This window comes from Gossypium raimondii, chromosome 8 (genome assembly GCF_025698545.1).
Source record: "Gossypium raimondii isolate GPD5lz chromosome 8, ASM2569854v1, whole genome shotgun sequence".
NCBI lineage: Eukaryota > Viridiplantae > Streptophyta > Magnoliopsida > Malvales > Malvaceae > Gossypium > Gossypium raimondii.
This window is the reverse complement of record NC_068572.1, coordinates 56,621,391-56,678,321: the sequence shown is the minus strand read 5'-3', so window position 1 is coordinate 56,678,321 and position 56,931 is coordinate 56,621,391. Positions and strand designations below refer to the sequence as shown.

Below are 56,931 nucleotides of genomic sequence, written 5' to 3'. Positions count from 1 at the left end.
TCCAAACGTATAGAAATTTTAACAGTCCAGTAATTAAAATGAAAACTATCAAATAATTTAATGCTTATTTTGTAATATTTTAAAGTTAAGTAATCAAAATATAAATTTACTAATAGTTTAGTGACCTTCCGTTTAGTTTAACCATTTTATTTTCATGTCCAAAAACCAGATGCTCAAACAACGTTTTTGTCATGTTTCTAATTCTTTTTTTTTTTTTTTACAGCATAAAATCTTCAGATAACCCACAATTCACTTATTTTTTTCTGAAAATCCTTGCGAACAGCTCCCACCCACCAATTTTTCTTCTCCAGACCTTTCCATTAATCTATTTTCAATTCTCTCTTTTAAGTCCAAATCACTGCTTAAGCCTATTTTGGACTTCAATTTTTAAGTTCTCTTTAAACAAGAAACCCATCTTCAGCAAAGGTAGCTAGCTGTTTTTCAAGTTAGATTTTTTGCAAATTTTTTGGGTTTAAAACTTGCATGCTGTGTTAATGATCACACTAATGACAAAGTTGTAACTTTATTGTTGTCTGGTTGATAAAAAGGATTCTTTTTCTTTTTAGATGAAACCTTTGATTCTTTTGAGCCGAACAGTCTTGTATGTCTTTAAATATTGAATTCGGGGTTAAAAGAAATTTTGGGATAATTTCTGTGTTATCTTTTTTCAGCCATAAAAATTGGGTGGCGGTTTGATTAACTGAGTTTTGTATGTTTGGGCAGTAAAAGGTGAAGGGCTTTGTGCTGTGTGGAAATGGCGAGTGGAGCTGTACCAGCTTCTTTTCCAGGCTTGAAAAGCAAGGACCCAGGCTTAGGATTTGCTAAAAGTACGGATTTTGTGAGGATATGTGATTTGAGAAGGACCAAGACTGGTAGAACAAGAATCTCTGTGATTCGGAATCAGAATCCCAGTCAGGATACTGCTCAACTTCAGCCTGCATCTGAAGGGAGCCCTTTGTTAGGTATAAATATAAAATTCAAAGACAAGACAAGACAAGAAATTAAATTAAATTTTGGTTTGTGAACACTATTTCCTGAATTTTGTGTTGATCTTTACATGAATTGATGTGAAAAAAACTTAGTTGAAAGAGGGGCTTTTTCCCCATGATGAACTGTGTTCATTTCTCTTGTGCTATTTAGATATGTTCCAAATGCCAAAATTTAAGTTTCACTTAATAATTAAGCTAAGTACTCAATTCAACTTGGTGTTTTTCTCTGATTAATTAACTGTTTTTTATTTTAGTTCCGAGGCAAAAGTATTGTGAATCCATGCACAAAACTGTGAGGAGAAAAACTAGGACGGTAATGGTCGGAAATGTGGCTCTTGGTAGCGAGCATCCAATAAGGATTCAAACAATGACTACGACCGACACTAAGGATGTGGCTGGGACAGTTGAACAGGTATCAACTTCTCCCATCTGCGCTTAAACCTTTTTCTTTTCTTTTCAAATAATGGGGTTTGGGATCTCTTTTCACTGATTGTCCGGTCATAAGGATTGACAACGTATATGAATATCCGATGATGTTTGATGTGTAGAATGCGATCTCTTGTTTTCTACCTTATGGTGTCCTGAGGTTTATGAATTAGTCTTATGAAATTAACTACTGCCGTCTTTTTAATAGGTGATGAGAATAGCAGACAAGGGAGCGGATATTGTCCGGATAACTGTTCAAGGGAAGAAAGAGGCAGATGCATGTTTTGAAATAAAAAACTCTCTAGTACAGAAGAAGTAAGTCTGGTTCTTTATAAGAATTATTTGTCACTTGTTGAAGTTTCAGTCTCATATGTTATATGGAAATTATTACCGTCATTGACTTATTATTTGTATTCGTGCAGTTATAATATACCTCTGGTGGCAGATATTCATTTTGCTCCTTCAGTTGCATTAAGAGTTGCCGAGTGCTTCGATAAAATTCGAGTCAACCCTGGAAATTTTGGTAAGTGATTTGATGTACGTTCATTTTGTTTTTAGATTTTGATTTTTGCTATTTTGAATAAAAAATGTGGTAAATTGCAGCTGATAGACGGGCCCAGTTTGAGCAGATAGAATATACAAATGAGGAGTATCAGAAAGAACTTGAGCATATTGAGGAGGTCAGACCACTCTTCTTTTAGAGTTCAATCGTGCATCGTCCACTATCTAGTAGATTCTAGTGAAACTTTTAGAAAATAAACCATCGATTCACTAACATCTAATATCGAAGCAGTGAATCTTTTTTTTAGCATGTATCAGTTTCACTATACATATTGAACCCCCCTCTGCCAACCCCCATGAACTACAACAGGTTTTTATTCCGTTGGTTGAAAAATGTAAGAAGTACGGAAGGGCGATGCGTATTGGGACCAACCATGGGAGTCTTTCTGACCGTATAATGAGCTACTATGGGGATTCTCCTAGGGGAATGGTGAACATTTATCTTATCTCTTAGTGCCTGACAGCTTCAAGTGTGTTTTCTCTTCCTATGTATCCAATTAATTGGTGTTCCTCAACAGGTTGAATCTGCATTCGAGTTTGCTAGGATATGTAGAAAGTTGGACTACCATAACTTTGTCTTTTCAATGAAAGCAAGCAATCCAGTTGTCATGGTCCAGGCATACCGCCTCCTTGTTGCTGAAATGTACGTTCATGGCTGGGATTATCCATTACACTTGGGAGTCACTGAAGCTGGAGAAGGTGAAGATGGAAGGATGAAATCCGCGATTGGCATTGGGACCCTCCTTCAGGTACCTCCACTAGTATATATATAGCATAATCAACAAAAGCAATTACCATTTAAAGTTTTCATGCTATGGTGATCTTGAAATTGTATTCAACAACTCTGTGGCTGATTTGTTGATATTATGATCTTATACTTGCAGGATGGTTTAGGTGACACAATCAGAGTTTCACTCACCGAGCCACCCGAGGAAGAGATAGATCCGTGCAGAAGGATGGCTGACCTTGGTATGAAAGCTGCCGAACTCCAGCAAGGGGTGGTAGGATTTGACAACTTCAATTAATTAGACATGATGTTTTTATCACTTTAAATACTCTTATTTTGAGAACCTTCCTCACTTGAAATTCCATCAGGCACCATTTGAGGAAAAGCACAGACATTACTTTGATTTCCAGCGTCGATCTGGTCAATTGCCAACACAAAAGGAGGTTAGCCATAAATGTCTCGGTAACACCGTGTTAGCTAAACCCTGTGCCCTGAACTGTTATGAATGAAGAATTTATTTCTTTATAGGGCGAAGAGGTGGACTTTAGAGGTGTCCTGCATCGTGATGGCTCGGTTCTTATGTCTGTTTCCCTTGATCAGTTGAAGGTAACATAGTCTCACTAGCTTCCTTAATTGTGACAGGGAGAAATCCATTAATTCCTTGTCCCCCTCTGCAGGCACCAGAACTCTTATATAAGTCACTTGCAGCAAAGCTGGTCGTAGGCATGCCATTTAAGGTCTACTCTTGATCCATGTACTCTATAAGATTGGCTACGCTATGTGGGCTTTTATCATGATTGAATTGCCATATGTTGATGCAGGACTTGGCAACAGTAGACTCAATCATACTGCAGGAGCTTCCACCAGTAGATGACGCTGATGCTGTAAGAATCCGTCTTTTCGTCCTTTCTCTCACTATCTCTCTAGTCTTAACGAAAATTTGGAAATAACGGACTATTTATTGTACTATAACCAGCGGCTGGCTCTTAAAAGGTTGATAGACATAAGCATGGGTGTCATTACACCTTTATCGGAACAGCTAACAAAGCCATTGCCAAATGCTATGGCTCTAGTAAACCTTAAGGAACTATCAACTGGAGCTTACAAGCTTTTGCCCGAAGGTGCGTCTGCTTATTTTTAATATTGAGTTCTAAGCATACAGATGGTTATCCACGTTTATTCTTTTTTGCTCCTATGATATCAGTTTATTTACCTTGCAGGTACACGCTTGGTCGTATCTGTACGTGGTGACGAGCCCTATGAAGAGCTGGAAATCCTGAAAGACATTGATGCTACAATGCTTCTTCATAATATACCTTTGGATGAAGAAAAGATTGGTCGAGTGCATGCAGCAAGGAGGTAATTTGTTCAATTACTTGACCTGCATATTTGTTAAGATTAGTGCTATTTTGGTTATGCTTGACTTGTTTTAGCCTTTCCCTTTACTTTTATGGTTTTGCCACACATTGGGTTCCAGATATTTGAACAGTATGCTTCCGCAGGTTATTTGAGTATCTATCGGAGAACAGTCTTGATTTCCCTGTAATCCATCATATTCAGTTTCCAAATGGGACTCACAGGTAACTAAAAACCCATAGGGTTTGTTGACTGAGGTACAAGGTATTAATAGTTTTGGTTTATAATGGCTTTTTCTTGACATGCAGGGATGACTTGGTCATTAATGCTGGCACCAATGCTGGAGCCCTTCTGGTGGATGGACTCGGAGATGGTATATTGTTGGAAGCACCAGACCAAGATTTTGATTTCCTCAGAAACACTTCTTTCAACTTACTCCAGGGCTGTAGAATGAGGAATACCAAGACGGTATGAATCTTATCTTTGAGTCATAAAACATGACAATCTTCAGATCTATATCTAATATATGCGAGTTCTGGTTGTAGGAGTATGTTTCATGCCCATCTTGCGGCAGAACATTGTTTGACCTTCAAGAAATAAGTGCACAAATACGAGAAAAGACGTCACACTTGCCTGGTGTTTCGGTAATATAACTTGTCCTTAGTGATCCAGTCCGACATCGAATAACAGTCGAGTTCGTCATTGATTTGTTTTAAACAGACATTGAATAATGAAAATTCTTTTTCGTTGTCAGATTGCAATTATGGGTTGCATCGTTAATGGTCCGGGGGAAATGGCTGATGCAGATTTCGGATATGTTGGTGGTGCTCCAGGAAAAATCGACCTCTATGTAGGCAAGGTACTAGAGCATTTCATGCCTTTCTAATTCATGTCAGCACGGGAAAATAACATGAACACAAAATGAATGCATGCATGGATTATGATATATGCTCTGAACTTATGGATTCTCTTTCAGACTGTTGTGAAGCGTGGAATCGCGATGGAGCATGCAACCGATGCTCTGATCCAACTAATAAAAGATCATGGGCGATGGGTAGATCCTCCTGCTGAAGAATAAGTTTAGGAGGTTATAGCCTGTGGATCGAAGAAGCATGGGTCAAGGGGGAATCACATTCCCATCTTCGAACCACATATAGTAAATAATAGCGGTTGAAGATCGTGTGGGCAAAGATGATTGCCTCATTGCAGGCTGCACAAATTCGTATGCAATGTTTTGTAAAACATATAAATGTTTCGAATTGTAAACGTGACTTTTGACAGAAAAAAAAATATATATATATATATATATATATATATATATATATAAAGTATTCTGTGTTATTCATATAGAAATTTGTTACATGACATGAATAAATAATTTGAAAATTAAGATAATTAAAAATGAAACAAAGAAGGCTTGAAAGAGAGCTGCAATTGCATTGCTTTAAAGCATTTTTTTCATCAACCTCCTCCCTCCTCTTCTTTCATTCGGCTGGCCGGCGTGCATGGACCTTGGTGCTGATCATTAGCCCTTCTCCTCCTATCCTCTCCTTTGCTGGGACTTGCTTTCTATTCATTAGCCTTCTATTGTTTTCCGGCATGAGGAAGTCCCTTCTTTCGGAAAAATAAAAGTTCTCTGAGACTCATTGATGACTTACTTTTCTCGAGTTTGTGGTGGTTTGCTACACTTAACCAAAAGGTTTTATGATGCGGGCTGATTCCAGAAAATTAGAGAAACAGAGAGAAAAGAGAAGAATGAAGGTTGTATTTCACTGATAACCAATTCCATAACCCCTTTACACCCCATCAGCAACTTTTAAGGATCCATAAATGTTTTTTAAAATTAGATTTTTTTTTATATATTTTTATTCAATGAGTTGGCTTGACAATCATATTCTTTTCGTAATGAATTAATCTTATAATAGAATTGAAATTCAGTTAGGGTAGCTGTTACTTACAGGTGTACACAATGGAACACACTGTTCACTAAGACAAACTCCCTCCAATATGCACTATTCATGGTACTTCTGATCGATTGATTCCATGATTAAGTAAATTGCGAATTATCGTAATGATACTTCTGGATATAATTGTAATTACTTGAGCTTAATTGTATATGTTCAATTGGTCACTCCGCTAGTTCAACAAAAGCTCGGTCTGATTGCATTTGAATCAAAATAAAATTCTACGACTTTAGAAATAATTTAATTGAGTCGATATATTCGATGTGAAATTAAATTAAGCTGTTGTGAAAATTGTTCAACTAGAGAATTAAAAATTTAAATATTTTTGGATAAATTAATTTTAATCAAGTAAAATTAAATTAAACAAAATTAATTAATATTAATATGATATTTTTGGTGATTTTCAAGTCAAACAATTGGTTTAATGGGTAATTGAACTTCAAAACTGAGATCGAGACCCGAAAATGATCGAACCGGGCTTGGTATGTGAAACCGAGCCGACAGTCCAACCGGTGGTAGGACCAGACCGGTTGAGTTGTCATTGGCCCGAACCAAACCATATCGGGGTGCCGTAAGGGTGTCGCATCTGCGATGGCACCACTGAACACGATTATATCAGCTACAACGTTGGTGGTATTCTAGTGGCCGACGAGTGGTCCTTCAACGGTTGAGTAGTGGAAGAATCACTCCTATTAAAACTCTACCGGATAATTTAATTTCAAATTAACTATTTCAAAAATAATATTATTTTAATAAACTTATTATTAAATTTAATTTAATACTTATTTGATAATATTTATTAATTTAATATTAAAGTGATTATATTAATATTAAATCAAATTTAATATTTATCTTATGCATAAATAATCTATTAATTTAATAGATTTAATATTAAATTTAATATAATAAATATTATATTAATTTAATATCTTTTCGTAAAAACAGCCTATTCCTGTAAATTTTCCAAAAACCAACCTGATAATTATTTTAATTTTTTGACATTTTTGAGTAAATTAATTATTATTAAGGACGGTAACGTATAACAGAAATAAAATTCAGTTAGGCTAGTTGTTACTTACAACTGTACAGAGTGGAACGCAGCGTTTCACTAAGAACAACTTACTCCCTTCAATCCACATCGTTTTATTATACTAAGAAAAACACTAAAACTCCCCGTTTCGATAACGGTAAAAACGACAATGCCATCATCCTCGGATTCGACACACAAACTCCTGGAGTTTCGATTTGGTGGTTGATGCCCTGATGTAACCTGTGTTCTGATGTTCATGTTTTTACCTGTGTTTTTCTAACAGTAAGTTCAGGTCAAATGTCTTCTCTGCTCTTACCTGACTTTCAGTCATGCAATCGTACCCTATTTTTAAGATGGATTTTTTATTTTATTTTATACTAAAACAAACAGTAAAGCTTTATATATATATTAATGAATCTTCTATTTAGAGGAAAAAGAGAGAGAGGGAGCTGTAATTTAATGAACAAAAAATGGAAAGCTGCAATTTGGAAGACAATTTCTTCATTGGACCCATCCCCTCGTTGATGGCAAAGATACGTTAATCTCTTTCAATCATGTGCAAGGTGGGCCACGAGCAATTAACTTTAGCCCCTCCTAGTCCTCGCTCACACATTATAGACAAAAGTATGTACGTATGATTCAAGCAAAAGATTAACATGAGACAGTTGTCATAAACAAAAGTTTAACTTTCTCGTGCTAAAAGAAAGTTGAAAAACAATTGGGAAAATAAGTTTGAAATAATGATAGCCTAATTAGACATGGTTGACGGTGCGTTTACTTTCAATTAGTGTAAAAATAGTGATGGCGATGAAATTAAATATTGTAGCGATACTATAGCGTGAAATAAAAAGTAAACTAAACGCACCGCACCGCACCCAATCGCCCATCCAAACCCAACCTAATATTTATCACAGTGCAGAGTAAACTGCCGAATACAACAATTCTATCTCATGCAGAAATAGTCTGAAAGAGTATAGAGAGAGAGAATGATAAGTTCTCAAATCGTTAACTAAACAGAATAAGTAGTAACAAATTTGATTATTTGAATATAACCTCTTCTGATCTTGTTTGTTTTAATATGTATTATCACGAACTTGTCTTCTTCTTCTTCAGAGAAGTTCTGCCCTGGCGGCGTATCCATACTGAGATCTCCTGATGTTATCTCGTCTCTTCTTGTAAACCAATCCACCGACGACAACCAAGCACGCTGCTATCAACACCCCCACAACGATTCCCGCCTTTTTTCCTGCGCTCATTCCTCCGCCACCACTGGCGTTCTTTACGTCCGGATTAACGTTGTTGTGGCCGATATTGCTGTAAGGAGAAGGAGAACTCGCTTGTACCGGATCTGAAGGAGACGACGCCGGAGCGGGCGACTGTGTACCGGGTGAAGGGGCTGGGGGTGGCGCGGGCGACTGTGTACCAGGTGAAGGGGCTGGGGGTGGCGCGGGCGACTGTGTTCCGGGTGAAGGGGCTGGGGCTGGCGCGGGCGACTGTGTACCGGGTGAAGGGGCTGGGGCTGGCGCGGGCTGGGGCAAAATGGCAGCGAATGTGAGTTGAAGAAATAGGAGGAATGCAATGGAAAGAAATTCAAGTTTTGCCATTAGAGTAGATGTAAGAAAGAAAAAATTGCAGTTGAAAATAGAGGAAAAAGTTCGAAGAAGAAAAACAGAGGAAGGTTCAAAAAGAAAGGCTACGGAAGAAGGAATTTATAAGGGTAGTAAACACGGGGTAAATCTAGGGAGAAAAATAAATTATTAAAATAGTGACTTTTATTTGCCTCTAATTATATTTTAGTTATTTATGGTTGAAATATTACGTTTTTTTATTTATGTTATCATTATGTTATGAAATTGTCACTCTACTGTTAAAATTTGTTACCTCCCAAATGACAGTCTGATGTGGCAGTTAAAATGAATTTTAAATGCTCAACTGGGATGATAAAACTTAATTTTTTTATGAAAATAGAATACAAAATTTTACCCTAAAACTCAGTTTTCTTCAATTTAAAAAGAAGGAGGTTTTTTTGTTACTACCACAAAAGAAAAGAGCATAACCGTAGAAAAGAAAAAGAAAAAGAAAAAGAAGAAATGCACCAACCCCTATACATGCTTGCTATTGTGGTTGCCCACAATACACAAATAAATAAAGATGAAGCATGTCCTTTTTGTTTGTTACATATATAGAAAAGCATGAAAAGATGGACTGTCTTTTTGCAAAAAAAAAAATCCATTATTTACTGTAATTCATGTCTGGACCCTCCATTGAATTGATCTTTTGTTCTTCTATTTTGAATAAAAAATACAACCGATTGATGGTTTTTCAGTTAAAATAAAAATAAAAATTAAAAAAATGAATTTATTAAAATAACCTTATATATTTAAAATAAATGATATTATTATGATGTTAATTTTGTCTTTTCTTATTTAAAAAACCAATAAAAATTTACAAATATTAAAATTTGAAACCATGCCATCGAAATTTAAAAATATTTTCTTTTACGATTCCAACTAAGCTTTTATAAAAGTATATAATTTTATATATTTCACCCACATATATGAATAATACCAACTCCTTTGAAAGAATTTCAATTAAATAATATATACCAATAGTTTTAATCGACTCGTATTAGAAAAGAAACAGGAGTTTAAGTTATGTTTTTATAGACATAAGAGAAGACCTAGGTTTTAATAATTGTATAAAAATGTAGATAAAGCCTAGGTTCAACTTATGTTATATCTGCATCCATTAGGCCATTGTTTGTCGACACTACCAAGGTTTTCTACTGTCTACTCATGAATTCGGCTTTTAATTTAAACTCTGTTTTCCACGACAATCCTTAAAAATACTATACCCACATTCATATTATATTCCAATCCAATTATTACAATTTTAAATTTTAACATTTTTATAATGTAATAATTTTAATTTTTATGTTTTAATATAATATATATACATTATATTTGAATTCATAATATTGTAATTTTCATATTCTAAATTTACTATTTTAACCGAAGGTACTTATAATTTTTTATATCAATTATTCTATAAATTTATTAAATATTTTTTATTTTAAATTTAATTGATGAATTTACCTTAGAAGTCCAAATGTAAAAGTTTCTTTTAACAAATTTTAGATATTATATATTGTTGATACAAAGTATAATAAGGGAGGAAGACAGGGTGGAATGAGGAGAACAATGTGATGTAGTGAAACTTGGTTCACCTGTAGAGGCCAAGAGCCGGAACCAGGACAAAAGGACAGGTTGGTTGAAAAGATAAATGCTTAAAGTAACTCTAGGGTATAAAAAGGGTTGATCCCTTGCCCATAGTTTTTCAATGTATTTATAGGGAAAAAAAACCCCTTGTCCACTAGTATGATATTGGCTCAATAAGTATTTAATCTCGTTAAACGTGTAATGAATATTTTATTAGTATGAGGTAATTAAGCCTAAATAGACTCCATATTGTCTTAGAATTGTATTCACATTAGGATAACGTTCTCCTATGAACATGGGTGGTGGGTTCCCCTTGAAGTGGGTCGGATGGTTGTATACAAAAGGTCAGTGTAGAGTCAACAATGCCTTTTGGGCTTGACACATATCTTTTTGGTTGAGGGGTATAACAATAACCCCCTAGTCGAGCAAGAGGTCATAAAGTGACCTCTCGCAATACATGTTCCAAGAGTCTCTTAAAGGCTTATCTGGTCGGAGAGGATGAGGTGCCATCAAACAATTGTCATAGACGTAATGTTCTTCTAGGGAGTAGTGCCTCGTTTCAGTGATGTCAGAAACGATGGTTTTGAAACCCCATTTACTGATGATTGAGTCTATAAGTTTTAATATTTAAATTATTAGTCTATTATATTGTTATACAAAAACCTGATTTGGAAAGAGGCAGTTCGTCTTCTTTCCTTTATCCTTTCCATCACCGTTTTTCTTCTTCTTTGTTGAGCAAGGAAAGTCGGTCAAGCTTTGTACTCTTGCATGATATTGTGCATGAATGTTGTGTTTTTGAGATTGTTTTGTTAAAGATTTTATGAAATTATCATTGTTGAATACTTGAAAATGTGGAATTAAATGATTATATTAGATGTGAGGTTACGAAAAAGAATCAGGATTAAAGTGTTTTACAGACCAAAACAAAAACGGAGTAATTTACCCTTTAAAGTTTGAGCATTCTAATTTTTATATTTTAAATTATTTTACATATTAAAGTTTTTCCAACTATCCATGTCATCATTAACTAATGAAATTGGACAATAACCAAACGCCACTAACTGTTTGCAACTTCATATATTAAGTTATTATAAAACTTATTTAGATGTTAAATTAATAATGGGAGCATTCCATAATCAATTAACAATAAATTAATTTTAAATTGGTAAACTATTAAAATGGTTTTTTATTTATTATACGTTATATTTTAGTCACTTATGTTTGAAATATTACATTATCACGTTGTAAAATTTTAGTCACTAATTCATTAATTGCCGTTAACGGTATAACAGTAAGCTGACGTGAAACGTTAAATCATCATTTCTAATAAAAAATTTTAGGTTAAATTATACAATCGGTCCCCATATTTTTTTTGTTTTAAGCAATCTTTTTCTTTTATGTTCTTTTAAGTTTCTTTTTTTTCTTTATTTTCCGTTCTCTTTTGCTTCTCCCTCTGTTTTCCTCTCTTCTCCATTTGTTTTAACGTAGTTTTTCTATATTTGTCATTTGTTAAAACTAATCCTTATACTTTTATTTTTCTGAACAATTTAATTTTTTTCGAGTGAGGCAAGCTTGTGGACTAGTTTTAACAAATAGAAAACATAAAAAAAACTACATTAAAAGAAATGAAAAAGGGAGGAAAACAAAGGGATAAGCAAAAGAGAAGAAAAACAAATAAAGTTAAAAGAACAAAAAAGAAATTAAATTGCCCAAAATAGAAAAAAAATATAGGGACCAATTTTAAAATTTAACCTAAGCTTTTCGTTTAAAATGATGATTTAACGTGCCATGCCAGTTAATAGCTCAGTAACTAAAATGTTACAGCACGATAACGTAAACATTTCAAACATAAATGACTAAAGTATAACATGAGATAAACAAAAAATACTATTTTAGTAGTTTCCCAAAATGAAACATCAATGATTTTTGGATATAAGATGTATTCACTAAGTTATAAATCCTAACTTAATAATTTGATTGAAATTTTTTAAAATTTATTGTCTTAGTTTAGAAAATTATTTTCAATTTATTGCAATTTATAAAAAAATATTAATATGGTGGATGCTTTGAGTACATGATTTGAGTTCCACGATAAATTATTGAAATATGTGTCTTCAATTGTACCATGTGTGTATAATATGTGTAACTTTTGTCCAATTCTTTTCTTTTCGATTCTTCATCTATTATGCTTTGTACTAGTTTGATTTTACATTATAGTTGGTTAAACATACATTTGTACTTATAGTATATTTGTGAAAGTATTGCATTTATTATAAGGGATAAATCTAAAAGTATATATGAACTTTGATTTAATGTGTATTAATACCCATTAACTTTAATTTGGTACAATTATACACGTGAAACTCTTATTGTGGTTCAAATGTACACTTGAAACTTTAATTTTGATTTAAATCATACACATTTTAAAAATAAATACATCAATTGTTTTTATATTGGATAAATATAATTATTTTATGCATGTAATATATAAACATAAAATGATATTATATCAATAATTATGTTAATAATTTACAAGAATTGGATCAAATCAAAATTTCATATCTAAAATTGCACATCAAATTTCCTGTATACAATTGCAAATTAAATCATATGTCATGTGTAATTTTGGTATTTATCCTTATTTATAATAATGAAACTTCCAAAAAATTATTATATATGGTAACTCTATCTATCTTACTTTTGTTCTTATCCTTATTATACCATAAGTTGTGTAAATTAAATTGTAAATTTAGTATTTTCCTATTTGAGATTTTTATTGTGCTACATAATTGGCAAGTATATCCTCAACTATTTATTGCATCATTTAATATTAGGTTCAAAAGGGTTCACAAATTCAGCTATAAAATGTCCAATATATCTCATAAATTGTGCATCACCGACTCATTTTCATAATATAATCGACTCTAAATTTAATCTCTCAACATCTTTCAAACAATGGCTTCTTTTGGTGTTGCTTATTTTTTCATCGTTTTGGTCGTGGCATTTGGTTAGTGTATATCATATTTCTTTACTTCGATAGTTAATCATTACATACATATATATATGATTTTTTTGTACAAAAGATATTGCGATCTTAAGATAAAAGGAGAGGTTGTAATTGTTGAGATTCAAATCTCATTTGTTTTAGATTTATATTTTATATATATATATATATGCATCAGTATTTAATTAAAAAATTAAATAAAACAAATAAATGATGAAAATTTATTGTTTAATTTGCAGGTGTATCAAACTTGGAAGCATGTACTCATGACTCGGAGTGTCAATTGAACTGTGATCATCTCGGCCTTTGTGACTTAAAAACCAATAAATGTAGTTGCTTGCCAGTGTCTAAGCCATTACCCTTTGATGGTGTACCGATGGCGAATGCTAAATGCAGCACGGATGATGATTGCAAGGATGCTTGTCCACCAAATTGCACACCTAAATGCTTTCATTGCTTTTGCTTATGCTATTGTAATGCTTGAAAAATATATTGTTTTTGTTCAAAAGCCTTCAAATTTAAGCCTTTCAATAATTTGTATTAAAAAATTGGTACATAAAATGAATGAATAGATAAAGGTGTTGAGAGAATTCATTTGTCTTTATATACTAAAAACAACTTCATTGATCTTGAAAAAATAGATGTAAGCTAATAGTTAAAATCATGCTTCCAATTCAAATATAAATAATGTATTTGTGTTATGTTTATGTTCTTTTTATGTCAAGTTATATTTATATTGTGTAATCATGTCATATCTAACATGATAACATTTACTTCTAAAGAACTTATTGATTGTTGCATAACTTCATTATTTCTCTGCTAGAACCATTATTGCAAATTATCTATGTTTTGTTAAAAAAGACATGTTTGAGTACTTTAAGATTTATTATTATTTTTTCAACTATTGAAATTGAACTAGCGGAAAAAAAAACCCAAATAAAATGTTAGATTGAACTAGCGGGGATTTAGTCTTCTGACACTGATGGGAGCTTGAATCGATGGTGGGATTCACAAAGTAGGAGCACCTTGTTGGATTGGATCGTGCGTCGCGTACTTAGTAAGGTTTGAACCCCTCCCCTTTATATGGCACCTAAGGGTTTGAACCAAACAAACCCCTCAACAAGTCGTTATTGTCTTTGGATCAACCCAATGTTTTGTCTCCCAACTCTATAGAAAACTTGAATGTCTGAGGCTACTTGAAGATTCAATGGATTCATAAAGTGGAAGTGCCTCATTAAATCGAACTATATGTGGTGCATGATCACCTACCAAAGGAAACAGTGGTCATTTACCTATGGTAGAGTATTAAACCCTACACCTATATCATATAGGTCATTAGAGGGGAGCCATAATACCACTTGATTAAGTGGCAATGTATATGCCTTTAGATGCAAATATAAGGGGCAAGGGTTTAAACCTTACCAAGCGTGCAACGTTCACATTCCTTTAATAGGTGATGCACAGTCTGATCCAACATGGCGTTCTTGCTTTATAAGCATCATCTTCGACTTGAGGATGCATGATGAAGTTAACCTCTTTTTTTACTTTTTCCTAAATTTCAAATCTTTTTTTTGAACAATTTTATTATATGTTTTGATTATATATGCTCTTTGTAACATAATGCCCACAACTATCCATAGCCCTTTCCTAACTCATAAATAAGAAGATAATGTGCTTCAACGGACTCGAACGCACGTCCTCCTACATTGTCAATAATGTTCATACCAATTAAGTTAAGACTCAATCAGCAAATTTCAAATAATTGTTACATGCCTTTAAAATATTTAATATATGTAAATTTTCTTATTTGATAGATATAATTTTCTTTAAGAACAAAGAAGAAGAAATGGTGAGAAATGAAAGCCTTTAAATTCCATTTCGACTAACTTTTTATATAACTATATATATAAAAGGAACATACTCCTACTTACACGTGGCAACCAAATCATGTTCTCTCTTTTTTTGCGTTTTACCGAAATGGTTAATTTCAGTTTTTGTCCCTTTAATATACCTAAGGTCCTCTTCTACTTACAAGCAGCACAGTCAAACCGTGCTCCCTTATTATTATTTTTTTGCATTTTACCAAAATGGTTAAATTTCAGTTTTGGTCCCTTTAAAATTTCTAAATTTAAGATTTAATTTCTATAATTTAATTTTTAACGTAAATTGGTTATTATATTTTATTATGTTATTAATTGGTCGAAATAGTTAATATCATTAACTTTTTTTTGTTAAAATATTACGTGACTATATAAAATTTGAATACCGTAATGGTCTTAGAGACCTGACACATTGACACATTGTTTTCTATTTCTTTTAATTTTGCGTCGGTCTTACATTTTCTTTTTCTTTTTCTTTTTGCAATTTTAGAAAAATAATTAAATTTCAATTTTGGTCCTAAATTTGAGGTTTAACTTCTACACTTTAATTTCTAATGCAATTTGGTCACTGTATTTTTATAGCATTATTAATTAGTACAAATAGTTCATATAATTAATTTTTCGAGTAAAATATTACATGGTTATATATAATTTGAAAACAGTCTTAGAGATGAATCGTAGTTTTCTATTTCTTTTAGGTTTGCATTGTTGCTTTGTTTTATTATTATTATTATTATTATTATTTGTACATTATTAGACAATGATCAAACTTCAGTTTTAGACTTACGATAACGTAAGTGACTAAAATGTAACATTTCAAACATAAATAACTAAAATGTAACTTGAGGTAAATAAAAGTGACTATTTTAAAAGTTTACCCAAAATGAAACATCAATGATTTTTGGATATAAGATATATTCACTAAGTTATAAATCCTAACTTAATAATTTGACTTAAATTTTAAAAACAATTATTGTGTTTGTTTAGAAAATTATTTTAAATTCATTGCAAATTATAAAAAATATTAATATGGTAAATGGTTTGAGTACAGATTTGAGTTCCACGATAAATTATTGAAATATGTGTCTTCAATTGTATCATGTGTGTATAATATGTGTAAATTTTGTTCAATTCTTTTTTTCGATTCTTCATCTATTATGCTTTGTACTAGTTTGATTTTACATTATAGTTGGTTAAACATACATTTGTACTTATAGTATATTTGTGAAAGTATTGCATTTATTATTAGGATAAATCTAAAAGTATATATGAACTTTGATTTAATGTGTATTAATACCCATTAACTTTAATTTGGTGCAATTATACACGTGAAACTCTTATTGTGGTTCAAATGTACACTTGAAACTTTAATTTTGATTTGAATCATACACATTTAAAAAAATACATCAATTATTTTTATATTGGATAAATATAATTATTTTATGCATGCAATATATAAACATAAAATGATGTTATATCAATAATTATGTTAATAATTTACAAGAATTAGATTAAATCAAAATTTTATGTATAAAATTGCACAAAATCAAATTTCATGTATACAATTACACATTAAATCATAAATCATGTATAGTTTTGGTATTTATTTTTATTTATAATAGTGAAACTTCCAAAAAATTATTATATATGGCAACTCTCTCTGTCTTACTTTTGTTCTTATTCTTATTATACCATAAGTTGTGTAAATTAAATTGTAAATTTAGTATTTTCCTATTTGAGATTTTTATTGTGCTACATAATTGGCAAGTATATCATCAACTAGATATTGCATCATTTAATATTAGGTTCAAAAGGGTCCACAAATTCAGCTATAAAATGTCCAATATATCTCATAAATTGTGCATCACGACTCATTTTCATAATATAATCGACTCTAAATTTCATCTCTCAACATCTTTCAAACAATGGCTTCTTTTGGTGTTGCTTGTTTTTCATTGTTTTGATCGTGGCATTTGGTTAGTGTATATAATATTTATTTACTTGATATTTAATCATTATATACATATACATATGATTTTTTTTTGTACAAAAGATATTGCAATCTTAAGATAAAAGGAGATACTGCAATTGTTGAGATTCAAATCTCATTTGTCTTATATTCATAGTATATATATGCATCAATATCTAGTTAAAAAATTAAATAAAACAAATAAATGATGAAAATTTATTGTTTAATTTGCAGGTGTATCAAACTCGGAAGCATGTACTCATGACTCGGAGTGTCAATTGAACTGTGATCATCTTGGTCTTTGTGACTTAAAAACCAATAAATGTAGTTGCTTGCGGTGTCTAAGCCATTACCCTTTGATGGTGTACCGATGGCGAATGCTAAATGCAAGACGGATGACGATTGCAAGGATGCTTGTCCACCAAATTGCATGACTAAATGTTTTCATTGCTTTTGCTTATGCTATTGTAGTGCTTGAAAATTATATTGTTTTTCATTCAAAGGACCTCAATTTAAGCCTTTTAATAATTTGTACTAAAAATTGGTACATAAAATGAATGAATAGATAAAGGTGTTGAGAGAATTAATAGTCTTTATTATACTAAAACGACTTTATCGATCTTGAAAAAATAGATGTAAGCTAATAGTTAAAATCATGCTTCTAATTGAAATATAAATGATGTATTTGTGTTATATTTATGTTCTTTTTTATGTTAGGTTATATTTATATTGTGTAATCATGTCATATCTAGCATGATAAAATTTACTTTAAAAAGACTTCTAACACTGATGGGAACCTGAATCGAAGGCGAGATTCACAAAGTAGGAGCACCTTGTTGGATTGGGTCGTGCGTCGCATGCTTAGTAAGGTTTGAACCCCTCCCCTTTATATGGCACCTAAGGATTTGAACCAAACAAACACCTCAACAAGTCGCTATTGTCTTTGGATCAACCCATGTTTTGTGTCCCAACTCTACGGCAAACTTGAGCGCCTGAGACTACTTGAAGAGACAATGGATTCATAAAGCAGAAGTGCCTCATTTGCCGTGGTAGAGTATGAAAACCTGAACCTATATCATATAGGTCACCTGATTAAGTGGCAATGTATGTGCCCTAATGCAAATATAAGGGCAAGGGTTTAAACCTTACCAAGCACACAATGCTCACATTCCTTTAATAGGTGATTCACAGTCTGGTCCAACGTGGTGTTCTTACTTTATAAGCGTCATATTCGACTTGAGGATGGATGATGAAGTCAACCTCCTCTTTACTTTTTCTTATATTTCAAATTTTTTTTGAACAATTTTATTATAGGTTTTGATTATATCTGCTCTATGTGAGACAATACCTAGAACTATCTATAACCCCTCCCCAACTCATAAATAGAAGGATAATGCGCTTCAACGCACTCGAACCCACGTCCTCCTACATTATCAACAACGCACATGCCAATCAAGCTGAGACTTGCTCAGCAAATTTGAAATCATTTTTACATGCATTTCAAATATTTAATATATGTAAATTTTCTTATTTGATATATATAATTTTTTTTAAGAAGAAAGAAGAAGAGACGGCGAGAAGTTGAAAGCTTTTAAATTCCATTTCGACTAACTTTTTATATAAATATATATACAAAAGGAAGGTAATCGTATTACACGTGGCAGCCAAATCATGCTCTCTCTTTTTTGGGTTTTACCAAAATGTTTAAATTTCAGTTTTGATCCCTCTAATCTTCTCCTTACAAATGGCCCACCCAAACCGTGCTCCCTTTCTTTTTCTCTTTGTACCAAAATGGTTAAATTTCTATTTTGGTACCTCTAAAATGTTGAAATTTAAGATTTAATTTCTATAATTTAATTTTTAACGTAAATTGATCCTTATATTTTTATTATGTTATTAATTAGTCGAAATAGTTAGTATCATTAACTTTTTTTTGTTAAAATATTACGTGAGAGTCTTAGAGACTGGCACATTATTTTCTATTTCCTTTATGTTTGCATTAGTCTTACCTTTTTCTTTTCTTTTTTTACTGTTCGAGAAAAATAATTAAATTTTAATTTTGGTCTCTATCATACCTAAATTTGATATTTAACTTGTACACTTTAATTTCTAATGCAATTTGGTCATTGTATTTTTATAGCGTTATTAATTAGTACAAATAGTTCATATCATTAAGTTTTTGATTAAAATATTAAATGGTTATATATAATTTCGAGACAGTCTTAGACACAGATACATACTTTTTTTTTATTTCTTTTAGGTTTGTGTTGTTGCTTTGTTTTTAATATTTTGTACATTATTAGACAATGATCAAACTTCACTTTAGACTTTTACTTTTATAATATCTTTAGTTAGTTTAAATATTTAATATTATTTATTTCAATAAAAATGTTGACATCAATTTTTCTTAGGAACAATATTTCAACAAAAAATTTATTTTATCATGATGCATTCGAACGAATGTTTTTAAGAAAAAATCCATATAAACATTTTCTATACTATTTTATTGTTACATGATTAACAAATGATTTTTTTGTTTAATTTCAAAATGTCACATCAATAAAATTTATAATAAGAAAATGGTCAAATACCATTTTTGGTCCCTCTACTATCCCTAAAATTAATATTTGATCTTTTTATAAAGGAAGGTCCTTTACCTTGACACGTGTCTGGCCCTTCCCTCTTCTACGCCATACATACAATAATGGAAAAATATCACTTTTGGTCCCTCTACTATACTTAAAATTAAGATTTAATATTTATACTTGAATTCTACAATAATTTGTTCCTACTTTTATAATGTTTAGTCCAAATTGTTAATATTGTTGACTACTTGATTAAAATTTTTACATAAATTTTTAAAAGAAAATATGTTACTAATAAAAATATTATTTTGGCATGATGAGTTTGAATAAATTTTTAAGTTTTATAAATTATATAATAATGGTCAAATTTAAATTTTGGTTCCTACACTACACTCAAATTTAAGATTTAATCTTTATATTTCAAGTTTTTGACATAATTTGGCACCTCAACTTTTTCAATGTCATTGGTTAGCGAAAAACTATATTTCAATTAAAATGATGATGTTATTTTTAAGAGTTGTTAACATCATCAAAATTATTTGTGAAATTTTCAATTACATGGTTCTTGTGTGATTTTTTTTTTGAAATTTCAAAATGCCACTCCAGCGAATTTAGCAAAAAAATTTATTTGTGTGACCAATTAGATCTGGATTTTTAAATTTGAAAAATAGAGAGATTAAATTTGAAAATAAGTAGGGTTTATATAAAAAATGAAATAGCCATTGGGGGGTAAAAATATAATTAGCCATTTGAAATTTTAACTGTTGAAAAAATTGACCGTTTTATATGTTTTGACAGATGGATAAAATGATCTTGGACGAAAATGTCTCCCGAAGCTGTTTTCTGTTTTTTTTTTCAAAATTGGCCTATTTTCCTAAATTTGAGAAAAACGGCCTAATTCCCTCATTAACTTTCAAAAATGATATTTTTGCCTAATCAACCTATTTTTGTTTGTTTTTAGCTTAGCATGGAAGATTCAAGATTATATAATCAAAAGAAATTTAGGTTTTATAGACAATTGTTAAAAATAGTTATTTGATTTGATTTTACTTTGGAAACATAAAATGAACTTTTAAACTTTAGAAGGAGATTAAATTAAATAAATAAATTAATTTCAGTATTATTGTAACAAATCAGTTGACACTATAGATAAAAAAATTTCAACAATTTATTTAATTGATTTTGATGTTTGAAATTTAAAGTTTCAATTTTGAAAAAAATTAAAACTTTTGGCAATGGGGTAAACAAGTACACTATGATTATTTTTTTAATACATTATTTTAGTTTCTACCGCTTTTTCACTTTAATCCTTAATTTTAATTTACCTGGATCAAAACTTAAAAAAGTTGGTGACGAAAATGAAAATGATCAATTGGCGTATACAGTCATATGCCATTAATAATTTAATGTTTGAGAGAGTAAAATGAAAACACCTTAAAAATTGAGTGATGGAATTGAAAAGACTTTTTTTAGATGATCAAAATGAAAACAACATAATTTAACCTTTCAAATATGAGCATTCTGATTTTTTTTTCTTTTTTAAATTATTTTACATATTAAATGAAGAAGGGAGGAAAACAAGGGGAGAATCACAAGAGAATGAAAAAAAAGAAGGGAGAAAATTAAAAGAACATAAAAAAATTTAAATTGCGCAAATTGAATAAAATATATTGACCAATTGTAGAATTTAACCTAAGATTTTCGTTTAAAATGATGGTTTGGCGTGTAACGTCAGCTTACCATTATACCGTTAACGGTAATTAACGGCTCAGTGACTAAAACGTAACATTTTAAACATAAGTGAGTATGCAAAAATGAAGATCATTTTGGTTCAAGGGATGCATAGCATTTGCAAGTCACCCATTACATAAAACATGTTTCACATGGTTTTGTCCCTTGGGCCTTAGGGGTCGATGTTTCATTTCATGTTTTTCTTCCCAATTTGAGGCAATAAGGCATTATTACCATAATTTCATTCCATCTACCTAACAAGGGTATTTTATATTTTCAATTTTAGTTTAATTCATCAGTAATTTTCTTTTTTTTAAAATTATTCACCTATGACTTGCATCTTGGCAGACTTTGAAAAACAACAAACTCAATTAAAATATGGATTCAATTTTTCATATTATATTTGCTTAATATATTATTTAAAGACATTTTTATCTATCTTATTTTTAATTTATTTTCACAAATGTTATATATTTTCCTACTCTTAATTTTTTAGTGTTTAATTCGTGTTACTTTGAAAAAAATTAATTGTTACTATTATTAATATGAGTTTTTCATAATTTTATTAATAAAATAAATTAAGTATTAATTGTAAATTTGTTTAATTTTGCGTTTGATTTATCAAATACAATTAAATGGATATAATTTAATTCAGGTTTTGATTAATTTGGTAAAAGTTAATTGCTAATATTTCATCAAATCAAATTTAAAACTCAAATTAAACTAGGGGTGAGCATTCGTCGAGTCGAGTTGAATCGAGTAAAAAAATTCGAGTTAAGTCGAGTCAAGTTAACGAATTCTATTATTTATACTCAATGTTGTGTTTACATGGACCGATTATTTAATTAGTAGACGAAGTACAAGATTATTTAACTATATAGATAATCTAATGGTTTTGTCTTTTAACTTAATAGGTAAACATTTATCAAAACGATGTAGTTTCTTTGCCTTTTAACCTAATGGTTTTGACTGTTAATTTTAGAAAAGGTAAACATTTATCAAAACGACGCAGCTTTTGCCTTTTCTTATTCATATTTTTGGATAACTCAATTGTATAATTCATATTCGTTTATTTGAGTTAATCCAAATAACTCAAACTATTTAATTCAAAATTTGAATTTTTACCGAGCTTTTCAAATCGAATCGGATTTTGCTCAATATATATTTCATTTGCTCTTTCATCCTCAAGCTTTGACTTCTTCTTTCTTTTTAACAATAATAACAAGTGAGATCGGAGTCTTGTCATGTTGAATTATTGAGAACGAATTGATTCTCTATTATTTTTGGGTCTATTCGTTTTCAAATTTTATGGATTTGACATTTGGATTCGTGTTTTTTTTATCATACATGCCAAATCTTTTGGATTTATGTTACATTTTTAGGGTTTCAATTTGTTTTAAAATTTTAAAGATTTAAAATATTAATTTGGTGTATCGATTAATAAATATTTGAAAATACTGATAGAAACCTTTAAATTTATGCTATAAATATAAGTTGAATTAATATTTGAATATGCGATTTAGGAAAAGATTAAAGACTATAATTTATTTGGTTCTTGATTTAGGAAAAGGTTATTATTGTTAATAAAATTAAACGCACAAAAAGATAATAATATTATCTCCGAGTACTAAAATGTATAACTTTTGTCATATTAGATAATAATAAAAAAATTAACATAAATATCATATATTTAAAAAAAAACGTCAAATATGTATTAAGCCTACTATATTATATTATATATGCCCTTTTGCAAGCACATTGCAAACTATTTCATTGTATATAAAAAAAGCAAACGATGCTTCACCTGCAGATAAACTAGATTATACATACTGTATTGCGGGGGCCTCAATGTTGGGCTTACCAATGTAAGAAACAATCAAAGCTTCAATTTCAACGCATGTCAATGAATGAGCGAAGCGGATATGGTAGGGAACTCGATAAGTGCTACCGAAGAGGCGAAAGGTAGATCCGTTCAACTCCCACTGAAAGTTTCTGCTCTTTGCTGGTTTCCATCCGGACCTCTCCGAGGTGAATTAACAGCTCGTGGAGGTTGGACCGGCGGTGGTGTCGGAACTTGGGAATTATGGTGCTGCTGGTCGGACCAAGCCTGCCATCTTCTTCTCCAACGCATGATCTCGACAATGATAGAACTCCCGCTCATTGCAACGCCGAAACCAGAAAAAGTTGCAAGGAGAATTGATAGTACTGCTTGTACTTTCACCTGCATGTCCAAGAACGATTAAAAGTTAATTGATTTTAATCAAACCATGTTTTACACAAAATTTAATGTTTAAAAGTACCAAAACTGTGTAGTTTAATGACCATTGCATTGATATTTCTCGGAGAGGTGAGTGTTGGATCATACAAGTATATCAAAAAATCGAGTTCAGCGGGTGCTAAGCAAGATAGAGAAATCACTTACCAATGAATAAAACATATGGGCAAAGAAGACCACCAAGGCAAATTGAATCGATGCGTAAACCCAGATGAATCTTCGCTTCACTGAATACCAAACATTCAAAAGGATTTTTTCTAATCAACATTTGAATTTCCTCTTAAATTAATCAAAAAGCTTGAGGATGTTCGCCAAGCCTACCCATAGTTGAAGAAGTCATCGATGCAAGCAGGCCTAGCACGCAAGAAAATGGAAGCGATATAGCAATGGCTCCGGTACCCATTTTTCCAACCTGCAGGTAAATGGAGATATCCATGTATATATCAAGGATATATATATATACAATAGCAGAGAAGGGAAGTTCTGAATGGAAAACAACTTATCCTACGAGAAGCTGCTCGAGAAAACAAAAATATGCAAGCATGCTGATGATTACAAGAACCGGGACCTCCTGCCAAACCCTGCAATCATCAAACGGATAAGTGCTCGGAATGTACACAATAGAGCAGTCTGGTAATTTGTTTTTTACTTAATGTTTAGAAGGTATGAGGAATGCTTAAGGTATAACATACAAAACCGAACACACTAGTGACAGAAACATATCCGTATCTGATATTCGCACCTGAATCCTATAGGAGAGTTGGTAAGAAACTGTAATTTACCTGTATCCACGAGCTTCATCCGGAAAACCTCTACTTGTTCCACCATGGCGAGCTCGAACACTTTGGATTCGTAAAAGGGTGACGGGTAGGTTCTGAACCTCTTGCTTGCACACATCGCATGTCTTGTTGCCTTTGATGGTAAACCATTTAACGGCACAGTCTTTGTGAGCCAACGCAAGCTCGCCTTTGCAGCTGCATTCCATCTTAAATGTTTCGCCTCCTTCGCATAGTTCAACCATACAAATTCTACAAACAGCCTCTTCTTCCAGTATGTCCTCACCATCAGGGTCTCTGTTTTCTGAAAAAAAAAATGAGATTTTCATAAGACATTGCTGACAAAAGTTCGAGGCCGAATACCTTTATATGCTTTGAACTTCATGTCGGATCTATTTAGATGAAAGGCACTTTGCAAAATTTTGAACATAAGCATAAACATAGATGAATGCATAGAATGGATGCCTGAATCGGGCCTGATAGAAGGGTTTGGGTTTGAACTTATTTCTCCTTCCTTTGTTAGCGGAGTTGAGGGAACCACTCTAAAGAATGAATCCATTCTCCTTAATTTTCCTTCTTTTTCGTTTACGGGAACTGAAAACGAGCGAGATATCTTCAGCATGCTTCCCTTACTCTGCAAAGGAACCAACACTTAAATCCTTGTATGAAAATGACTTCTTTCAAATGTTCTTCATTTAACATTAAGACATCACTTGGTCAGGTCAATAGATTGCAAACATGCAATAATTCTAGCAGCTAATTAACATTCCCCTATTCGTGAATCGAAAACTGACTACGATAATCCAACATGATAAACTACAAATATTCACCGTCTAGTTGATAGAAAAGACGATCTAAATCCAATAAAATTATAGTCACAATGTCAAGTAAGAACATAACAAAACTTACAGAGCCACCAAGGCTTCCCCCGCTTGCAGATTCCGGGTTCGAGTTTGCAGTTTGAGTTACAGGCAAGGAAGATGTTCTGTTTATCATGGGAGTAAATATCTTGGTAAGTGACAATGTCCTCGACATGGAAGGCTTCTCTTTTAGAGAAGTAATCGAAGATTCGGGAGCCAAGTTTGCAGCCTTTTCAATATCCGAACTTATACTTCTGGCCTTGAAGCTTAGTTTCGGCAAGAGACTCCTCAACGATTTACCTTTCGACGACGAAGGACCTGAGGAGGATCCATTAATCCTTGCATCGGAAGGACTCGGTGTCAAGTGAAAATTCACTTTCCTGGGAGTCAAACTAGGTGTTTGGGGCATCTTAACTGTGACAGACTCTTGAGAAGAATCATCCAAACTTCTCGAGGGGATCTCGAGAAAGAGGTTGGTTCGCTTCCAATTACGAGCATCCGCCGTTTCCTCGGTTATTCCGGCAGAATCTTCCACCTGAAACAAGAACAATTCATCATTATGCAACCAAACATACAATAATGAACTACACTTGAGAGCTGCTCTCAGCATATTAATGCAAAGATGGGGCAAACATATAACTTCACAATGAGTAGCTAGGGTCCTACCGACAATGTTCCAATGAAACCGGTGATTTAACCGATGTATTTAACTATCTTAAAATATAAAAAAGATCAGTAACAGTTTAAAATTTAAATCCACCAGAGTGAAGCTAATTAATTTGTGATTTATTTCCCTCATAAGTACAAAGTGCCATTAAAAACAGCCTAAAACCATAATCTTTACATCGAGTAAACATGCAAATTTCCAATCTATGGATTCTAGCTGTAAATGTTATGAAGTAATATTGAATATTCAGTGAAAAAATACAAATTAAGCATTCCAGTAACAAGGAAACTGGAAAATACCTGTTGAATAGGAACAGAAACTGTTCCTCGTCTTGCAGCATCACCAACATCATGTTCCTCTGTCACTGTTTTTTCTTCAGTCTTCATCTTTTTTTTCATCAACAAAATCGAAGAAATCTCACTAAATCAACAATCTTAAAGAAAGAAAAAGGGTTGTTGGGTTTCTGTTGAAAAGAGTGGGAGATGAACAATATTTGTCATTTAAGGCAAGATATGGTGGAAAACATGGCCTACTGACACTTCTTTCTCTCTCTCTTTGGTACACGACACTGCAGTGGAAAACCAGTTTTTAACTTTCACTTCAATCACTTGGTCTGCTTTCACCGCCATGAATGCTTGTAAACGATAAACCAATGGTTGTTCTTCATGATTTCAATAAAACATAAAGGAAATCTGGTAACCCATTATTCATTTCCTTTTCTTCTTACTTCTTTTAAAAGCAGTGGGTCAATGTTACGTGCTGTTCATGGCTTTTGAGAGGTTTATATATAAGACAAATTATTTTAATAGAAAATATATTATAAAAAGAAAGAAATATTGAATTTTTAAACTGATTTGGTATTAACTACAATTTATTGAATGAGAAAGATGTAGCTTTTTCTGGCTCAAACTATTCCATAAATAAGAAAGGTAGCAACACGAAGAGTTGCATTTGAATGCTTATTATATAAACTTTAAACCTTATAGAATGAAGAATAAAACCAGAATATTTATCATCTATAAAAGAAGAAAAATAAAGTATGGATGATGTAAACAATATTTATGGGGAAGCATGGATGCCGCCCTAATTTATTGACAGATCCATAAATGCGTCTATTAAATTGGTTAGTTGGATTCTTAATTTTATAACCCTCTTCTTCTTCTTCTTCTTCTTTTAAAATTAATAATATGCTATCAATATTGTTTGAATCGAATTGGACTGATCAATTAGTCAGATTGGAAATCGTTAAGAGTATCGGTTCGATGAAAAGTATAAAATCAATTGACCCATGAATTGGTACAAACAAGTTGAACAAAATTAAAAAGTCAATTTGAACTTACAGTTGAGTCGGTTTTTATATTTTTATTAATTTATTTTCTTTGGACCACTCGAACCGAAGGTTTGACTTGTTTGACCATTGATTTAATTCCAAAAACATTGGTTGCAATCAATAATATCAACTTTTTTTACAACAACAATTTTTAAATTTTTCTTAAAGATTATGTTTTAAGTTTACAATTAATTATTTTTATATAAAATTATAAAAATTAAAATTAAAATACTTTCAAATAATATAATTATTTTCGCAGAATATTCTAGATGAATGGGGTCAACCAAGTTATTCTTCTTAACAACAGCATTGGCTACCCAGAGCTTCGCAATCAATTGCTCATTATGATTTTGCAAATCCAACAAGCGTTGGCACTCTAACTACACCTGAAACTAGCATTGTTGAGCCAAGAGTTGTTCTTGCATGAGGCGCATTTTCTCTTACATCTCATTGACTTGCAATTGAGAGACCTAATTTGAGGATCCACCAATAGTGGGTTGAGACTAGAGAGTAGTTAGATTGAAAAAAATCTGGCACATGATTTGATATCTAGAATTTGACATGGAAGTGTCGGGCGAGATTTGAATGCTTAGAGTAGTTGGTGGCATGACTATGGCTGTAGTAGGATCAGCCATAGGAGTGCAAAAAGGGATATAGAAAGTGGCCATGAGTTGCATAAAGGCTTCAAGAGGGGTAATGGTTGGGTTCTTTGTTCTCTAGGTGCTAGGATGAAGATTTTGGTTCGAAGGAAGCTCAGTGTTAGTAGGAAGTTTGTCATTCCCCTAAGAGGAGTTGGCAGGGTTAACGAAGTTGACGAGATTAAAGGAAGTGAGAGTTGTATTTTTTGGAACTTATATATTGTCTATCTATGTTCACCGCACCAATTGTTAATACAAGACACAACAAGGGAGGAGATAGTGGTGGATTGGTGGAGACCAATTCACCTAGAGAGGTGGAGAGTCAAAAAAGAACAAGAGGATAGGCTAACTAGAGTAACTTTAGGGTTTCAAAAGGTCGATTATTTCTTCGTCGTTGTAAGTGCATTTATAAGGAAGGTGATCTTATCCACAAGTTTATGTGGAGGATAAATACTCAGTCTCACAAAATGCGTAAAGGATATTTATGGGTGCAAGGGTGACCATGGAGCCCATTCTATTATGTGCTCAATCGAATGAGGTAATTACGCCTAAACAGGCTCCTTATTGTATTGAGAGCATGTTCACAAGTGTTCGCACTTAAAAGTGGGTGATATTGATAACGAAAGGGTGCTACTACCACTCCCCAAATTTGGACCAAAATACTATCTCAAGTAGAGTCAAATGGGAAACCAATGTTTTCTGCCATGCTTACACGTATCTATGTAACGAAAAGATATAACACATTTTTTAAAAAAAAATAATTATTTTATGTATGCAATATATAAATATAAAATAATGTCAATCAATAATTATGTTAATAATTTACAAGAATTGGATCAAATCAAAATTTTATGTATAAAATTGCACAAAATCAAATTTCATGTATACAATTACACATTAAATCATAAATCATGTATAGTTTTGGTATTTATTTTATTTATAATAGTGAAACTTCCAAAAAAATTATTATATATGGCAACTCTATCTGTCTTACTTTTGTTCTTATCCTTATTATACCATAAGTTGTGTAAATTAAATTGTAAATTTAGTATTTTCCTATTTGAGATTTTTATTGTGCTACATAATTGGCAAGTATATCATCAACTAGATATTGCATCATTTAATATTAGGTTCAAAAGGGTCTACAAATTCAGCTATAAATGTCCAATATATCTCATAAATTGTGCATCACTGACTCATTTTCATAATATAATCGACTCTAAATTTCATCTCTCAACATCTTTCAAACAATGGCTTCTTTTGGTGTTGCTTGTTTTTTCATTGTTTTGATCGTGGCATTTGGTTAGTGTATATAATATTTATTTACTTCGATATTTAATCATTATATACATATACATATGATTTTTTTTGTACAAAAGATATTGCAATCTTAAGATAAAAGGAGATACTGCAATTGTTGAGATTCAAATCTCATTTGTCTTAGATTCATAGTATATATATGCATCAATATCTAGTTAAAAAATTAAATAAAACAAATAAATGATAAAAATTTATTGTTTAATTTGCAGGTGTATCAAACTCGGAAGCATGTACTCATGATTCGGAGTGTCAATTAAACTGTGATCATCTTGGTCTTTGTGACTTAAAAACCAATAAATGTAGTTGCTTGCCGGTGTCTAAGCCATTACCCTTTGATGGTGTACCAATGGCGAATGCTAAATGCAGCACGGATGACGATTGCAAGGATGCTTGTCCACCAAATTGCACAGCTAAATGTTTTCATTGCTTTTGCTTATGCTATTGTAGTGCTTGAAAATTATATTGTTTTTCATTCAAAGGACTTTGAATTTAATCCTTTCAATAATATGTACTAAGAAATTGGTACATAAAATGAATGAATAGATAAAGGTGTTGAGAGAATTAAATTGTCTTTATTATACTAAAATGACTTTATCGATCTTGAAAAATAGATGTAAGCTAATAGTTAAAATCATGCTTCCAATTCAAATATATATAATGTATTTGTGTTATGTTTATGTTCTTTTTATGCCAAGTTATATTTGTATTGTGTAATCATATCTTATCTAACATGATAAAATTTACTTCTAAAAAACTTTTTGATTGTTGCATAACTTCATTAATTCTCTACTAGAACCATTATTGCAAATCATCTATGTTTTGTTAAAAGAGGCATGTTTGAGTACTTAAAAATTTATTATTATTTTTTCAACTATTGAAATTGAACTAGCAGGGAAACAAAAATCCAAATAAAATGTTAGATTGAACTAGTAGGAATTTAGTCTTTTGACACTAATGGGAGCTTGAATTGAAGGCGGGATTCACAAAGTAGGAGCACCTTGTTGGATTAGGTTGTGCGTCGCGTGCTTAGTAAGGTTTGAACCCCTCCCCTTTATATGGAACCTAAGGGTTTGAACCAAACAAATCCCTCAACGGGATCCTTATTGTATTGAGAGCATATTCACACTCAAGAAGTGTTCATACTTAAAAGTGGATGATCTTGATAACGGAAGGGTGCTACTACCACTCCCCAAATTTGGACGAGTGGCCAACCAAATTACTATCTCAAGTAGAGTCAAACATGAACTCAACGTTTTCTGCCATGCTTACACATATCTATGTAACGAAAAGATATAACACTTTTTTTAAAAAATTTTGAAAATCATTATTATACTTTACTTTGATTAATATTTAATATTGTATTTTAAAAAGTAAATTCATCATTATATTTTAGCTTTATACCGAATATTATTATTTACATTTTGTTTGATTTTTATTAAAATTTACCATTCAATTTTAATTTTAAAAAATAATTCAAGACAAAATTGAATTAATAACACTTTGTTTTTTATACTTAACAATAATAAGGTAATTAACATGATATTAAAAACTAATAAAATTGTTATTTTGTCTTGGTTTGCATGTAATAGTGGTTAAAACTTTTGTTAGCCATTCACTTGAAATGGGCTTTTTTATACAAATAACTTAAAAGAACAAATTAATTAACAAAATGACTTGAACCAAAAATTATATAAGGAAATGACTTGTTTTTAACAGTGTAACTCGGTACCGTCGGTTGGTCAGGCGATACCACCCACTTTTTCGACGTCATCATTTGCCAATCATTAGGTTAAAAAAAGAATCATTTTTGTGTCGTCACTATGTCAGGTGACACCCGTATTTTTCTCAAAATATTTGTGAAAAATACGGGTATTCACGATGAAGAAAAAAAAGAGAAAATATATTTTTTAATGGGTGTCGTCGGTGTCTCAGATGACACCAGTGGCTGTCAGGGTAAAAAAATTTTAATGGGTGACGTCAGACTATCGGGTGCCACTGCTAATTTTTGTAATAAAAAAATATTTTTTTGTGCTTCCACATTATAATAAAATATATATTTAAAATCATTATTATTACAAACTAAAAAAAACATTAAAACTATCTTAATCTATCCCTACACCTTAAACACAAATATAATATTTCGATTATAAAAATAAATATAATATTAATTATATAAATATTAACAAATATTTAAAATGAAAATATTAATATAATACTCAAATTATTTATAATAAACAAAATAACTTATAACTTACTATCAAATTTTCTCCCTAAAATACCAACACAAATTAACTTTCCCTTAAACCAATAATTATTAAAAAAAACTCTAAAACTTTTTTTTCCTTTCAATTTTTGGACAAAGGGGGAGGAGGGGACCATCCCCATTTATATAAGGGATACCAAAAAGAGAGAAAAATGGGGAAAAAATGGGGGAGCCCGTAACTTTCCAATCACGTTGTGGCAGGGTTATCAGCCCGGTGCCGCCTGGTCTCTTTTTTTGTTCCTTTTTTTATTTTCAATTTTTTTTGCCGGTTCTTTTTTTATTTTTAGTATTCATTTTTTCCTCTCTCATTTTTTGCCTGACACCGATTTTTTCCCACCATCAATACCCGCTAAATAAATTGGGAAAGAAAATATAAAATTTTTAATAGGTGTTGCATGATACGGATAAAAACATTTATGATTGCACGGATGAAAACATGCATGTATTTTAATTGTGAAATGATTTTTTCATCATACCAACGACGATTCATGCATGTATCTCTAATTATAGTTGACGTTAAAGACATCCGAAACTTCATTTTGATGACACCTTTTTAATTAGAGATACTAGTTAGGACCCTTATTTCATATATTTTAATAGTGAAAATAATTTTTTTCATCTTACCAACGATGATTCTTTTTTGAGTGAACAAGAAAGTTTTTTTATAGCTATCATAATTGTAGTTACATGAATAATAGATAGAAATATGATGATCCTTACTGTCATTTTAACTTGTATGATAATGATACTAACTATAGTTGAATAATTACATGACACAGTAGCTATCACCGACTCACTATATTGTCTTCTTCTTTTTTCTCAGTGTTTTTTTCAATTTTTTTCTCACTCTACCGTTCCCTATCAGCTCTCTCACTCTGTACTATGCGCTTTCAGCCTCCTTGTTGCCACCTCAGCTCAAAACACTTCCAACATGACTCTTTCTCTTCTTTCCAAATTTTGTTTGTGTTGGGTGTTGGAAATTTAGGGAGAAAGATTGATTTGTGTTGGTGTGTTAGGGAGAAATTGGGATAGTTTTAAGGTATGTTGGAGTTCAAGGTGATATAGTAGCGTTCGGAGACGCACACATTTCATTATTTTTGTGGGGAGTGCACCATCACCCTGGAAGTCGTGGAATTGCAACTCGGGCACCCAGTTGACGGTGGTTATGCAGCCATAGGTTCAACTATAACTAGGGGACCCAATTGATAGTGGTTATGCGTTCACGGGTTCAACTATAACTCGGGCCCCCAATTGGCAATGGTTATGTGGTCACGGGTTCATGTTTCATGCCACCGGAAGATGTTTTATAAACCTCATACATAAGTTTGAGGATTGTTGTGATTAAAGAACTCATTAATAACTACAATTGTTGTTGCCCCTTAGTTTTTCCCTATCATTATGATCTCAAACTTATGTATAGGGTTTATAAAGCATCCTCTTCTAGTGGCATGAAACTTGAACCCATGGTCACATAACCACTGTCAACTGGGGTCCGAGTTATAGTTGAACTCGTGACCACAGCCTCACTATCAATTGGGAGCCCGATTTGCAATGCAACATCTTCCACTGTGATAGTGCACTCCCTACACAACAAATGAAATGTGTGGGTCTTTGAGCATCATCGTATCACCGTGAACTAAAACATATCTTAAAACTGTTACAATTTCTCCGTAACACACCAACACAAATATCAATTTCAAACACCAAACACAAAAAAAAAAAATTATGTTTTCTCCATTTTTATTGAACACTGATCTTTTTCTTTTCCACTACTACTAACCACAACTCTTTCTTCCTTTTTTTTCTTCTCTTCAACAGAAAATAAAATTCAGCAAAAAACTCACTACTTCAATATATAAATATTTTGCACCGTGGATGGGGTATATATAGTGAGTGGTGCTACCTAACAGCATGGCAGCACCAATTAAATTTAAAAAAAAAAAATCACCTCTGCCACCGGACAAATCGACAACACCCAATAAAAAAAAATCCATCGATGTCGCTTGACAACGTGGCGGCACCAATTAAAAAAATTGTATAGTCTTTGTTTAGAAAATTATTTTCAACTTATTGTAAATTATAAAAAAATATTAATATGGTGGATGCTTTAAGTACTCAGATTTGAGTTCCACGATAAATTATTGAAATATGTGTCTTCAATTGTACCATGTGTATATAATATATGTAAATTTTGTTCAATTCTTTTCTATTCATCTATTGTGTTTTGTTCTAGTTTGATTTTACATTATAGTTGGTTAAACATATATTGTACTTATATTATATATACCAAAGTAGTATATTTATTATAATAGATAAATCTCAAAATTATACATGAACTTTAATTTAATGTGTAATTATATACATGAACTTTGAATATTTGGTGCAATTATATACGTAAAACTCTAATTGTGGTTCAAATGTATACTTGAAACTTTAATTTTGATTTAAATCATACACATTTAAAAAATAAATACATCAATTATTTTTATATTAGATAAATATAATTATTTTATGTATGCAATATATAAATATAAAATAATGTTATATAAATAATTATGTTAATAATTTACAAGAATTGGATCAAATCAAATTTCATGTATACAATTACACATTAAATCATAAATCATGTATAGTTTTGGTATTTATTTTTATTTATAATAGTGAAACTTCCAAAAAAATTATTATATATGGCAACTCTCTGTCTTACTTTTGTTCTTATTCTTATTATACCATAAGTTATGCCTAAATTAAATTGTAAATTTATTATTTTCCTATTTGAGATTTTTATTGTGCTACATAATTGACAAGTATATCATCAACTAGTTATTGCATCATTTTATATTAGATTCAAAAGGGTCCACAAATTGAGCTATAAAATGTCCAATATATCTTATAAATTGTGCATCACCTACTCATTTTCATAATATAATAGACTCTAAATTTCATCTCTCAACATCTTTTAAACAATGGCTTCTTTTGGTGTTGCTTCTATTTTCATTATTTTGATCGTGGCATTTGGTTAGTGTTATAATATTTCTTTACTTGATATTTAATCATTACATACATATACATATGATTTTTTGTACAAAAGATATTGCGGTCTTAAGATAAAAGGAGAGGCTGCAATTGTTGAGATTCAAATCTCATTTGTCTTAGATTCATATTATATATATGCATCAATATATAATTAAAAAAAATAAATAAAACAAACAAATGATGAAACATTATTGTTTAATTTGCAGGTGTATCAAACTCAAAAGCATGTACTCATGACTCGGAGTGTCAATTGAACTGTGATCATCTTGGTCTTTGTGACTTAAAAACCAATAAATGTAGTTGATTGCTAGTGTCTGAGCCATTACCCTTTGATGGTGTACCGATGGTGAATGCTAAATGCAGCACGGATGCGAATTGCAAGGATGCTTGTCCACCAAATTGCGCACCTAAATGTTTTCATTGCTTTTGCTTATGCTGTTGTAGTGCTTGAAAAATATGTTGGTTTCGTTCAACGGATTTCAAATTTAAGCCTTTCAATAATTTGTACTAAGAAATTGGTACATAAAATGAATGAATAGATAAAGGTGTTGAGAGAATTAAATTGTCTTTATTATACTAAAAACAACTTTATCGATCTTGAAAAAATAGATGTAAGCTAATAGTTAAAATCATGCTTCCAATTCAAATATAAATAATGTATTGTGTTATGTTTATGTTCTTTTTATGCCAGGTTATATGTATATTGTGTAATCATATCTTATCTAACATGATAAAATTTACTTCTAAAAACTTATTGATTGTTGCATAATTTCATTAATTCTCTACTAGAACCATTATTGCAAATCATCTATATTTTGTTAAAAAGAGACATGTTTGAGTACTTAAAATTTTATTATTATTTTTTCAACTATTGAAATTGAATTAGCGGGGAAACAAAAATCCAAATAAAATGTTAGATGGAACTAGTAGGGATTTAGTCTTTTGACACTGATGGGAGCCTGAATCGAAGGCGGGATTCACAACGTAGGAGCACCTTGTTGTATTGGGTCGTGCGTCTTGTGCTTATTAAGGTTTGAACCCTTCCTCTTTATATGGCACCTAAGGGTTTGAACCAAAAAAAACCCCTCAACAAGGCTCCTTATTATATTGAGAGCATATTCACACTTAAAAAGTGTTTTCACTTAAAAGTAGATTATCTTCATAATGGAAAAGTGCTAGTACCACTCCCTAAATTTGGACGAGTGGCTAACCAAATTACTATCTCAAGTAGAGTTAAATACGAAGTTAACGTGCTCTACCTTGCTTATAAATATCTATGTAACGAAAAGATATAACACATTTAAAAAAAATTAAAATCATTATTTACTTTGATTAATATTTAATATTGTATTTTAAAAAGTAAATTCATCATTATATTTTAGCTTTATATTGAATATTATTACTTACATTTTGTTTGATTTTTATTAAAATTTACTATTCAATTTTAATTTAAAAATAATTCAAGACAAAATTGAATTAATAACATTTTGTTTTTCATACTTAACAATAATAAGTTAATTAACATAATATTAAAAACTAATAAAATTGTTATTTTGTCGGCCATTCACTTGAAATGGGTTTTTTTATACAAATAACTTAAAAGAACAAATTAATTAACAAAATGACTTGGACTAAAAATTATTTAAGGAAATGACTTGTTTTGAACAGTGTAACTCGATACTGTCGGCTGGTTAGGCGATACCACCCACTTTTTTAGCATCATCATTTGCCAATTATTAGGTTAAAAAAATATTTTTTGTGTAGTCACTATATCAGGCGACACCCGTATTTCTTTTGTGTATTCACGATGGAGAAAAAAAGAAAAAAATATATTTTTTAATTGGTGTCATCGATGTCTTAGACGACCTAGTGGCTGTCAGGGTAAAAAAATTTAATGGATGATGTCGGACTATTAGGTGCCACCGCTAATTTTTGTAATAATTTTTTTTTTTTTTGTGTTGCCACGTTGTAATAAAATATATATATTTATAATCATTATTATTACAAACTAAAAAAAAAAACATTAAAACTATCTTAATCTATCCCTCCACCTTAAACACAAATATAATATTTATGATTAGAAATATAAATATGATCTTAATTATATAAATATTAACAAATATTTAAAATGAAAACATTAATATAATACTCAATTTATTATAATAAACAAAAAAAAAACTTACCATGTACTATCAATTTTTCTTCCTAAAATACCAACACAAATTAATTTTCCCTTAAAACAATAACAACTAACAAAAACTTCAAAACTTTTTTTTCCTTTCAACTTTCGAACAAAGGGGGACAGGGGACCATCCCCGTTTATATTGGGGATACCAAAAAGAGAAAGAAACAAAAATCAATAAAAAAAAGAGGAAAAAAGGGAGAAAATTGGGGGAGCCCGTAATCGTTCGATCACGTTGCGACAAGGGGCCTGGTCTTTTTTTCGGTTTCGTTTTTATTTTCATTTTTTTGTCGGTTCCTTTTTTATTTTTAGTATTCTATTTTTCCTCTCTCATATTTTTTTTGATACCGATTTTTTTCCCATCGTCAATACCTGTTAAATTACTTCACCTAAAATAATATTTTTTTCGAGTTAAAATAAATTGGGAAAGAAAATATATAATTTTTAATAGGTGTCGCATAATACATGATTGCACAGATGAAAACATGCATGATACGAATCATTTAGTTGACGTTAAAGACATCTAAAAATTTGTTCGATAATTAGAGATACTAATTAGGACCCTTATTCCATATATTTTAATGGTGAAAATAAATTTGTTTTCATCTTACTAATGATGGTTCTTTTTGAGTGAATAGAAAAAAATTTATTGCTATCGTAATTGTAGTTACATGAATAATAGATCGAAATATGATGATCCTCAGTGTCATTTTAACTTGTATGATAATGATATTAACTATAGTTGGAATAATCACCAGCTTACTTTATTGTCTTCTTATTTTTTCTCAGTTTTTTTTCAATTGTTTTTTCTTCTCACTTTACCGTTCTCTATTAGCTCTCTCGCCCTGTACGATGCGCTTTCAACCTCATTGCTGCCACCTTAGCTCAAAACACTTCCAACATGACTCTTTCTCTTCTTTCCAATTTTTGTTTGTGTTGGGTGTTGGAAATTTGGGGAGAAAGATTGATTTGTGTTGGTATGTTAGGGAGAAATTGGGATAGTTTTAAGGTGTGTTGGAGTTCACGGTGATACAGTGGCATTCGGAGACCCACACATTTCATTAATTGTGTGGGGAGTGCACCATCACCTTGGAAGTCATGGAATTGCAACTCAGGCTCTTAGTTGACGGTGGTTATGCGGTCATAGGTTCAACTATAACTAGCGGCCCCGATTGACAGTGGTTATGTGGTCACGGGTTCAACTATAACTCAGGCCCCTAGTTGGTAGTGGTTATGTGGTCACGGGTTAATGTTTCATGCCACCGGAAGAAGATGTTTTATAAACCCCATACTTAAGTTTGAGGATTGTTGTGATTAAAGAACTCATTAATAACTATAATCGTTGTCGCTCCTTAATTTTTCCCTATGATTATGATCTCAAACTTATGTATGGGGTTTATAAAACATCCTCTTCTCATGGTATGAAACTTGAACCCATGGTCGCATAACCACCATCAATTGGGGCCCGAGTTATAGTTGAACCTGTTACCGCATAACCACCATTAGTAGGAGCCTTAATTATAGTTGAACTCATGACTATAGCCTCGCCGTCAATTGGGAGCCTGATTTGCAATGCAACGTCTTCTAGGATGATGGTGCACTCCCCATACAGCAAATGAAATGTGTGAGTCTTCGAGTGCCAACACATCACCGTGAACTCAAACATACCTTAAACTATCACAATTTTTCCGTAACACACCAACACAAATACCAATTTCAAACACTGAACACACAAAAAAATATTTTTCTTCTGTTTTCTCTCTTTCTATTGAACATTGATCTTTTTCTTTTTCACTATTACTAACCACAACTCTTTCTTCATTTTTTTTTCTTCTCTTCAATAGAAAAAAAATTTCTACAAAAAAACCCTCTACTTCAATATATAAAAATTTTGCATCAAGGATGGGGTATATATAGTGGGTGGTGTTTCCTAACAGTGTGGCGGCACCAATTAATTTTTTAAAAAAAATTCATCAGTGCCACCAAACAGACCGACGGCACCCAACAAAAAAGTGTCGCTGACACATTGGTGGCACCCAAAAAAAAATATTTCCGCCATCGATGCCACCTGACACTACGACGACACCAAAATTTCTTTTTACTGGCATGAATTCAAAAAAAATTTCACCAGTGTCGCCTGACATATTGGGGACACCCATTAAATGTTTTTCCCCTTTTTTCCACTGTGAATACATGTATTTTTCACAGGTACTTTGAAATACAGATGTCGCCTGAGAAAGTGACGGCACCAATTTTTTTTTTAAACTTGACGATTGGCTAATGATGGCGCCGGAAAAGTGGGTGGTGCCGCCTGACCAACCGGCGGCACCGAATTACACAGTTCAAAACGGGTCATTTCGTTAACTAATTTTTGGTCTAGGTCATTTTTTAATTAATTTGTTTCTTTTGGTTATTTGTATAAAAAAAGCCTTGACTTGGGTTCAAACCATGTGACCTCCCATCCTCCACCTTCAATATTGTATAAAAAAATGAAATTGTTATTTTATAAAAAAATATTTTTGATGTATATTTTTATTTTCAAATCTTTATTTCATTAAATAAAAATTCAAGTTAATTTATCAAGTTTCAATATTTTTATAAAATAACTTATTTTTAACTATTGAAATAAAATATTTGAAAAGAATATTTTCTTGTTAAATTTTGTTTTAATCCTCACGATCAATATCAAGGTGAAAATTTTTAATCTTAAAAATCAAATTTGGTGGCAATATTCGATAAAGTTTAGTAGAAAAATTCAATCACATGCAACTTGTGTTGTAAGTTTACTTATATTCTCAATGTATAATACCAAATACCAATTAGAATAAAATATAGTGACAAATTTCAATATTTGTCTATATATGGTAACGAATTTGCATTTTAAACTTCTTTTTTGAATAACAAAAATACTTATCACTAAGGTGGCATTTAGTGCTTTCTCATGTTATGATTCCAATGGAATGTGATTCTTCGAAAGATCAACTCGAAATCGCCACAAGGGGGATGAATTGGCCTTTAAGAAAATTTGTAGAATCAACGAAAGAATGTGCAACAAGGAAAACAACAATTTATAGTGGTTCAACTTCAATTGCCTACTCCACTACCTTAGCTTTCCACAACTAAGAATTTCCTCAAATTCACTAATTTGACAACATTTGAGGACAAGATTTAACCTTACAACCACCCTTAAGATTTTTACCCAAAATCTTAATATTGCAACTCCCTCAAGGTTTCTACTCAAACCTTAAGACTCAACCCTCTCAAAAAGAAAAACAAATGGCAAACTAAGAAGTAATCCTTACAAGATTGATGTATTTGCCAATTAAGCACAAATATAAAGAATAACACTTGAGTTGAATGAATACAATGAAAGCTCACAAGTGTTTACAAGAAGATTATGAAAGAATTAAGTACTAAGGTTGTGTTGATTGATCTTTAAGCTTGATGATCTCTCTCCTTGTTGTAGGACCTTTGGAACATGGCATTTATACCCTCTAATACATTTCCAACCGTTGGGGTTATTGTGAAAGTTAATAGAGCCATTGGGGATGAAAATGCAAAATCATTAAATTCACCTGCAACAAAATGTATTGATATTTTTTCTACAAGTATCGATACTATTAGCATTTAATGTCTGGTCCATTGACTGTTGAAATTAGTTTACAATGATACCAAAGACAAATTATTGAAACCTGGTAAAATGTATCGATACTTTTTGTAAAAATTAAAAATAGAATGTCAATTTGGTATCGATTTTAGACTGGGTATCGATATCTTGAAAGTTACCGATACTTAGCCAAAAAGTATCGATACTTTTTTACCTAGAGCAATAATGACTTGTTTAAAAACGGTTTTAACATGATTGAAAATGTTTTAACTCAATTGAAACTATTTTAACTTGATTTTATCAATTTTGCCCAATTTTGTTCAACATTAATTTTTATTCAAAAACACTTTAATTTGTTATATTAAAACATATTATCAAATAAAATTTAATTTAACAATTACTTGGCAACGTTTGGTATACGTTGGAATGTATTGATTAAAATATCGAGAATATTACATATCATATTTGACTCATTAAGTATTTTACTAAAATACAATGATAATTTACTTAATTTACCTTTATCAAATAAAAGGTAATATTCATGTATTTAATTTTCACAATAAATTGTATTCTTAACAAATATTCGGATTTAATATTTAATATTTAATACTAAATTTTAATTGATATTTTAAAATAATAATAATTTATAATGTTAATTGAAAGCAAATTTGTCATACATATATTTTCTAAATACAATAATGCACATATAAAATCATGTATATATAAATCTTGTTTTGGAATAAATTAAGAAATTATGTATATATAATATTTGCGAAGAATCCGTTGAAGCAATAGATAAAATCAAGTAGTAGGACAAAGGAAGAAAGCGATAGTTTTTTTTTGTTACGATTATTAGTAAGACTAATATCCTAAAACAATATAAAATAGGGTTAATTTTGTCTTAATATTTTTTAATTTTTCACTTTTTATCATGAGAATCACATTGCCATATTCATATGAAAATAGCTCCCAATGTACAGTTAGATTGAAAGTAAATAAAATTTACATACTAAACGTTGAAATCACTTTTCAATTGATTAAATTCTCAGGAAAATTACCACTTTCCATTACACCAAACGCTACTTAAAATGACCATAAATGATGAATACATAGACATGACACATAGTATATACAATAACAAACCCCAAAAAAAAAAAAAACACTATAAGTTTATGCACAAATGTCATTGTTTGCAGAAGAAAGCTCAAATGTAAGATAAAAAGAACCAGACAATAATCACAACACTAAAATGATTCAGGAGGAATTCAAAGATGCATCACTTTGATTAAACAGCCATATTTGCATCCTAACCTCATCGTCATCAGACCAACCTGATGATAAACACCAATCAATCAAAAAACTATTGTCAAAAACCTCAAAGGATCCACTGCATCATATGCACAAAAAGTCTCAAATGGTTTATCCTCCTCAACATTTCAGAGTCTAATTTTATGAACACTTTCCAAACGAGATTCTTTGAGAACAATTCCTAATAGATTTGGTAGTATCTTTGTATTGGCAAATCTCATATAGATCATAATATGATTAGAGATAAAGCTAAATAACGAAAATTAAAATTAAAACTAAAATCACCAAGTAAACATGATGAGTGGACTGAAACTAGACCTATCAAGGGTTTTAAAATAGACAGAGTGAACTGAAATTAACTAAAATCTACAGAGAAAACAAACACAAAAATGTTGAAAAGATTTGAGTCGAAAACTAGTGAAGTGGGTGATGCCATCGCCAATAAGACCAAATTTTAGTTTGAAGAAAGTTGAGCCACCAAGTTTTGTAAATTGAGAATTAGGTTCTCCCTTTCCATTTTAAACATTTGTTGATTTTGTAAATTATAAATTTAATTTAGTGTATCTAAATTTGAAATTTAAAAAATGAAAGGACTAAATCCTTAAAAAATAAAATAGAATAATCAAATTTCGAGCCAAGTCATGAATAAATTATTTTGGCATTTTTTACAGAATACAATAAATAAACATAATATAGATGATTTAAATACGATAAGTATACAAGAATGTATTATATTTAAATACAGTAAAATACTGTATATTACATAAATCTGAATATGAGAATCATTCATCTAGGATCTATCTATCTATTTATATATCATTCAATATATCTGAAAGAGAAATGATTTTATGAATCCTTCCCACCACTTGCCAATTATTTAATGACATTTCAGTACTTTTTTCTACGACATTGGCACATAATTTTAATAATTTTCTTACCTCAACCCTAAACTTGACTCAAACCCATTTTTTTTATATAAAGAAAGGAAAAGGGTAGTGTGAAGATTGTGGTAAAAAGTAAGTAATAAGATGTATAGGAAAGTGGCCTCTGCCTTTTCTTTTTCTTTTGCTTTACTTTCTTTCATGAAACTCCAAATTTAAAAGCAGGGAGGAGGGAGATCAGATAAGCTGCTTTTCTTCTTTTGCTTTTTTCTTTCTCTTCCTTTGAATCCATCAATGCCGCTTTTTTTATTCAAATCCTCTTCCTCTTTTATCTTCTATTTTCCATTTTCTTTATTTATCTTATCTCTACTCATTTTTTTTTATTTGTTCATCAGTGTTAATCAAAATACCCTTATTTTATAAAATAAATTCTATCATTTTAACATTCAACTTAGTTATAATATTTTTATAAATATATTTACTACATAATTTTAATTTTCACTCCCAACCTTTTAAATGTTAATATTTTATATATTATTTTATATATAGGGACCAAGCCTAGAGCAATAAGAGACGTTGATCCCTTAATCAGATTGGAAAATTTTAAGATTTATATTTAATGTATTGTTAATGTATAAGTTGTATATATATCTTTAGTAAATAATAGCACGATATTTTATCATTAAATTAAATAAAAAATATGAAGAATTTTCAATAAAGACCAATAATTTTATTCAAACACAATTAAATATTAATCGTAATTTTATAAATAAATATTAATAACTCCCGTATTTAAGATCTTGAATTTAGGGATTTAAGATCTAGTGTCTCGATCCAAGTTTTAGCAGTTCTCTATTATTTTTTATTTTATTTCATAATAAACTCTTATATCATTATTCACCTTCATTAATAAATTAACTTAAATGTGGTTAACGCACAATTGTATAATATAAAGGAAAGAGGTAGCCCAAAAGGGTGGAGAGTGGAGCAAGAAAGTGGACAGTGACGAAGTGTAGATAAGAGGCTCCTTTTCACAGCAGCTGCTCTAGCTGTTGACTAAACCAAAACAATAAAATAAAGAGGCAAGGGAAGGGAAGCTCCACTATGAATGTGAATTTGAGTGATCAATCATTTAGATTTGTCCACAAGTGATGATTTGAACATAAACCTAACAGCACCACATGACATCTTCATTCCACATCACCATTGTCACTGTTTCACTTGTGTGTGTGTGTTCATTTTGGATAAACACAACAGTAGACTGAAAGTATTTTATTTTTCATTTAAAAAAAAGAAGTGTAGGTAAGGTGGCAGCCTTTGAGAGTTGAAAAGAAGAGAAAGTAAATTAAGAATAAGAACCATCAAGCGAAAAAAAGCAGTCAAAAGAAGAATTCAAAATTCCAAAATTATTAACACATCTCCTTCCTTCCCACCATTATTATATACGTAACGCAGTCAGTCGAAGGCATACACATGGATGACAATGGAGTGAGGGTGAAAGTGGGACTCTCATATTCACCTCTCTCTTACATTCAACATCAGTATTTATAAATAATCACTTCTTATTGCTATATATCGTTTTATTTTACTTTTTTTGTATCGATAAATTTCTGATTGAGTTGATGTCATGATATAACTTAATACTAATTTACTTTTATAATTCTCAATTTTAACGGATTAATGTTAAATCCATGAAGCAGTTCTGATTTTACCACCTCTATAATAAATGATAAAAGCTTGCAAGAAACTACTGTGTAACCTATTTCACCACTGCAACATCCAGAAGTTATATAAGGTTCGCAACAATCCCTATCGGGGATAATAGAATCATGAGATGAGAGGGGAGAAAGTCCAGCCATGGCGGGCAAAGTCTCAACAAGCAAGGGTAACGTATCCCATGTGATCATACAACTTATTGTGGAGATAAAGTCCATCTTAATTATCCTGTTTCAGGTCCACTATCTCCATTAGTGTTTTACTTTTGCATTATTTTTTCAAGCTCTTTGAGTTGAGATGACAAACAAGTGGACCCTTTCACTTGTTTTGTGACAGCGACTTGCCTAAAACGAAGAGTTAAATGGTCTTATAGCTATAGGCAGATACCTTGGATCATGGGCTTTCGAGGGTCAGACCGAAAGAAGAAGAAAAAACTTAAAAAGAGCTCCACCAACCAACAAATGTTGGATATATTTAGAGAGTGATAAATTTTGAACTAATAGTAAGTGTGAAGCAGATATTAGAATTATTTGTCTTGCCCTATTCTACTATTATAAAATTACAATTTTATTTTTGTATATATAAATTTTTAAAAGGGTAAAAATATAATAGTGCATTATAAAAAATTATATATTTTATATTTAAATATTTTTTTAAAAATCTATGTTTTAATATTTACTTGACTTTAAAAAAAATTGAAAATAGTAAAGATAAGTAGCAAAAATTAAATTGAAGTAGAGTAAAGTGGGATAGGGATGGATGTAACATCCATAAAGGTAATAGTGATTATCAAGATTGTGCATTCATAGTGGAGCGGGATAAGTGGAGAAGCAGAGTAGGGGTGAGCGTTTGACCGAATCGAGTTTAATTGAGTGAAAATTTTCAAGTTAATTGAGTTGGTAAGTCTTATTTTATCATCCTAACTAGATTTAAATTTTCTCGAATCAAGTTTAATTAACTAAAATTCAAGTAGAGCCGAATCGAGTAAAATTGTTTGAGTTTAATAAAATATTGAACATTTCAAATTAAAATATTTTTATAGTATAACTAATTCCATATTAAAACACATAAATTTGAAATCATATATATTTGAAAAAAATTCAAAGTAAACTAAGAAAAAGAGATACTTTAGTATGATAAACTTGAATCATTAAGTAACTTATTTAGATCCCAAAATTATTATTTTAAAAAATTAAAATTTTAGCTTTCTTTATATATTTTTAATTTTTTAAAATATATTTTTAATTTTTATAAATATTTTGAATTTTTTTGTAATTTTGTTGAGAGAGAAATCAAGTTGCTCATTTTTAAAATTGACAGAGACTAAAGGGATATTTACACCAATCCATTATTCAAATTATTTTAGTTATTCAAATTGCAAAATTCAACTCCACTTAAAACTCAAAATACTTATTCGTGTTGACTCAAAAAAAGATCGATTAACTCGAAATTTAAATTTTTTTCAATTTTTATCAATTTTTTTGAATCAAACCGAATCTAGCTCACAGCTAAAGTAGAGTCTGCCAATTATGAAGCAACAGTGGATTTAGCAACGTCCACCTCACCCTACTCTATTATCGTCCCTAGATGTATTACTATAACAAATTTCACTCAAATTCAAATTTTATAGATAATATTATTAAAAAGGACAATAATAAATCTCGAAAAAAATAATTTTTATGAACTATGAATCGATTGTGAAAGATATATTGATCATACCCAAAATTAAAAAACCCCAACAAATAGGGATCCTTTCATGTCTCCGAAACCTAGTGGTGTTAGTATTATTTTATGTTTTTTGTTGATAATTTATTTATTACTAAATTCCTAAAAACTTCAGCCGACTGACTGAACTCTAGGTGATAGTTGTCAGTTGACAACAGCTCTGACTGAACTATAGGTGAAAGTTTTCAGTTAACAACAACCAGCCCTGAATTTGATCCTTGAACAGTCCTAGTGCCCTCCCTATATATATGAAAAAGGAATCCAAAACTTCCCCAATCTCCACTGGTCATTAGAGCCAAAAGAAACATAATCAATCATCTGTTTCTTATATTTTTGCAACTGTTGGCCTGAAATCTAGACTGCTGAACTCATTATTTCTGCTACTTTGCAACCATTGAAATTCGAATTTCAGATCTATTGAATCAATTGAACTAAAAACCGACTTACCAACTAAATACCAAACAGTGGGTGGTGATAATTATGTAATGGTGCATCCCTCTTTCTGTTTTGAATTACTTGCCGATCATGGGTGTCAACTGTCATTATTCACTAAGTTCAAAAGAAAGCCCCACTAAAAAGAAAAAGAAACGCATAAGCCATGGATGATATTTAAAATGTTACTCTATCTTAAGAACAACTAGGTATAACAAACAAAAAAGTAATGGTAAGAGGTAACCCTCAGGTTCAAAGTTCAAACCTTGTTTAGAAGTAAATGGAAGCTCACTATTGTCTGATTCTGGATCAAACTTTCTTTACTGTCGGATCAAATGTCAATCTAAGAAAGGTTTACCTAATTATGCATACACATCAACTACCACTCAGTTTACAAGGCTGTAGAAAACTGGACATAGCAAAGATAGCATGGCAGATGCTTAACCTTGATGTGCTCCAAAGATGGCGAAATTTTCCATATGCAAACACCTTAAGGTAAACTAATGTTGAAGTCCAACAAAACATGTTAAAAAGTATCAAAACAGATCTATAAAACAGCCAGCCTTCACAAACAACTGTGAAAGTTACCTTCGTTTCTTTACAGAGTGAAGCATGGAAAAAGTGCATGTTACCTTTTGAGTGGCTTATAGAGTACAACAGTCACGTATTTGGACTCAAACCTATGGGTCAATCCCAGGGCAACAACAGAATGCGATGCCCATCCTTTCTCAATGAAAAGGTGGTTAAGTACAACATGTTGAGGCTTTGAGGATGATGCTCCATCTTGATTATCTGTACCGAGGACAGTTTGATGCAGCTGGGACGGAACTATAACAGGCTCCTTTGCAAAATCTTCCTCCGTTGGCAATGCCTGACCATAACTGGAATTTGGAGATCCTGGAGCCAAAAACTCGGTTACACTATCCAGATTTTCAGGTACATAGTCCTGCAAGAAATTGTGTCAAGTAATTAAGCAAATGAAACCAACATAAATAGTGACATGCATAACTGAGATCTTAGTTAAGGCCAAGAAAAGAAAGGGTAAAAGTTTCTATCATTACTGAGAAACATGAGAGAACCTATGTAATGCACATCTTTCCTATTCTTCCTAGTTTGCTCAATATGATATACGTGAACCTCTCTTTCATGCAACAGCAGATGCTAAATTTGTAAATAGCCAGATTTGCATTGCAGTCAATCATTCTACACCAGCCTATGAAAGCACCATTACATGGAGTACAAAAGAAGTTAAATGATTCAAATTTGAGCAAGTGTCATATAAGAAGATACATACATGAACATCAAGAAGATTACAAATATGGCCCATTTCATTAGCTACAAAAGGTAGATCAGGCATATATCTCCATTCGCCATCAACAATAAACTTGTAATGGTATATGCCAGATGGAAGGACCAAAAGAATTGAGTGGTCCTTACCAGATCTCAGCAGTTTCTTCCTGGAAGCAAAAATAACAGACTCAATTATATGCCATCCAAGCTTGGGTTTGACTATTCAAACAAAAAGAGAAACAGTGGGATTTCTTAAGCATGAAAGTCAGTGTCTATAATGCAAGGGGCTGAAACCCGACCTTGATCTCCAGTTGTCCCAAGAACCTTCCACGGCCACATCATGACCACCATAATTCCATGTAATGATGACAGGAATACCTTTCTCAGTTGCACTATCAACAACCCCAGGTGAATCATGCTGCCAAATTTGGCTGAAAAAGGAATGGACATCACCCCTTGGTAAGGGAGCTACAGGAACCTGAAAATTCACCAAAAGCAACCAAACTATCAGTAGAAAGGCCTCTAAACTGATAGACAAAAGTCTTTAGTTCATAGGTAAATCATCAGCGCACTTCTCAGACTTTACTTACTATCTGACCAGATGAAGATTAATGAAACAAAACAAATTAATTGACAAAACACAATTTACAAAACCAATTACTTGATCTTGCAAGCAATGCAGATACTCACACCTCCAAATTAGGCATCTAGAGATCCACATGAATCTATAGATGAAATCATGCCACATACATATTAAAAGAGCAAGTCTTCGTGGACACAAACCAATCTAAAGACCAACGATATTGGGGCTTCCCGCACAATGTTTCCAGAAGTTGTATGCTTTTTGGGCTTTGGCATTGGTTAGACTTATCAAACAATCTTCCCCCTTCCCCTCATGTTCATTTGTGTTTATCTCTCATCTATCATCAGCTCAAAAAGAGAATAATAAAGATTCAAACATCTAAGCATTCCCTCTTGAGAATTAACATGTGTAAAAGAACAATTACATTCCATTTCTCCAAAGAATCCCATAAAACTACTACATTCCAAACTTCTAACAAATTTATCACAAAGCAACTAGGCTACATTGCTATATAAAAAAAAAAAAACTTATTATCAACATCTCCACTCACCAGATTTTGCAAAACTGCCCTAAATTATGATCAGAAAGAAGACACCCAAAAGATTATCGTCCACATCTCATTCAATGAAACAATTCAATTTTTTTTTTTAATTTTCCCTATCTATCAACACAGAATTTTCTTCAGTTAGTCACTCAAATTGCCAATCAAAACTTAGATTTGTACTTATTCAAATTAAATTTGAGACAAAATATCTCTCTCGTTTTTTTTCCCTTTTAGATTAGTAATTTAGATTTGTACTAATTTAGATCATTGAAATTTCGAAGATACGAACCTGAGGCGCGAACAAAAGAGGGGATCGAGACCGGCTAGGGCTCTGCGGCGGACTATTCGCCATTGAATCAGACGACGGCACTCTAACAACTACTGCAGAGGCCGAGGGGCCGGCTCCAGGAACGATGGGCTCCCCACCGTTGGATCTTAAGTAAAGATTTTCGATACCGCCATTGGCTCCGTCTTCTCTTCCATTTGCATTTCCCATAACTTCAGTTTTCCTTTTCCCCCCTCCAGAGAGATCCACAGAAGAAACAACGGTTAGGTGAAAAGAAATTTGTTTTGGTAATTGAATAAAGTGAGGGGTTTAAATGACACTGGTTTTCGGTTTATTTACGGGGATTGACACTAGGAACGTGAACAACTGCAAGTTGCCGGGAAACGGTTGTTCTGAATTTCTCTTCTTCTTTTTTTGCCCTTTTTTGACCTTTTGTCATCCTTTTACCGACAAACTACTCCAGGGCAATCGATAAAATCAAAAGGGCAAACTTAATAATATAAAACCATTCCTATTTTAATTTAGTAAATCCTCTTTGCTTTTACTCACAATTCCTGTGAGTTAATAATTTGTTTGTGATAAGCTATAAAGTAAAAAAAAGGTAATGTTTTCATAATTAGGTCGATGATGGAATTCATCACGCCATCAAACTACAAATTTATATGGTTTGATAAACTAACTTTTAAAAGAATTAAAATTTAAAAATAAAAGATTGATTCAATTGAGTGTTTCGCTTGAATCAATTTGTCTCTATTGATTCACACATCAATTAATTTAATGATTCGGTCTAGTTTAAATAACCGTGGTTCTATATCTCTACATTTTATATATTAACTCCTCTTGTTTTTATTTTCAATAATTTAATCTCTCTATTTTTAAGATTTAAAAATATGTTTTTAAATTATATATAACCACGTGATATTGACTATGAATTAATTAACAACATTATCAAAAGGGAGAATGTAACTTTTGGTCTCTGATCTTGACAAATAAGTCCACATTGGCCCCTAAACTTTTTTTTTATCTACTTTGATAGCTGAATTTGAAAATTATTATTCATTTAAGCCCATTTTGTTAATGGCCGTGAAAAATGAGGAGATAATGTAACTTTTGGCCCTTGAACTTGGTAAGTAGGTCAACATTGACTATTGAACTTGACAATTAGGTTCGCTTTGGTAAATGTATTTTTTTTTGGTCCATTTTGAACTTAATAACCAAGTCAATTTTTATCACTAAACTTGAAAATTCTAAAAGTTCAATGATGTGGCACTCTGAAATTGTGCGACATCATCACTTGAGAAATAAATTTTTTTATAAATGATGATGTGGTACAATCTCAAAACACCAAACTGATGGTAACAGTTTAAACCATCAGCTTTCGACTCAACCAGTCTGACCACTGGACCAACAATAATTAAAATTTTGTGAAAATCTAAAAAGTAAAGTATTTTTTTTAGATTTTTATGAATTTTAATTATTGTTAGTTCAATGGTGTACTGATTGAACTAATTGAATCGAGAACTAGTGGTCTAACTTATTCAATTATTAAAACACTGAATATGACATTTTTCACACTCAGGATCATCAAACTTTTAGAGTTTTTAAATTCAGATATCAAAATTGACCTAGTACTAAAGTGAATCTAATTGTCAAGTTCATGGATCAATGTGGACCTACTTGCTAAGCTCAAGGGCTAAAAGTTACATTATCACATTTTTTTTCTCACGAACATTATTAGAATGAGTTTAAATGAATAACAATTTTTAACTTCAATGGTCAAAGTGGATAAAGAAAAGTTCAAGACCAATGTGGACCTATCTGCTAAGTTTGGGATTAAAAGTTACATTATCCCTTATAAAAATATAGGGACCAAATAATTTTAAAATTTAAAGTATAAAGATTAAATATCAATTCAAGCATATTAAACGGACCGAAACTAAAAATTAATATTTTTACAAAATACAAAAAAAAAAGTAGAAGAGCATGATGGGTTGCGTGTCGTATATCAGCAAGACTCACCTCTTTAGTATATAGATATGTAATTTTATGTATTTATTTTAATTATTAAATAATATATTTTATTTAAATTACCAATACGAAGTGATACTATTTAATTTTAGTTAAAGTATATTAACTATTATGATGATTAAAACTTACAATCAAATTATGGTTATAGTATGAAATTCAAAATTATTCTGTGATTTTGTAGAATGTTGGACGTTACTCAATGTAATAATAGTTTTTATTATTAAAATACTAGTAAAAGTATAACTAAAATTGAGTGAATTTGCAGGATGCTAAGTATAATATTAGCTTTAATAAAATACTTTTTACTACAACATTTTCTAATGTTAGTGCACTATTATTAATTTTTCAGGTTTATAAAATTAAGTTCATAAATTCTCACTAGTATTATGGGTCAGATTAAAATTTGTGACGAATGCATATAGAACGTTCTAAGGAGATTAACGAATTAAATATATATCATTTAACTTTTGTTATTCATTACATTACCGAATTTGTTATTTTAAATAATTTTTTATTATTGTTAAAAGTTATTATTCAATTTTTCAAAATTTTTGGATAAATAAATTTACTTGATGAGAAAATTTATGATACTTATAAATGAAAATTTTGATTCTATTATAAGACTTTTATTAAAAAATTTATATATTAATATTAAATTATTACGTTTCCATCCCGTAAAAATAAAATAAATACATCACATTTGTTCTAAATAACAAATTTAATTATTTATATAACATATATAATCAAATCTAATAGATATTATAATTATATTAACTGTATATTATTTACGAACTATTATCATCAATTTATCGACTATTAAAAAGGTAAAAAAATGAATAATAAAGAATTTAATTTATAATATATCAATATTTTATTATTTGTACAAATGCCTTAATAATGATTAAAAAAATTAGCACTTACTTAAATGATCAAAATAATTGATATATGTTGATTACTTATTATTTTGGACAATATTTTAATTTTCATTAATTATATGAAGTAAAATTATATAATATTAAATATGATAAAAATATTTTTATGATTTGAATTTTAATATTATATAATTTTAAAAATAATTAAAATTATACGTATAAAATAATATGCATATAAAATTTAATCTAATTAATAAAAAGTGAATAGTTTGACTAGATTGGTAAAATACTCAAATTAAACAATAAACTATTAACAGGTGATTTATTTTTCAAGCATAGGTCGATTGAGTCTTAGCTTAATAACATCGGTATTATTGTTAATATAAGATAACGTGGATTCGCTGAAGCGCATCGTCTTCTTATTTAATGGTTGAGACGGGATTATGCTAGTTTTAAGCATTATATCGAGAAACAAATATTAGGAATGGTGATCCTACACGAAGGAATTAAATAATAATAAGTTATTTTTCAACCAAATATAAAACTTTATTGGGTTAAATGGACCGTCACAAAAAATTTTGGGCCTAATATATATTATCTAGAAAAGGGGACGTCCTTTAAAAATTCATAAACAGAATCACAGACGGCAAAAGCTAGGAACCCTAATTCCGAGTGAGAAGGGAAGAAGAGAAAAAGAACAAAGATGAGGCCGATTTTGATGAAAGGTCATGAAAGGCCATTGACGTTTCTCAAGTACAACAGAGATGGCGATCTTTTGTTTTCGTGTGCCAAGGATCACACTCCCACCGTTTGGTTCGCCGACAACGGCGAGCGTCTCGGCACTTACCGTGGCCATAACGGCGCTGTTTGGACTTGCGATGTCTCAAGTATTTCTTCTCTTTTTTTTATCGAATTTGCAGCTTTTTAAATTGAAATCCCAAATGTTATACTTATGATTATTTTAAATGTTTAGGGGATTCGATGAGGCTTATAACTGGAAGTGCTGATCAAACGGTGAAGTTATGGAATGTTCAGAAGGGAACTCAATTATATACGTTTAATTTTGGTTCACCGGCGAGGTCGGTAGAGTTTGCCATTGGGGATAAACTTGCTGTCATTACCACGGATCCCTTCATGGAATTGACATCCGCTATTCATGTTAAACGCATTGCCGGAGATTCAACCGAACGTAAGCTTAAAAATTATCATGATCATTCATTATGTTGTTGGTTTAAGGCAGTTTGGTTTGGTTTGAATAAAATTAGGCAGTGGGAAAGTGATAATATTAATTTGTTGAAGTAGAAGGTTGATGTATAATGTAATTTGAAATGTCTGGCATTGTAGTTTAATTCTGTTGTTTTCTTACACAACTATTATTTAAGTCTGTTGATGTGTTTGATTTCTAAACTCTGATTCATTACATTGTGACATATTAATGCAGAAACCGAGGAATCTGTGCTTGTCATCAAGGGTCCTCAAGGTAGAATAAATAGAGCTGTTTGGGGACCCCTCAATAGAACTATCATTAGTGCTGGAGAAGATGCTGTAATTCGTATATGGGATTCTGAGGTAAGTTGCTGTTTTATATACATGCACATATATTGTCGTGTTTGCATGGTGCTTGACAATTAGTTAGCATGTGTAAATAAGTAGAGATGTTGATGCAAAACTCTTCTATGCTATTTTCAATGAAGTAATTTTGTTGAGCTTAAGTTGATCTAGCACAGCATGGATTGAGATTCTAGACTTCTTTCTTTTACATTGTTTGTTAAGACTTGGATACTCAAAAAAATTGACTTTTTTGAGAATATTGTCACATTGTTTGTGCAATTGATTTTAGAAGTATTATGTTTCTTTCATTATTTGTAATTTCCCTTGAATCATTGAAAAGTGTCTGATCTTTTGCATTGATTTTTCCTATCTATCTTGCAGACTGGAAAACTGCTTAAAGAGTCTGACAAGGAATCTGGCCACAAAAAGACAATAACATCTCTCACAAAGGCGGCAGATGGTTCACACTTCCTTAGTGGTTCCCTAGATAAATCGGCCAAGGTGATGCATCTTATTGACCCCTCCTAGATCTTCTACGTTTGATACTTTTCTCTTCATGATTCTTTATTGTTTTTCTTTTCTTCAAATGTTTAGCTGTGGGACACAAGAACATTAACTCTTATCAAGACATACAGTACTGAACGCCCAGTCAATGCTGTTGCAATGTCTCCCCTTCTTGACCATGTAAGTATGCAATAAGAGCTACGCAACTTGTATTCCAATATTCTTTGTCCCTAATAGCATCTTTCTTCTTAATTGGCTGCATTAAAGAGAAATCTGGCAAATCTTTTTCTAGTTTCTGGAAGTTCAGTATCTGTTTTATTTGGTAATTGATAACTTCGGGGTCTTCAAGCATTTTATTTAAACTTATAGTACTCACAGGCCTAAAGATGTCTAATATTGTAATTCACCTCAAGCCTTGCAAAATCAATTGTTTAGATGGTCCAATGCTAATGTTGGATTGTCTGTTAGCTTATATTTGCATGATACTGGGTTTATTTGGCAATGCTGAGAGAAAATAAAGGGGGTTGGGGTGGGGGGGACTGATTTCATTATCAGCATTCAATACTCTGCAATCTTTCTTGTTTCTTTCTTCTGAATGCCTTGTGTTATTCTAGGTGGTGCTTGGAGGTGGACAGGATGCATCAGCTGTCACAACTACCGATCATCGTGCTGGAAAGTTTGAAGCTAAATTCTATGACAAGGTAATTTTTGTTTATATAAGGTTTCTGCAGATGGGGAAGATTTGTTTTTCTGTAGTTTCCCATTTTATCATACTGTTTGGCTGCTTTGTAGATACTTCAAGAGGAAATTGGAGGTGTGAAAGGGCATTTTGGGCCTATAAATGCTTTGGCTTTTAACCCAGATGGGAAGAGGTACGGAGCAAATAAAATTTCTTTGCTTATTTACAACTTGCTAATGGAACTTGATGTTGTTGTGTGCTGTGTATCAAACGAACCTTGTTTATGGAAAGTTGAAATTTATGGTTCCACGGATGTCTTTATTATTGTTAACTAAATCCAATTGTGTCATATGAAATGATATATTCAACTAGACCAATTGCATCTCATCATGATCTGGTAGTTCTCTCTTGCATGTTTGCTGCCACGGAGATTTTGTTCTGCTCCGGATTGTTGATTATTTTAACCATCTGTGTTTTGTAACTGAATAGTTTTTCGAGTGGCGGGGAGGATGGATACGTGCGATTACACCATTTTGACCCGGACTACTTCAACATCAAAATTTAAATTTTGGTGCCGAAAAGAAGACTGAAAAAGTTGGTTTTGTAGCAATGATTTATGCGTTCAATTTTCAGTGGTATTTGACTGCAAAGGGATAAGATCCTATATTGATGCACATAACCAGCTTTTTTGTTTGTTCGTTGAAACGGAGTAATTTTGAGCTTCATCTATTTTCTTTCTCTAGCTAGAATGTTATCCACATTTCCGGTTTCAAATGTTCTTGCGTTATATTTGTATTTTATCCTTTCTAGGTTTTATGATGTGTTGGGGTTGAAAATACCTGCCAGCCCCAACATCGGTTTAATTAATTAATTTTGTCCGAATTGAATAAGATCTGTTTCTAAATTCATATGTATATTACTTTCAATTGTAATTGAACTCCATACAAAAAACTTGAGAACATGAAATTAAGATAAAAGAGTATGAGAACATAAGCAAATAACCAAACTTGAAATAATAATATGATTATTAATAAAAATACATCATATGTAATTTGATATGGGTTATTCCCTTCTTAATATTTCCTTTGTAATTTTTTGCAGAACAATAAATGTCTTTTCAACCGTATTTCGAAGCTTTGAATGTCTTAAATTAAAGAGTTAGTGTGTCTTGTCTATCATGTTTGTGTCTGGCAGATGCTACATTTTTTATTTTTAGTTTTAATATCAACTTTATAATATTCGAGTATACAGTCTAAATAACTTGTAGCCTTAATTATAAAAACTCGTATAATTTTAATTTAGAGAATGACTTAGTTTATGTTATTCCCTAAGTAAAAAAAATATATAAAATTTATAATATATAGCTTTTATAAAAATGTTTTATAAATTTTCTAAAACTTTCGTAGCACTTCTTACAAGTAACATAATTTTTGCCATAATTTTCTTATGAATAAGTATATTATTTTGTCTTATGTGTCAAAAGGTTTTTAAGAAAATGCAAAAGTCAATTAAGTTCTTGTATTAAATTCGCACTCAATTAAGGTTTTGTCATTAATTAAAATGATCAATTGAGCCCCTCCGATAAGGGTTTTCATCATTGACCACGCTAATTGTTAAAATAAAGGGCCAATTATATGATGACACGTGGAATTTTATGGTTTAATCATATTTTTCCATAAAAATATTATAAGTGATAAAAAATTATGAAAATTTTCAGAAAAATTATAAAATATTGTATTAAAAATAAATTTGATATAAACTTATTAAAATTATAAAAAATTATAAAGCTTATAAATATTATAAAATATAATAATTCTAATAAATTATAAAAATATCATAAAATTAATAAAACTTATTTTAAATAATTAAAATTAAAAAATGAATTAGAATTCTTAAAAAATCATAAAAATTGTAGAAAATTATAAAAAATATTTAAAATATTACGATTGATATAAACTTATAAAAATTGTTTAAAATATCATAAAAAACTTGAATTGGACCGGTTAGCCTAAAATCAACAAGGGTATTGATCGAAGAAAAGCCATTAGACTGGTTGACTTGAGAATCAGACTGTTGAATTGATTTTTTATTTTTTTAAATATTTTTAATCAAACCAAAATTTCATTATCCAACTATTA

The 56,931-nt window shown here is 31.1% G+C and overlaps 6 protein-coding genes and 1 long non-coding RNA gene across 9 annotated transcripts; 4 read left to right on the top strand and 3 right to left on the bottom strand.

The window, feature by feature from the left end:
• Positions 1–250: 250 nt before the first annotated feature.
• LOC105792385 (4-hydroxy-3-methylbut-2-en-1-yl diphosphate synthase (ferredoxin), chloroplastic) lies at positions 251–5,404 on the top strand. Its single transcript, XM_012620938.2, has 20 exons — positions 251–426; positions 724–962; positions 1,244–1,401; positions 1,624–1,730; positions 1,838–1,938; positions 2,019–2,095; positions 2,287–2,406; positions 2,495–2,725; positions 2,861–2,977; positions 3,072–3,146; positions 3,232–3,309; positions 3,381–3,440; positions 3,525–3,587; positions 3,680–3,824; positions 3,924–4,062; positions 4,206–4,283; positions 4,368–4,527; positions 4,605–4,703; positions 4,814–4,918; positions 5,036–5,404. The coding sequence occupies exons 2-20, from the start codon at positions 755–757 to the stop codon at positions 5,135–5,137; spliced, it is 2,223 nt and encodes a 740-aa protein (XP_012476392.1). The 5' UTR covers positions 251–426; positions 724–754; the 3' UTR covers positions 5,138–5,404.
• A 2,533-nt stretch (positions 5,405–7,937) lies between these two features.
• LOC105792387 (uncharacterized) lies at positions 7,938–8,754 on the bottom strand. Its single transcript, XM_052634384.1, has one exon. It carries the CDS (start codon positions 8,655–8,657, stop codon positions 8,163–8,165), a length of 495 nt encoding a protein of 164 aa, XP_052490344.1. The 5' UTR covers positions 8,658–8,754; the 3' UTR covers positions 7,938–8,162.
• Positions 8,755–13,177: 4,423 nt separating this feature from the next.
• Positions 13,178–29,983, top strand: LOC105793699 (putative defensin-like protein 263). 3 transcript variants are annotated; one of them, XM_052635046.1, is made up of 2 exons: positions 13,178–13,278; positions 13,515–13,825. In XM_052635046.1, the coding sequence occupies exons 1-2, from the start codon at positions 13,227–13,229 to the stop codon at positions 13,757–13,759; spliced, it is 297 nt and encodes a 98-aa protein (XP_052491006.1). In that variant the 5' UTR covers positions 13,178–13,226; the 3' UTR covers positions 13,760–13,825. The 3 variants fall into 3 exon arrangements, with proteins under 3 accessions (XP_052491006.1, XP_052491005.1, XP_012477999.1); XM_052635045.1 differs by lacking the exon at positions 13,515–13,825 and adding an exon at positions 29,516–29,983 and having other exon boundaries at positions 13,212–13,278; XM_012622545.2 differs by lacking the exons at positions 13,178–13,278; positions 13,515–13,825 and adding exons at positions 29,178–29,288; positions 29,516–29,983.
• Positions 23,151–26,784, bottom strand: LOC105792383 (uncharacterized). The gene is made up of 8 exons (XM_012620933.2): positions 26,318–26,784; positions 25,401–25,886; positions 24,957–25,125; positions 24,498–24,795; positions 24,224–24,296; positions 24,037–24,127; positions 23,863–23,942; positions 23,151–23,661 (listed from the first exon to the last, which is right to left on the bottom strand). The coding sequence occupies exons 1-8, from the start codon at positions 26,414–26,416 to the stop codon at positions 23,413–23,415; spliced, it is 1,545 nt and encodes a 514-aa protein (XP_012476387.2). The 5' UTR covers positions 26,417–26,784; the 3' UTR covers positions 23,151–23,412.
• A 4,514-nt stretch (positions 29,984–34,497) lies between the features above and the next one.
• On the top strand, positions 34,498–35,278 carry LOC128043097 (uncharacterized). The gene is made up of 2 exons (XR_008198787.1): positions 34,498–34,587; positions 34,812–35,278. It is a non-coding gene; the product is annotated as an uncharacterized LOC128043097 (long non-coding RNA).
• Positions 35,279–46,908: 11,630 nt separating this feature from the next.
• Positions 46,909–49,595, bottom strand: LOC105792382 (SNF1-related protein kinase regulatory subunit beta-1). Its single transcript, XM_012620932.2, has 4 exons — positions 49,163–49,595; positions 48,046–48,224; positions 47,751–47,913; positions 46,909–47,402 (listed from the first exon to the last, which is right to left on the bottom strand). The coding sequence occupies exons 1-4, from the start codon at positions 49,367–49,369 to the stop codon at positions 47,085–47,087; spliced, it is 867 nt and encodes a 288-aa protein (XP_012476386.1). The 5' UTR covers positions 49,370–49,595; the 3' UTR covers positions 46,909–47,084.
• Positions 49,596–52,677: 3,082 nt separating this feature from the next.
• Positions 52,678–55,725, top strand: LOC105792381 (eukaryotic translation initiation factor 3 subunit I). The gene is made up of 8 exons (XM_012620930.2): positions 52,678–52,946; positions 53,033–53,248; positions 53,501–53,628; positions 53,992–54,111; positions 54,205–54,294; positions 54,729–54,815; positions 54,907–54,986; positions 55,283–55,725. Exons 1-8 carry the CDS (start codon positions 52,763–52,765, stop codon positions 55,356–55,358), a joined length of 981 nt encoding a protein of 326 aa, XP_012476384.1. The 5' UTR covers positions 52,678–52,762; the 3' UTR covers positions 55,359–55,725.
• Positions 55,726–56,931: the final 1,206 nt, after the last annotated feature.

Coding starts and splice junctions, on each gene's coding strand:
- LOC105792385 (XM_012620938.2), top strand. CDS start 755: ATGGCGAGTGGAGCTGTACCAGCTTCTTTTCCAGGCTTGAAAAGCAAG. Junction 1,402..1,623: donor TGGCTGGGACAGTTGAACAG/GTATCAACTTCT, acceptor TCTTTTTAATAG/GTGATGAGAATAGCAGACAA. Junction 3,310..3,380: donor TTTCCCTTGATCAGTTGAAG/GTAACATAGTCT, acceptor CCCCCTCTGCAG/GCACCAGAACTCTTATATAA.
- LOC105792387 (XM_052634384.1), bottom strand. CDS start 8,657: ATGGCAAAACTTGAATTTCTTTCCATTGCATTCCTCCTATTTCTTCAA.
- LOC105793699 (XM_052635045.1), top strand. CDS start 13,227: ATGGCTTCTTTTGGTGTTGCTTATTTTTTCATCGTTTTGGTCGTGGCA. Junction 13,279..29,515: donor CGTTTTGGTCGTGGCATTTG/GTTAGTGTATAT, acceptor TTTAATTTGCAG/GTGTATCAAACTCGGAAGCA.
- LOC105792383 (XM_012620933.2), bottom strand. CDS start 26,416: ATGAAAAAAAAGATGAAGACTGAAGAAAAAACAGTGACAGAGGAACAT. Junction 25,887..26,317: donor TTTCTGTTCCTATTCAACAG/GTATTTTCCAGT, acceptor TTCTTGTTTCAG/GTGGAAGATTCTGCCGGAAT. Junction 23,662..23,862: donor CCCATATGTTTTATTCATTG/GTAAGTGATTTC, acceptor TTGGACATGCAG/GTGAAAGTACAAGCAGTACT.
- LOC105792382 (XM_012620932.2), bottom strand. CDS start 49,369: ATGGGAAATGCAAATGGAAGAGAAGACGGAGCCAATGGCGGTATCGAA. Junction 48,225..49,162: donor CTCTTTTGTTCGCGCCTCAG/GTTCGTATCTTC, acceptor GTGAATTTTCAG/GTTCCTGTAGCTCCCTTACC. Junction 47,403..47,750: donor GTAATCTTCTTGATGTTCAT/GTATGTATCTTC, acceptor AATTTCTTGCAG/GACTATGTACCTGAAAATCT.
- LOC105792381 (XM_012620930.2), top strand. CDS start 52,763: ATGAGGCCGATTTTGATGAAAGGTCATGAAAGGCCATTGACGTTTCTC. Junction 52,947..53,032: donor TTGGACTTGCGATGTCTCAA/GTATTTCTTCTC, acceptor TTAAATGTTTAG/GGGATTCGATGAGGCTTATA. Junction 54,112..54,204: donor CCCTAGATAAATCGGCCAAG/GTGATGCATCTT, acceptor TCAAATGTTTAG/CTGTGGGACACAAGAACATT.